The sequence below is a fragment of the Physella acuta genome, unplaced genomic scaffold, assembly GCF_028476545.2.
Source record: "Physella acuta isolate Inbredline_101_S28 unplaced genomic scaffold, ASM2847654v3 ptg002257l, whole genome shotgun sequence".
NCBI lineage: Eukaryota > Metazoa > Mollusca > Gastropoda > Physidae > Physella > Physella acuta.
In genome coordinates this window covers 42,326-114,414 of record NW_026733756.1, presented here as the reverse complement: position 1 = coordinate 114,414, position 72,089 = coordinate 42,326, and the positions used below count along the sequence as shown (strand labels likewise).

At 35.7% G+C, this 72,089-nt stretch overlaps 3 protein-coding genes and 2 long non-coding RNA genes across 5 annotated transcripts; 4 read left to right on the top strand and 1 right to left on the bottom strand.

Moving 5' to 3' along the window:
- Nucleotides 1–1,855: 1,855 nt before the first annotated feature.
- LOC131932681 (uncharacterized) lies at nt 1,856–4,432 on the top strand. Its single transcript, XR_009384658.1, has 3 exons — nt 1,856–1,948; nt 3,863–3,924; nt 4,365–4,432. It is a non-coding gene; the product is annotated as an uncharacterized LOC131932681 (long non-coding RNA).
- Nucleotides 4,433–12,847: 8,415 nt separating this feature from the next.
- LOC131932687 (uncharacterized) lies at nt 12,848–15,131 on the top strand. Its single transcript, XR_009384659.1, has 3 exons — nt 12,848–12,952; nt 13,319–13,608; nt 13,798–15,131. It is a non-coding gene; the product is annotated as an uncharacterized LOC131932687 (long non-coding RNA).
- Nucleotides 15,132–24,698: 9,567 nt separating this feature from the next.
- On the bottom strand, nt 24,699–34,037 carry LOC131932685 (heparanase-like). The gene is made up of 11 exons (XM_059289621.1): nt 33,944–34,037; nt 32,851–33,114; nt 31,965–32,167; nt 30,477–30,650; nt 29,760–29,937; nt 29,185–29,235; nt 28,466–28,666; nt 27,568–27,679; nt 26,714–26,823; nt 25,860–25,997; nt 24,699–25,124 (listed from the first exon to the last, which is right to left on the bottom strand). The coding sequence occupies exons 2-11, from the start codon at nt 33,084–33,086 to the stop codon at nt 24,935–24,937; spliced, it is 1,593 nt and encodes a 530-aa protein (XP_059145604.1). The 5' UTR covers nt 33,087–33,114; nt 33,944–34,037; the 3' UTR covers nt 24,699–24,934.
- Nucleotides 34,038–35,884: 1,847 nt separating this feature from the next.
- On the top strand, nt 35,885–49,391 carry LOC131932684 (forkhead box protein J3-like). Its single transcript, XM_059289620.1, has 10 exons — nt 35,885–36,245; nt 37,042–37,116; nt 38,182–38,265; nt 38,434–38,529; nt 39,092–39,226; nt 40,149–40,269; nt 42,407–42,523; nt 45,887–46,030; nt 46,621–46,676; nt 47,632–49,391. Exons 1-10 carry the CDS (start codon nt 35,904–35,906, stop codon nt 47,722–47,724), a joined length of 1,263 nt encoding a protein of 420 aa, XP_059145603.1. The 5' UTR covers nt 35,885–35,903; the 3' UTR covers nt 47,725–49,391.
- A 15,184-nt stretch (nt 49,392–64,575) lies between these two features.
- Nucleotides 64,576–64,965, top strand: LOC131932683 (keratin-associated protein 5-4-like). The gene has a single exon (XM_059289619.1). It carries the CDS (start codon nt 64,576–64,578, stop codon nt 64,963–64,965), a length of 390 nt encoding a protein of 129 aa, XP_059145602.1.
- The last annotated feature ends 7,124 nt before the right edge of the window (nt 64,966–72,089 follow it).

Sequence of the window (72,089 nt, the reverse complement as noted above, 5' to 3'; positions counted from 1 at the left end):
GTTACTTCCCTTTAATAAAAAAATTCTTAAGAAGAAAGAATTTACATTTTATTACTTTGTTTTTGGTGTTAAGAAAAAAATAATAATTACATAATTAGCGGGGATTGATTAAGTGCAATGTCGTTAGGTATTTTTAACACTGCCTTTTATTTATTCTATACACTGAACATACTGTTCAATAATTATTTTTTTTTTAAATCAATAACATTTAATAAGCCAGGTCCTACAAATCCTATATGTTTATTTCTTTCCATTTACGGATAAGCTTGGAGTATTATCATTTTTGTTCACTAAATTGAAACAGGCGCGTCCGCCGGCGCCCTTGCACGGTTCGATTTGGCACCCTGGGCTATCATGTGAGCGCTATGCTGCATAATTTTGTTTTGAACAGTGCGATAGACAATGGATAAGAAAGGTTACTATAGTCTTTAAGTGAATCAAATCCGGGCGTCCTCCGGCACCCCGACAGGGTGCTATTTGGCGCCCCGGGCCTTCCAGTGTACGCTATGGTATCTACGTTCGCGTGAGTTCCAAAGACTATGAATAAGTTATGTACTATAGTCGTTTACTAAGTTCAATCAGGCGGTGACGTCATGGTGCGTCCTCTGGCGCCCAGACAGGGTGCTATTTGGGGTCCCGGGCCTCCCGTGTTCGGTTTCGCGCCTACGTTCATTAAAGTGAGTGCAAAAGACTATGAATAAGTTGGGGTACTATAGTCGTTTATTAAGCTGAAACAGGCGATTCCGCCCCGGGCTAGACTCTGAGCACTGTGCGTTCATGTTCGCGTTAGTGTTTTCTTTGTGTTTAGGTTGGGTTTGCGTTAGTGGTTGCGTTTTGATTTGGTTCGTTTTTGTTCTTTCTTTTTTCGTTTTCGTTTGTGTTTTATCTTCTTTGCGTTTGTGTTTGTATTTGTGTTTGTGGTTAGTTTTGCGTTTGTATTTGGTTTGTTTTCGTTTGTTTTTTCGTTTGTGTTTTTTTTCTTTGGGTTTGTGGTTGGTTTTGCATTTGGATTTGGTTTGTTTTCGTTTGCTTTTTCGTTTTTTTTTCTTTGTGTTCGTATTGGTGTTTGTGGTTGTGGTTGAGTTAGTTGTTAGGTTTTTGTTTTCGTTTGTATTTGTAATTGTGTTAGCGTTATGTTTGCGTTTTGTTGTTTTGGTTTTGGTTTGGGTGTGCAATGCCGGGTTTATGATGATTACTAAACACACAGGTAATGGTCTTTAACAGAAAGGTTTTTCACAGAAGCCAGAGCAGGGCCTGGCCGTGACGGCTAGTATTCTTATATAAAACAACAGGGGATGGTAACTGGGGATATAGTTATGATTTTTAATCTATTTTTTAAATACTGAAACTTTTTAAAAAAATTCATAAAAAACGTTTTAATAACAAGCTTTTATGTAATGATGCACTAAAAAGTAGAAAATAAATTATAGACTACTATTTAAATTACTATAAAGAAAAGCGTGGGTCACTTTAGTATCTATTGGATAGTAGTAATTTACGCTACTTCCGATTTCTCAAAAAACTAATGTAAATTTATTAAGTACTAATACTATTGCGCACTATTATACACACCTTTATTAGGCGTTCGCTTGGTGCGCAATTGTTTTTTACTGAGATTCTATTCTATTTTTAAAAGTTTCAGTATTTAAAATGGATTAAAAATCATAACTATTGGGCTTGTAAGTTTATCGTTCTTTCTCGCGTTAATTCATGTCTGGTTAGCCAGGGAGAGATAAAAGTTTTCGAACTAAATCAATTGTTGTGAACGGGATTCCCATTGATAACAAAAAACATGGCGGCTATTTGTTAGTAGGTCCCGCTTCAAGATTTCAAAATCATCAAACTTTCCAGAAAAGCAACAATTGTAAAAATTTTCAACGCTGTTTTGTTCATATGGATGAGAACAAACACATGTGTATGCATTTTTGAATATAAAAGTTTTGTGGCGGTAAGTATATTGATTTTATTTCTTTTGTTGATAGTTTGTCCAAGGCTAGGGGACATTACTCTGACTCTACTCAGTCTTTGCTACGAGACTCAAGATTCCCAGACCTAGACTAGAATCTAGATTCTAGATCTAGATTCTAGAATCTACCTACTAAGATCTACATTGCTTTAATCTAGTTCTAAGAGTATAAGTTCATGAATTAGAATATATTAGATCTAGATTCTAGATCTAGTATTTTAGTGATCGAGATAAAATATTAAAAATATTAAGAAAAGGATGACTCTCAGTCTCACTCAGCCTCTACAACTTACAATCGAATCTAGATTCTAGATCTAGATTCTAGATCTAGATCTAGATAGATCTATCTAGAATCTAGATCTAGATCAGACTAGATTAGAAAGTTAGATTGACCACATTCTCTTGTTTATGTAAAATTTAAATCTAAACATTTGTATTTACTATTTAGATTTTAAATTTAGATCTAGATCTAGATCTATCATCTAGCAGCTAGATCTAGCTAGATATAGATATAGATCTAGAATCTAGAATAGATCTAGATTAGATAAAAAATCGATTTAAAATTAAAAACCGGTTAGCCTTACTAGCTCTTACTAAAGTTAACTAGGGTAGGTTTTACCTAAACTAGATCTAATCTAGATCTAGAATCTATCTAGATCTACTAGGTAACTAGAGGATCTAGATTCTCTAGATCTAGATCTAGGGCCTACCATACTACCATCTGCATCTAGATCTACTATCTCTATCTAGCCATCTATCTACAAGCTACTTCTTATAGGCCTACTTCTAAAATATTAAACAGTAATCACTGAGTAATCAGTACTAGAGTCTAGTTCAGTAATCTAGCTAGATCTAGATCTAGGTCTATTAACATTGTTGTCAAAGTCTAGAATATTTTTTTTAGATCTAGAATCTAAACTAGATCTACTGTAGCTATTTACTAGATCAGTAGCCAGTAGAGTGAGAAGAGTAGTAGAAGAGTGTAGTGTAGAGTACTATAGACTATTGTAGAGTGTAGGTACTAATAACTAGACTACATTTATGGCTTACAGACTTATCAGACTACAGTGTTGCAATTAGTAGATCTAGTAAAATAAAGATTAAATTTAGTTTGAAATTGTTACAGTAGTGCTACTACTTTTCTAAGTACTAAGTAGTGTAGACTACTAGAAGAGCAAGATGATAGATCTCCATCAAGCTACAATAGAGTTGAGTTAGTAGTTAGTTAGCCGTAGTAATTGTACCAAAAGCAGTGTAAGTAGCACAGTAAAAAAAGTATTACTAGGCCAACTACTACTGTATTAGGCCCTTTTATTTTTAGCAAGTTAAAGTGGTTAAGTACTAGTCTTCTAGCAAGTTGCCTAGTAGTAAACTTAGAAACTAAATCATGTGTATTAGTACTATTAGACTTGTAGGCTAATCTTGTTAGTCTAGACCAGGGACTATAAATTCTACAATTGATAACTTTCGGCCTTTTAGTATAAGCCTAATTATTAATGAATTACATGGTACAAAAATTAATAAATTGGTCAGAGTCAGTACGGTTACAGTTAGCTGTTAATAGAATTAAGTTTTAGATCTATTGACTACAATTTTTAGTTACAAGTAATGAAAATGAAACTAATAGTTTTGTGATAGTTAAGATATGGTTAACTGTAAACCAGATATTTTAGTATTTTAGTTTTTAAGACAAGCTAAGTAGATAGAAAACTGAACCTTTACAATAAATGAAATATATATATATATATATATATATATATATATATATATATATATATATATATATATATATATATATATATAATATATATATATTAATATCACATATTAGTTAAATAATTATTTTAATATAATATATGGATAGACTTAATAATTTATTATATTCAAATTCTCTAGGTACTTGGCAAGCAATTTTCTCAAACTTTACTGTGGCTATTGGTGCTGATCTTGAGCTAAAGGTGAGCTGAATTTTTTTTTATAATAAGCCATTTTTCAGCTTAAGCCCAAGTTTTAAACCAATTCAGTGTTCTAATTCTTAAAGAATATGTTGCTACTAAGATTATTTACTGTAAGTATTAATATGTATGGCTTGATAGTGGGACTGTCAGACAGTAGCTTTCACATTTCTATCCTAAAAGATAAGAGTTCAGATCCCTGGCTTTAGTCCTGGTATGATGTCCTAAGTCTCATGAGTACCAGCTCTCATGAGTACCTGGCTCAAGATAGGGAAACTAAAGGTGGCTGGGTATATAGGCCTACCTCTGAACACTCTAATTTTAAATGTCACAGAAACAGGTGAATTTTAATTCAACTGCTATATTGGCTGTCTGTTTTAATCAATGATTAATTTTTTCATATTACTGAAAGTTGTTAAAAATATTATTTATTTAATTTCTAGGTAAATGGAACAGCATGGATGTGGATTTTTAGACACAAGGAAGCTGAATTTAACTTTTAATGAAGAATTCAAATGATGATTGTCCATTAAAACAAATATTAATCATATACATTGTAATGCTGTATTGATGGATCTTCTGTTTTAAGTAATTAAAAAACCATCCATTTATGAAATTCTTTTAATTTTTTTTTTTCAATTTTAAAATTGTAGTTCTGTTTTGTTATTTGAAAACAATGATGAAAGTATACTGAACTGCCATTGAGATATTTATATAAATGCTATTGTTTATAGTTTAATTATTTCAGAAGCAACTATATTGACATCAAAACTGAATCTTCATTAAGTATAAAAGCTTACACGCAAACCAGTCCATGTCAATAATTTATTGACATCCAAACATTAAATTTTTTTAACAGACTACTTTCATATGGGATAAGAAACATTAATTTTGAAATTCATTGGTTTATTAAATTTTAATGGAGCTGAAACTAAAACACTGGGTACAAATTTATTATTACTTTGTTTCTCAGAAAATTGCAAATTTTGAACATAAGAACTGTGGGAAGTAGGCAGTGATGTTAAAATATCTCTTGAAACTTGAAGAAATTGTGGAAGGTTTAGAGATAGAAAACAACATTTCAGAAGAGGATGTTTGAAATAATGGTAAAATATCTTTAGCAATTGTCACTGAATAAATATTTTCATTAGACAAATCACATTTAGGTATAGAAGAATAAGGTACGTCTTCAGATTTTCTTATCAGCGAAGATCCTGGGTGATTCTCTTTGTTACCATCGGTTAAACGACAAGCCAATTCTGGAAAATTCATTGTTTTTTTTTGCCTGGGCAGCTAAATATATTTAAATTTAGTTCATGCAAGGCTTTAGAAACATCAATTGGATAAAACTCTATAATTTCATTAACTTTTTATTACTATCAGCTCCAAAGGAATAATATAAATAAGTTACACTTCATCAATAAATTAAATTTGCAGATATTTCCATTTCACCAAACTTTCTCTAAGTCATAATACATATTTTAAATTCATGGCATTTTGTTAGGCTAGATATGTTGACTTTCATTTACCACAATAATCTGATTATATAAATTAACAACATTGCATTAGGATTATCCAGCTATCATACAATCTTCTTTTTACTGCCCTCCTTTATTGAGGGGGAGATAAAAATCATCATATAATGTGTGACGCAATTTACAGATGAACCCTCTCTCTCTCTCCCCTCCATCTATATATATGTATATCTATATAATCTCTAAAATCATGTTGGTACCTCTACCTGTTTGAATGTTAGGCCCCTTTCCTTCAACTGTTTCTGTGTGGATCTTCTCCATGTGGGTCATCCATAAATGACGTCACGCTTTTTTGACGATTTTTACCTCCTCCACTCTGTCACACATCGTCACAAAAAGCCAGACCCCCCCCCCTAAAATGACGTCACACATTACTAGATTCTAGATCTAAAATACTACAGTTGCCTACACTCTAGATTTAGTTCTTAAGTTCTACAACAAGACCACACTAAACTTCACTAGATCTAGAATAATCTAGATTCTATATATAAATTGATATTGAACATATTCTAGTCTACCTGTCTTTAAGTAAATAGCCTATTTATTAGGCCTAATTTTAGTAATTTAGTAATTAATTCCACTCAACTACACTGTAAAATAAAAGAATCTAGATCTCTAGACTACTCTTGAGTCTATAAATTAAAAATAAATCCTGTATGTCGTATGTTACTGTCTAAGTTGGAATTTTCAAGAGGGCTTTTTTTTAAGTCATAGATCTAGATCTAGAATCTATATACAGAGTTTCTTCCAGGCATCTCTTCGGGGGGGAGAAGCCCCCCCCCCCGGAAAATTTTTTACCGCCCCCCGAACGAAACGAAATTTATATAATTTATATAGAAAATATATACTTTTAACAGTGTCCGCCCCCCCCCCCCCGAAGAAAGTTTACCGCCCCCCCCCCCCCGAAAATTTCAAGTGACCCCCGGAGAAAACAGTCTGGAAGAAACACTGTCTATATATAGAATTCTAGATCTAGAAATCTAGATCTAGGCTATATATATATATATATATATATATATATATATATATATATATATATATATATATATATATAATTTAGGCTTGATTTCAGATTGACGATTGAAATCTTTTAGGCCTATAAATCTCATATTTTATATAAATGTATTATTATTAATATACAGGGTGTATTCTAGATCTATCTAGATCTGTATAAAATATAATATAATAAAATATAATTATGTGTGTGTGTGTGTTATTTTAAACTTAATTTACTTAAAACAACTCATTGTCCGACAATTTGGCGGAGTTTGTTTTTATTCCAAAAGCGAAAGTAGATTTCATAACTTAAAAAAAAATTAATAAAAAATATTCACATTTGGTTTGAAAAACAACAAAAACGCTAGCTGGCAACTACCTGAGCGAGAACTTGGTAAGCTACTTTAACAACTTACAAGCCCAATATCCCCAGTTACCATCCCCTGTTGTTTTATATAAGAATATTCGAGAAAGTTTAGGGGAGATCACTACAGGTTTATTATTTATTTTTTTGTAGTCTTCTGCATGATCCACTGGATTTCAATCAACTTAACTATTAAAACATAAAAGTAATATAAACTTAATTTAATACATTTATGTATCATACAAATTCATAAAGGTCATTATAATTTATAGGCCTATATATATATAAGTAAAAACGAGTAAAAACTAAAAAATGTAAAAAAAAGCTGTGATAAAATAAAAATAAATAAAAGATATTAGGGTAAAGGAGGGCGTTAAGAGCCACACTTTTTAGCACCTGTACATTTTTAAAGATTTCTACTAATCTAAGAATTTTTTAGTATTGAAAATATGGCAAAATTATTCTAACATATCTTACACAATATAAAAATAATAACAAAGTCTATTAAATATACTTTAAATGGGTTTAATTGAACATTTATTGTCATACCCCCGAAATCAGCATTTGGGGTGAAAGGAGCCTGGCAATGGGGCAATAAGCATTATCTCCTAGTTTAGACTAACTCCTCAATAAAAATAATTAATTTCTAACCCCAAAATAGTTAATGCTGTGTACACACACTTTAACTGATACTAGCTATCACTAGGCCCCAATGGGCCCAGTCTACAATTGATACAATTACAGGTGTACATAGGGCCTAAAGTCAAGTAGTTTACAGTAGGCACATTAGTATGCCTAGTGTGTAGCTAGTATACTAGTGTGTAGCTGTCCAGAGTGAACATTCTTGTATGTAAAAAGGGTTGGTACTAAGTAATCTGCCTTAATGCTTTCCCCTGATAAGCCATGTGTGCTATACATTACATAACATGACATGGAGGTGAGAAATGTTGAGGGGAGAGCAGTGGTACTGGTTTCCCCTTTGTTCTCCTTGCTGGACCCTGAGGGCCATAAATTACATAAGGAGATGCTATCTCTGGTTGGCTGAGATCTAAGAACTTAGTCCATGCTACCTACAAAGAGATAAGTTTTATGGTGGGTTAGATACAGGTGGGGGCTGGGTATCATGGGGGTGAGAAATTGTGAGGGGAGAGCAGTGGTACTGGTTTCCCCTTTGTTCTCCTTGCTGGACCCTGAGGGCCATAAATTACATAAGGAGATGCTATCTCTGGTTGGCTGAGATCTAAGAACTAAGTCCATGCTACCTACAAAGAGATAAGTTTTATGGTGGGTTAGATACAGGTGGGGGCTGGGTATCATGGGGGTGAGAAATTGTGAGGGGAGAGCAGTGGTACTGGTTTCCCCTTTTTTTCTCCTTGCTGGACCCTGAGGGCCATAAATTACATAAGGAGATGCTATCTCTGGTTGGCTGAGATCTAAGAACTTAGTCCATGTTACCTACAAAGAGATGAAGTTTTATGGTGGGTTAGATCATGGAGGTGAGAAATTGTGAGGGGAGAGCAGTGGTACTGATTCCTCTTTGGTCTCCACCCTGCTAGACCATGAAGTTCATATGTTACATAACATGCCACCACAGATTGTCTGAGATCTGTAACTGTAATCCATGTTACCTACAAAGAGATGAAGTTTTATGGTGGGCCAGAAACTGGTGGGGGCTGGGTATCATGGGGGTAAGAAATTGTAAGGGGGGAGCAGTGGTATTAATGTGTCTGTTTACTTCCATGCTGGACCATGAGGGTCATAAATTACATAACATACCACCCCAGATTGGCTGAGACCTAAGAACATTTATTCCTGTTACCTACAAAGAGATTAGAAGTTTTATGGTTGGTTAGAAACAGGTGGGGGCTGAGTCGGCTGTATTGCCCCTTAGGGGTAATAAGTACTCATACCATTTTAAAAATTACCTTGCTAACATGAGATGACTGAATTTTTACTTTTTAGCAGGTTAGAATAGTATTTCTATCATTTAGACACAAGTCTGTTTAACAATTAATACATTTTGTGTTAACTATTCCTATACCAGTGTCATATTCAGTGGTCTAATAAATGAGAAACTTGCACATAGGGTTTCAAGAGCCACATAACAGTATCTGTTATAACCTTTCTAAACAGGCAAGCTAGTGGACAAAATTAATGTATTCATGTAGATTTAGTTATTATCTAACAAATAAAACCATTATGGTAATGATCAGTCAAGTTTTACTCTGATAATGATAAAAACTTTATAGCATGGTAAAATGGGACTAATGTCGGCCATTTTGTTTTGGCACTAATAATCACTGTGCAAAAAAAAATTCACCAAAATAAAACTATTCTAGCCATAGCTATAAAAATAGTGTTAAAATGTACAACAACCAATGCTCTAATACAAGAACAAAGAATGGGCTTGAAAAACTCATTTGGTTTATTACAAAGTGAAGTTTCCCAAGTTATGTCTATTTGGAAAAAAAGTTCACAAAATGGTTTTATGGAGATGAGAAATTTTAGGGAAAGAGTAGTAGTGGGATTAAATCTTGTCTCATCCTCTCCCTATTGGACCAAGTGGGTCATAAATTACATAAAATGAATCCTCTGCTTCTCTGTTATCAAAGAACAGCAGTGGTTGTTACCTCAGAAGTAGATTAGCAGTGTTATTGGGGGTTTTGTGGGGGTGGGGTGTTGATGATTGTAGGAAAAAAAGTCACAGGAAAAAAAAACACAGGAAAAAAAAACACAGAAAAAAAGTCACAGGAAAAAAAGTCACAGGAAAAAAAGTCACAGGAAAAAAAGTCACAAATATATATTTGCATGATATTTGTTAATTCTTTTATGTATTAAATATTTAGAGAGTGCAAATTAACTTAGGATTAATTAAATGTAATGTAATGTGTGTAGGCTGTATACGCATAGGAATTTTTATAATTCATATACAAATATTTATTATGAAGCATGTAGATAGTAATTATTTTAAACTTAAGATTAGTAGCATTTAATAGAATGCTCCAAAGTCCACGTTTTTCATCGTGTTTTTTTTTTTAAATACCAATATTAAATTAACGTGAAATTGTAAGTTCATCTGACTTGCTGCCCTCAACTCATGGCAACAATAGTTATGTTTAGTTCAACCACCTTTACTGCCCACATTTATCACGCTCATTACATAACAAAACTTAGGATCAAAACAGAAAGCCGACAAGGTTCAAAGGCTGTCATTGACGCATAACGTCAGCAACACAAAATATGTTCGGACAATGCCTACTGAGGAGAGGCCGACCAGAGAATAGCCTACGGCAAAATGTGCCAAAATTTCTTTTATAATTAACTTTTCTACCGCGTATTTAACTAAATATGTAACAAAAGTTGAGATTGTTGTGTTAATTAATTAATTATCTTAGAGTATTTTTACTTACAATTGTTATAAATCATAATGCTTTTAACGTCTATAAATAATTTATGCCATCAAAAAATACAACCCACAACAATAAACATACAAAATTTTACAATTCTTAACAAATTAATAAAAATATTTCTAAACAGATTTTTGTGACTTTTTTTCTGTGACTTAATTTCTGTGACTTTTTTTCCGATAAAATTTTTCCACTGTGACTTTTTTTCTGTGACTTTTTTTCCTAGCAAAAACTGTGACTTTTTTTCTGTGTTTTTTTTTCCTGTGACTTTTTTTCCGTTTACCGTGTTGATTGGGGCTTACACACGGCTCTTAACGCCCTCCTTTACCCTAAAGTCTAAAGTCTAGGCATTTTGGTAAATTTTGCCTAATTATCTCAGAATGATAAAACACACATAATATTGAAGGCCATAAACTGCCATTTAATAAACCACTAAATGTATCACTGTAGGCCCAGTAGTTTTTTTTTAATGAATTTTTAAAGTTGTATGTTAAACAGCTTATATTTTATTGTAAAGTTGCAAAATATTTGGTGTCCTTCTTTGAGTTCATATAGCGTTGTTATTTTTTAACATGTAATGATAAAACTTTGCATATTGATACTAGAGAGTAGAGGCAACAGGAATATGCAATTGAAATAAAGATCAGTAAAGGTAAAACCAAAAATAATTAAGACTAATTAAGGGTCATGGCGTTTTTATATAGAGAGCAACGTTAGTCTATTGTCAAACTGCACAACTCTGTTGTTAATAAAGATATATTGATAATACTTTGCATATTGGTGCTAGGGAGTACAGGCAACAGGAATATGCAAGTGAAATACAGCTTAATTAAATGGAAAACAACTAATAATTAACTTAATAAAGCCCAATTAAGGAGTGCGGTGCCGTTCTACTATGATTGCCACAAGTCACTTTTCATACTGAATATCTATGTTGCTATTGATGATACAAAGATAAAACTTAGCACATAGATGCTTAAGGATGTTGGGAATAGAAATTTACAAGTCAAAAAAATGCTAGGAGAAAAAGACAATCACATATAAAGTCTAATTAATGGGGGTGGCACTGAAATCTTGTATCAATAATACCTGTGTATTATACTCATACTGGAATATGATATGGTTAGGATTATGTTGAAATATCTAAATATTAGTAGCATTAGTTATAGGCTACTTTTAATAAGTAGCCAAGGATGGTTAATCAATAGACAGCCTACAGAAACTAGATGAGATGTGTCGCAACCGAAGGATAGACAGCTGCCTTATTTGCTGATCTGAACCTACTGTTTAAAAAAAATTACTGTTGCTTAGTTTAAGTTATAAAATTAAGTCACATTGTTCAAAGTGTTACTGTTTCTGTTTTCTTTTTGACTTTTAAAAAAATGTATCTATCACTGTTGCTTTAGATCACATTATTAAAGTGAAGTGTTAATGTTTCTATTTTATCTTTGACTTCATTTATTTTACTTTCCATGCCTCTATAGATCTAGTAGTATATTTTAGCTATTATTAAATTTTAAAGATAATATACTATAATCTGAGAAATGACCAATTTAATCTTTGTAATTATTTTCTTAATCAGTTTTTCCTGAAACGGGGTAACTAAAGTTTAGACATCATCCATAAGTAATTTTACAACATAATTATATATTTAAGCTTGATGCAATAAATATTAGTTCTATTAGATTCTTATAAGCAATTACTCATTAAAATACATAGATCTAAATCTATTCTATAGGGGCCTAATATTTATAAGGGCCTATTTATTACTATTTAAAATTTTAATTAGGCCTATTATTATTACCCAATTGAAAATGACTAATATGGAAGATTATTAATGAATGGGACTATTAATTCCATTGCTTTAAATTTTATTTAATCCATAAAAAACATTCTATAAGCTAAAATCTTGCCAATTCAATGAATAGTGTTAAACAGTAATATCAAATGTGCGATTTTTTATATTTCATGCATATGGTCTATGGACCGTCATAAAAATTTAAACTCGGCCGTCATTATTAAAATTGCGTAGATCCCCTTCACTTCACGCAAGAAGCAATATCTGGTTATAAAGAGCTAAAAAGCCCCATAAAACCAACATTTCCACCCATCAAAATAGTTTGGCATTACTTATTTACTAGATCTAGTTTCCTGAACTTATCTCTTTTTTAAGGGGACCATCATGAGAATTTTTGATAAATCTTTTGAAAATATCGATTTTTCGATTATTATTGAAATAAACAATTCAACATCTTAGGAACACGTTTTTTCCACTCATTATGGCCAACTTTATTTTAAAATATGTTTAAAAATGATTTTTAAATCATAACCATCGCTTAGTTTTTCTCAGAAAGCTAATTATTCGTCTACTTTGAGCCCCAATAATCGTACTTCATATTTTATCTACCCGCATGTGTCATACATCGATGGAAAGCTCTAAAATGGCTGCTTTTTTTAGTATCATGACCTATTTTCATCTAAAAATAGCAATGGACACAAAGACTCAACCAAACTCGAGAATTAGACTATAAATTTCAAATATACGCGATTCTATTGGTTGTTGTGGAAAATAAATATAACTCTGCGACTGAAGAGTCAAAATTTGGAGCTCTTTCGTCCCCGATGTTACATTTCCGTCACGCAGTATCCAGAATAAACAACTGGTGGCAGCCATTTTTGTTTCGCGATTCGACACCGAGCTTTTCATTTACAGTTTCATTTTTGCCTTGGTAAGTAATAATTTTGATATAAATAAATAAATAGATTACTCATAATTGATGACTTTTAAAATGTGTATGATTTATTGTTAAAATTAAGCGGAGGGTCAAATATTTTTCTATATTTCTCTCTCGTTATAAATCTAGTTTTAGAATCTTCTAGCTAGATTTCTAGATAGGATCTCAACTTCTAGTCTATCTATCTAACAAAACTTTGTTAGAATCAAAACTTAGATCTAATTACAAGGACAGCTGTGCCATAATAACCAGGTGCATTTTGTTAGTATATTACTAAATATTTTATATAGGCTACTATAAATTAGTTGGAAGTTATAATAAAATATAAAAATCAATGAAATATTTTTCTTCTTTGATCAGGCTACAAATTCACATGGCATTGTCAAACAGAAGAGAGTAATCAAGGGATAGCAACCAAAGAATCAATTTCAGTAGATCAACCAAGGAAACATGTTCATTTTCAACATGCAAAGCAGAACCATGAGGAAAATCAATGCTTCGCTGTTGACTTTCTATATACCTGGATACTGGATAGACTGACGCTGAAGAAGCCCTGGATATTATAGTAAGCTTCAACAGGACATGGTAAAATACAAGCCAGCATGGAATATCAGCTGTCATCAAGATAAGACAGGATTTTTTATATCCAGGTTAGTTCAATGATTTGTTAGTAATGTAATGTGCATACATGTGTCTTCTTTACCAGAAATCTTATAAACACTGAGCGATGTAAATTTGTACTATTATTATACAGCAGTAGTGAGTTGTGTTTATATAAATAAGAGAGTACAAGCAATTTCATGTTATATATTTGGTTAGAATCTTTTTTCTTTTTATAGACTTCTGCAAGACTGCAGTGAAAGCTACACTAGACCAGCAAGGGTCATGAAGTTGGCCGCAGTGAAAGGTCTGTGGGCGAGATTGCTGACCGATAGATGACCAACTTCTACCAATGCCTAATCATCACACCACCTCTAACTATCCATAAGAAGCCAATCATGGTGTTATTACAATGACATTATGCCTTTCATTGTAAAACTAGATAGACATTTCTAACAGTAATTATAGTCAAGGATGTGCGTGAGAAGGTGATGAATGGAATTTTTAACCTGTATGACCCAGGATGCCTGATGGGTATTATCCAGAATGCCAATACAAGATTGTAGTTGTATACAGTAAAGAAAAGGAATCCTAGATAACACTAGTACTACTAGTAGGTTTTAGCAGTTGAAGAGGGAAATCTTATTTTTACTTAGAATAAAAATACTTAGATAATACTGCTGATAAGATTTAATTTTTACATTTTGTTTCGCAGTAGTATAATTGTTTTTAAATTGCTAAATAAACCTAGAACATCAAATTTAAAATTAGTTAACTAAGGGAAGTTCACTTTTCAGGTTGCTATACTTGATAGCAATGAATTTAGAGGTGGATTACAAAAAAAATTTTTTTTGCTTTTTATGATCAAAATTTTTCTTAGGGGTGTATGTCTCTACTTTTATTCCTGGTTGTTTATTTGATAACATTTTCTTTGTATAAAGTGATATTTATGTGTACCATTGCACATTGTTCCTAAAAATATAAGCATGGTATGATAATAACAATAAAATTATCTCTAAAACTGACATCGCAATAGTTTTTTCTGTTTTTCTCGCATTTGTGTTTTTCTGTAATTTATAAAACCGTACGGAATATCTCTCATTAATGAGGAGTCATAGGAGGTTCTAACTTTGCAAAATTATTTCAAATACATATATCTATTGGATGTCAAAGCAGAATTGAGTTTGCTTTGATAGTTTTTTTTTACCAATTTTTTTTTTGAATGGTATTCAATTTTTTCTGTGCATTCCGAGAGCATGTTAAGACAAAAATTCATAAAAAATAATCTAACAAAGATTTAAAAAAATCCCTTTGTCATCCAATAGACATGTACAATTCAAAACAACATGTAAAGTTTAAATACATTCTATCAAATGGTTTAGAAACTAGATTCCGCACAAATATATAGTAATAATTGGTATATTTTCACCCCAGACGCGCCTAAAATACTTATTTTTTGTTTTTTTACTCAGAATAAAATTTCTATAAGTTAGTCAATACTTATGTTTCTATTATATAACAAAAAATAGTACAGACACTGCCTTTTAAATTTTTTTGCAAATCCTCATGACGGTCCCCTTAAATGCCGAAATTTGGTTCTATCGATAATAGGTAACCTCGCGGCCCCTATCGCCCTGTTAAAAAATTGTGTCAGCGGGACCCCCCCAAGATTTACCAATGCTTTTTAAGCATGTTCCAATGAAAAGAACTCTATGAAACTGTTATTTTTGTTCTTGAGAATGGTTAGGATGCTCATTACAACTAATGTCTAGCTTATTATACTTTACTTTCTTGCTAAAATTAATACTAATTGAAAGAAGTCGGTTACTGCGTTTAATGAGACGTGCTCGCTAAGATACCTCGATAAAATTGGGATCGATATGTTAAAATGTAACTAATAGTTTTCCATACAAACATAGAATATAAAAACAGCCCACTTTGACGTATCGAATACATTAATTTATCGATTCTCTCATGATAACTAAGCACTTGGATGGAAAATGGCCGAAATTACAAAAGTTGGCTTGAAAAATTTCGGATGTGGCCAGATTAAACAAAATGGCGGACATCGAAATGCCTACTAAAGTCTAAAGATATTCTAAAACTAAAAGTAGAGTAGTAGTGCAGTCTACATTTATTACCTTATGTATTGATCTTAATAATTAGCTTCACTGTTTTAATTTTGCTTGGGTCATTATTCAATACTCTGTTGTGTAGGCTTAGCTCGAATTACACTAGAATCCTAGAACCTCGAGTATCATTTTGTTGTTGTTTTCATTAGTGACAGAAAACCGAGCACTAATCTTGATACTGCTCTCCCTTTACCTATTTTAAGATCAATACTATTTCCGGGTAACCACCCCACCCCCATCTGTAGTCTATCTGTAGATTATTCGTTTTTAATTTTATGTAGATCTATCGCCTTTTAAATTTTAAACAATAAAAAAAAACACGTTATATGAATAAGTATACACAATAACTTTATAGCATAATATAGCCTAATGTTCATTAGTTTTTGCACTAGATTAGTGGTCATCTGTAAATGACGTACGGTTTTTTAGACGATTTTTACCTCCCCCCCTCCCCTCCGTCACACCTCGTCTCAAAAAGCCAGACCCCCCCCCCTAAAATGACGTCACACCTCAGCCTACACCCCCCCTCAAAATTGCAGTTGATTTTTTTTAAACATCGATATTTTTCCAAAATCTTGTCTGAAATATGTCAAAATAGAGAATTTTAATCAATTCCTATTACAATGTATTAAAACTGTTTTCTAAAACGCAAATTAACGCCTAAAATTCGTTTTCTAACATTTCTTTTCTATAAAGCAAAAGTGTGATCACGTCGCACCATCTGACCCCCCCTCCCCCTCATCACACATCATCACAAAATTACCGACCCCCCTCCCCCCTACGAGTGTGACGTCATTTATGGATGACCCCCTATGTGTGTGTGTGTGTGTGGGGGGGGGGGGGGGGTAGCAACATAAGATTGGTTACCTGAATGTTCTGGGAACTTATGTTCTGAAAACTTCATTAATTGTATGTGATTTGATTGAGATGTTTGCTCACGCTATGTGATTGATCATTGACCTATAGCTGTAGACATTATTTCTAGACGCCTTCTTCCCAGCACTATAAAGTCTAGTTCACAAGCAACAAGTATGAAAGCGAATAGCGACGATAATCACTCAATTATCTAACTAGATCTATTTCATTTTTGGCTGGGGCAGTGTTTCTTTTAGATTTTTTTTGGGGGGGGGGGGGGTACTAGTAGAAGTATAAAATATTTTCTAAATAATTCCTTTTCGTTCGGGGGTAATGGGGGGGGGGGGTGGACCCTGAAACGAACAAACAAAGGGTCATCCATAAATGACGTCACGCTATTTTTTGACGATTTTATCCCCCCCCCTCCCCTCCGTCACACGTCGTCACAAAAAGCCAGACCCCCCCCCCTAAAATGACGTCACACCTCAACCTACAACCCCCCTCAAAATTGCAGTTGAATTTTTTTAAAACATCAATATTTTCCATCTTTGTCTAAACTATTACAATTTATTAAAACAGTTATCTAAAACGCGAAATAACGTCTAAAATTCGTTTTCTAACATTGCTTTTTTATAATGCAAAAATGTGACGTCGCAACATCTGAACCCCCCCCCCCCCCTACCCCTCATGACACATCGTCACAAAATTACGGACCCCCCCTCCCCCCTACGAGTGTGACGTCATTTTGATGACCCCCCAAACAACGTGAACAGAAAAAAAAAAGCGTATATTACAAGAAATTTAAAAACCCTTTAAAAAACCTTTAAATGCAGTGAAATTTAGAAAAAAAAACAACTTTATTTATTAAGAGTGTTAGATCCTAAACCATTTAAAAATCCAAAGACCTTGGGCCATTTCTAAGGTACAACAAAGGGATAAGATTATAGAAAATTACTGTGGATACATTCACAAGTTACAAACTTAAATATTTGGTTTGGTGTTTGTGAGTAAAACCCGTAATAGTGGCTTGATGGCTAATGCTGTAGTGTTAGATCCAACTACCAGAGATCTTTAAACAAAATAATTTGACAACTTTATGAAAAAATTTGTATTTAATTTTCATATATAAGAGCGGTAACTCTGTAATGTGTTGCTCGATGTAAACAAAGAAAGGCAACCCAGAGCACTGTGATTTCAACTCACTTCATTTGTCTGTGTTTTCTGGATCAATGTAGACGCAAGCTACTCCATTATTTAACGCTGCCTACTAATTCAAATTGTGATAAAACATAGATTCTACATGTCTGCATTTTGGTAAGAAATGGTTAATAATTAGTTCATAATTATTTCTTAATAATATTTATAGCTTATTAACTTATAAAGGGCTCCATATATTATAAAGTATAAACTATAAACGATATGGATATACATATAAAAACATGTTACATAGGGCTACTTTATTAACCATTCATCTTCAGTGTTTCCATTGACTTTTTTCTACCGGGGGAGGGGGGGGTTCAGGGCGGGGGGGGGGCTCAGGGCGGGTGGGGGGGGGGGGCGGACACTGGTAAACGTGATGTTTTCTATATAAATTCCATTTCGTTGGGGGGGGGGGGGGGGGGGGGAGTAGACTCCCCACCACCACCCCCCCCCCGAAAAGATGTCTGGAAGAAACTCTGGTCGCCTCCATTCCCCCCCCCATTTAAAAAAATACACCACTTTGAAATTTCAAGTGCCCCCCCCCCTTCGGAAAATGTCTGAAAGAAACCAATTATAGAGAGCAATACCAACAACACAGAGCCCAACCACCTACTCTTTGCTCTAAAGATCTTAACGACCTTTTTACTTGAAGTACAGCATTTATCAACTTCTCTTTGAGCTTTGTCATACAGCACCACCATGTATCCTTGCTTTAGAGCACTATCAACCATCACATACCTTTTCTTATGAAGCACTTGCCTACCACATTAAGGCGCCATTAAGACTGTTAAATCAGTCTTTGAAGCTAAGAAGCAGTCTATTTTCTATAGTGTCTATAATTTAGTAATGCAGCTTCTAACGAGCTATTTTGCTACACTGCTTGGCGTCCTCTAAGTTCGGCGCATGGGAGAGCTATCCCTCCTGCCCTGCCCTAGCTACACCTCTGTTGCCTACCATTTGTTGTATAGCATTCCAGCTACAGATTATTTTTAAAAGCACCAACAACCACACATTTTTCGAGCACCAACAACCACAATTTATTTGGAGCACCACCAACCACAATTCTTTCAGAGCACCAACAACCACACAATATTTTTGGAGCACCAACAACCACACAATATTTTTAAAGCACCAACAACCACACAATATTTTTGCAGCACCAACAATCACACAATATTTTTGCAGCACCAACAACCACACAATATTTTTGCAGCACCAACAACCACACAATATTTTTGGAGCACCAACAACCACACAATATTTTTGGAGCACCAACAACCACACAATATTTTTGGAGCACCAACAACCACTTACAATTGTTATGACTACCAACTTGGCATTCATACAAAACACCACAGCAAGCTATGCTATTCAAATTATTTGTATTATATCTGTGTTTGTAATTGACTTTTACTAATAAAAAGTCTGTTGAAAATATAAACAAACCTAATTTACCCCTAATATTCATTCCAGTTTCCAACTTAATGGTAAACCTATTCATGACTTACAGAAGGGCAACTACATGTTGTGTTTACAATCCCTGAGCAGTACAAAGCCACAATACACAAACAAAATATATATGGTTGCATCACAAAGTCTATACCAAAAGCAGGTATGTGAAAAACTTCAAACTTTAAATTAATATTTCAGTACTTAAGCTGAACTTGTAACTTTTCTAAATCATTGGATATAAGTAATTCTCAGATAATTACCATGAATAATGTTAGTATATATAATTAATGATTTGAAACATTTAAAATTAACCAATGCTAACATTTAAATGTTTTCATTTACCCATAGTATGAGACCACCACTAACCTGCTGTATAAGGGCACAAGATATTTGGTGAGAGCATTACCAATCTACCCTGTGGGGGCACCACTAACCTACTGTGAAGGCACAAAACCTACTGTATGAGGGCATCACCAACCTACTGTGAGAGCATCACAAACCTACTGTGTGAGGGCATCATCAACCTTCTGTGTGGGGCATCACCAACATACTGTGTGAGGGCATCACCAACATACTGTGTGAGGGCATCACCAACATACTGTGTGAGGGCATCACCAACATACTGTGTGAGGGCATCACCAACCTACTGTGTGAGGGCATCACCAACCTACTGTGTGAAGGCATCACCAACCCACTGTGTGAGGGCATCACCAACCTACTGTGTGAGGGCACCACCAACCTACTGTGAGGGCATCACCAACCTACTGTGTGAGGGCAACATCAACCTACTGTGCGGGGCATCACCAACCCACTGTGAGGGCATCACCAACCTACTGTGTGAAGGCATCACCAACCTACTGTGTGAGGGCATCACCAACCCACTGTGAGGGCATCACCAACCTACTGTGAGGGCATCACCAACCTACTGTGTGAGGGCATCACCAACCTACTGTGTGAAGGCATCACCAACCTACTGTGTGAGGGCAACATCAACCTACTGTGTGAGGGCACCACCAACCTACTGTGTGAGGGCATCACCAACCCACTGTGAGGGCATCACCAAACCTACTGTGTGAATAAATGTGCAGCCTTCTGTGTAATAGTTGTAAGAAGACGACATAAGCTAAATTTATTTTTGTAATGACATAAGCTACATTTACTTTACTGACATAAGCTACATTTACTGTATGACACCCTACATTTATTTTTGTAATTCAAAGCTACATTTACTGTTCTGACATGCTACATTTATTTTGGTAATGACATAAGCTACATATAATGTACTGACATACATTTATTTTGGTAATGACATAAGCTACATTTACTGTACTGACATGCTACATTTAATTTTGTAATGACATAAGCTACATATAATGTACTGACATACATTTATTTTGGTAATGACATAAGCTACATTTACTGTACTGACATGCTACATTTATTTTTGTAATGACATTAGCTACATTTACTGTACTGACATACATTTATTTTGGTAATGACATAAGCTACATATAATGTACTGACAAACATTTTTTTTGGTAATGACATAAGCTACATTTACTGTACTGACATGCTACATTTATTTTTGTAATGACATAAGCTACATATAATGTACTGACATACATTTATTTTGGTAATGACATAAGCTACATTTACTGTACTGACATGCTACATTTATTTTTGTAATGACATTAGCTACATTTACTGTACTGACATACATTTGTTTTGGTAATGACATAAGCTACATTTACTGTACTGACATGCTACATTTAATTTTGTAATGACATAAGCTACATATAATGTACTGACATACATTTATTTTGGTAATGACATAAGCTACATTTACTGTACTGACACGCTACATTTAATTTTGTAATGACATAAGCTACATATAATGTACTGACATGGTACATTTATTTTGGTAATGACATAAGCTACATTTACTGTACTGACATGCTACATTTAATTTTGTAATGACATAAGCTACATATAATGTACTGACATGGTACATTTATTTTTGTAATGACATAAGCTACATTTACTGTTCTGACATACTACAATTATTTTGGTAATGACATAAGCTACATTAACAGCGAGACTTAATGATGCGATGCACCTAAAAATTAGGCTAAATCCAATTTGTTAAAAATAAATAAATAAGCTAGGCGAAGAAAAGAAAGTTGCTTCGCCAACCTGTGTTCCTTATGTTGTTGGTGGAGAAAGCAGTTGGGGTGCGGAGGGGCAGGGGGTGTGGGGTGTGGAGATAACAGCTAGGGTAAATGGGGTAGGAATAAGGAAACAAGGAGGTGGGGCACGGAGGTAGGGAACAAGGGGGGGGGGGGGGAGGGAGGGGACAAGGGGGTGTGGGGTATGGAGATAAGGGCTAGGGTAAAGGGGGTCGGTCGTGGAGGGAGGGGGAGGGAACAAGTAGGTGGGGCGCGGAGGTAGGGAACAAGGGGGAGAAGGGGGTGTGGGGTATGGAGATAAGGGCTAGGGTAAAGGGGGTATGAATAAGGAAACAAGGGGGGGGGATGCGGAGGGTGAGGGAGGGAACATGGGGGTGGGAACAGCGGAGGGTGGGAACAAGGGAGGGGGGTCGGGCGCGGAGGGTGGGAACAAGGGAGGGGGGTCGGGCGCGGAGGGTGGGAACAAGGGAGGGGGGTCGGGCGCGGAGGGTGGGAACAAGGGAGGGGGGTCGGGCGCGGAGGGTGGGAACAAGGGAGGGGGGTCGGGCGCGGAGGGTGGGAACAAGGGAGGGGGGTCGGGCGCGGAGGGTGGGAACAAGGGAGGGGGGTCGGGCGCGGAGGGTGGGAACAAGGGAGGGGGGTCGGGCGCGGAGGGTGGGAACAAGGGAGGGGGGTCGGGCGCGGAGGGTGGGAACAAGGGAGGGGGGTCGGGCGCGGAGGGTGGGAACAAGGGAGGGGGGTCGGGCGCGGAGGGTGGGAACAAGGGAGGGGGGTCGGGCGCGGAGGGTGGGAACAAGGGAGGGGGGTCGGGCGCGGAGGGTGGGAACAAGGGAGGGGGGTCGGGCGCGGAGGGTGGGAACAAGGGCGGAGGGTGGGAACAAGGGAGGGGGGTCGGGCGCGGAGGGTGGGAACAAGGGAGGGGGGTCGGGCGCGGAGGGTGGGAACAAGGGAGGGGGGTCGGGCGCGGAGGGTGGGAACAAGGGAGGGGGGTCGGGCGCGGAGGGTGGGAACAAGGGAGGGGGGTCGGGCGCGGAGGGTGGGAACAAGGGAGGGGGGTCGGGCGCGGAGGGTGGGAACAAGGGAGGGGGGTCGGGCGCGGAGGGTGGGAACAAGGGAGGGGGGTCGGGCGCGGAGGGTGGGAACAAGGGAGGGGGGTCGGGCGCGGAGGGTGGGAACAAGGGAGGGGGGTCGGGCGCGGAGGGTGGGAACAAGGGAGGGGGGTCGGGCGCGGAGGGTGGGAACAAGGGAGGGGGGTCGGGCGCGGAGGGTGGGAACAAGGGAGGGGGGTCGGGCGCGGAGGGTGGGAACAAGGGAGGGGGTGGGGCGCGGAGGGAGGGAACAAGGGAGGGGGGTGGGGCGCGGAGGGAGGGAACAAGGGAGGGGGGTGGGGCGCGGAGGGAGGGAACAAGGGAGGGGGGTGGGGCGCGGAGGGAGGGAACAAGGGAGGGGGGTGGGGCGCGGAGGGAGGGAACAAGGGAGGGGGGTGGGGCGCGGAGGGAGGGAACAAGGGAGGGGGTGGGGCGCGGAGGGAGGGAACAAGGGAGGGGGGTGGGGCGCGGAGGGAGGGAACAAGGGAGGGGGGTGGGGCGCGGAGGGAGGGAACAAGGGAGGGGGGTGGGAAAAAGGGAAGGGGGTGGGAACAAGGGAGATAGGGAACAAGGGAGGGGGTTGGGGCGCGAAGGGAGGGAACAAGGGAGGGGGGTGGGGCACGGAGGGTGGGAACAAGGGAGGGGGGTGGGGCGCGGAGGGTGGGAACAAGGGAGATAGGGAACAAGGGAGGGGGTTGGGGCGCAAAGGGAGGGAACAAGGGAGGGGGGTGGGGCGCAGAGGGAGGGAACAAGGGAGGAGGGTGGGGCGCGGAGGGTGGGAACAAGGGAGGGGGGTGGGGCGCGGAGGGTGGGAACAAGGGAGATAGGGAACAAGGGAGGGGGGTGGGGCGCGGAGGGAGGGAACAAGGGAGGAGGGTGGGGCGCGGAGGGTGGGAACAAGGGAGGGGGGTGGGGCACGGAGGGTGGGAACAAGGGAGGGGGGTTGGGCACGGAGGGTGGGAACAAGGGAGGGGGGTGGGGCGCGGAGGGTGGGAACAAGGGAGGGGGGTGGGGCGCGAAGGGTGGGCGAGGGAGGGATCAAGGGAGGGGGGTGAGGCGTGGAGGGTGGGCGAGGGAGGGAACAAGGGAGGGGGGTGGGGCGTGGAGGGAGAGGGAGGGAACAAGGGTGGTGGGGCATTGCTTGGTAATCAGCAGTAGAGTTATTTTCAATTGTCTTTTAGCTACATACAACCTCCTAGATGTTGTATGCAGTTTTCTTTGTGTAACTTACAAATTTAAAACATGATAGCAAATAGTTTTTGAATAGCCCACTTTTATTTCTTGAGAACAATCATTGGTGAACAAGAAAAATCGCAGCTTAACCAATAAGCTTAAAAATTTGTTCTTTAGAAGATATATGTATACAAACAGCAGATCAAAAATAGATAACCTGGTATATGCAACTGATGAGTTGATTAAATACAAAAATATTTAGATCATTATAAAAAAAAATTATGTACAGATGCAATTAAAACAAAAATGCAAATAGTATACTCTGGCCTTGGAAGGCAATATAAAAAAATTAACATTTCTATGAGCCATAGAAGGGTTTGGTAATTGATATAAAAATGTCACATAAACAAAGATCTCACTTGTAAATTATGGCTAGCATAAAGACCAGCGGAATAGCTTGTGGTGCTGAATGAATCAGAGTCAGTAGTGAGGGGGGGGGGGGCGGGGACGACGACATATGTCCCAAAATGGGTTGGAAAAATAAATTGAAAGGTTGAGGGGGGTGGAAATCAAAAGTTTGAGGGGGGGTGCAAATCGAAATCTTGAGGGGGGGGGGTGCAAATCGAACGTTTTGTCCCAGGGCGCCGGGAAGGGTCACTACGCCTCTGATCAGAGTAGGTTTTAAAAAAAAAACCTGTGGATCTAAGATCAAAGGATGATTAGACTTTAATTTCAGCCTAGATTCATTGTGTTATTTACTGTAACACTACATTTTTTAAAAAATGTTACAGCATGAAAATAATTGTGTATGCCATATTCATTAATTTTATTTAAATAACTTACAATGTAAAAAATCTGTTTAAAAAATACATTCTTATTTTAGAGTAAACTTGTGTTGCTAAACTACAAACATTTGTAAATAATTAAGTGTGGAAATGCTAATAATATATAACATTTGATTATTTTTAATAGATGAAGTATCTTTTTTAAGGAACATATTGTGACCAGGACTAGATTCTAGATCTATACAGTGTAGATTAGTAAAAAAAAAATAAATTTCTTTTGGTATTGTAGCAAATTTTTTACTTTTAAAATATGGTTTTAAGTAATTGTGTATGTCTATTAAAAAATGCATAATTTGAAAAAATAAAATATTTGGCAAAAAGTCGAGACAAAATTATATTTTCTCTCATTAAAATTAAGTATTTATGATTAGAGCTTCATGACAAAAGTAAGAAATACTGAACACCTTAAAAAACACCTGTGGCATCCATCTTAATAACTTGTTTCTTAGAGTGACCTCCCATTTTCACCATGTGAAAGAAAGTAGTCCACACACTTTTGAACATCAGCCTTAGGGACAACAATGAATCCAAAAGAATGTTTCTCCACTGTTACATCTCCTGTAACTGTCCTGGGCTCTAGTGGGGGAAGATCTGGACCAGACATCTGCAGCACTTGACCATTCAGTTGGACTGAACTGAAGACGTAGACACAAAAGTAAATGTTACAAAACGTTCAGACTGCTGGAATATCTGATAAAGAGATTTGTTACTTGTTAATATAAGAAAAAAATTGGATAGAAAAAGAAAATGTTTTACAAAACTTCCCATCCATTCAGTTCAATTGTATTTAGGTACACTTTAAATATAATTTGTTAATAGATTATTAAAACAGTATTCTTGCAGGATCAAGGGACATAAATCTCTGGTCATTGAGATGGTGGTGGATATAGCTCTCTAAAAATTATACAGGGCTGTTGTGACTTTACATTACAATATTCATTTCATTACTGTTTTATATATTAAGAACCCTTAATCTCAATGACCACTTGTCTCTAGAAAGACCAACTACCTAGTATATTGCAATAAGAAAATAAATTGAATTGTAAACTTATAAAAAGTTCAAAGCTTTATTAATAATTAGTATCTGTAGATAAAGCACTAATTGTTTTTTATTTAATTAGTTATTATGTTCATTGACATCTAACATAATTATAAATATTCAACAAATTACATTTTATTTCAGACAGGAAAAGAAATAATATTTTGATACAACTATACTCAGTAAATTGTTTTTATACTGCAAATAATACATACATCTTTTTTTTAAGAAGTTAAATTTGGCAACAAATGTTAAAAAAGCTTTATATAAACAATGGGATTTTAAAAACTTCAAAAAGAAAAATATTAGTTTTACATGAACATGAACCTACCTTGATTTCAATCCTTCCTCATCTCCAGGTGTCAATAAATACAAATCCAAATCCAGATCTTTGAACTGGGTTAGCTTTAGGGTTACAGGACTTGGCAGCAGGTTTAGAAAGTAGATGACCAGGGCACCAGCTGGGTAACTAGGATGGTTAGTTCAACTCTGATCAGTACATTAACTTTAACAAGGTAGTAATTTTATTAAAATTAATAACAATATATACATTTTACTAAGGTGGTTTTAGGTTTCATATAGAACGGTGTGGTCATGTGGTAGAGCGCATAAGACCCAAAAGTCTAAAGTTCACCACCTCACAATGGCAGATCAAACTCAAGGAAATTAAAAGGAGTCTAGGGTTAAAATGGCCACAGTATTAATTCATGCAACAGACTCTGCCCAAGTGTCTGTATCGTATCCCAAAGTAGACTAACTCTACTATTAGATTTATGACCTTTGCTGGTGTATAATAAAGTTAAGTATTTTTTGGACTAGATGAATGACAAGTAAGTCAGACATAGGATTCAACCTGTTTTTTTTTTAAAAAGACAAAGTATTTTTTTTGTAAATTAGAGTATGGAAGTCAAGATTAGCCTTCATTGCACAATTGGTAAATAAAGGAAATAGCAGACTAGACAATATGTATTTTTTTTTTATTTTTAGGAGTTGAAAATGTTTTTCTTCAGGTAAATATGTTAATGAAACTACAACTTTAAAAATAAATAATTTCTTGCATTGTTCAAATTTCATGGTCCATATTTTTTTAAAGTCCAATGATAGATGTAAATATTTGCCTCGTCTTTAATTAAAAAAAAAAACAGAATAGATTTTAATGCAATAACAACAATAAAGATAGCTTACTGTTTGTTACTTGCACAATGTGCATAGGCACGAAGTTTTTCAGGTGTGTTGCTAATCGCAAAGACAGGTCCCTGTACCAGTCTCTTGTACAACACTGACAGGTAAAAGTCCTTGTTAAATAAATTACACAAATTTAAACAACATGGACAGGTAGTAGTCCTTGTTAAATAAATAACACAAATTTAAACCAAACACATTTTTGACAGGTTGATGTGAAAAATAATCTACAAATGTTACACAGGTAATACAACTATATATGGGATGATGTGGCCTGGCGGTAGAGGCTAGACTACTAACCCAAGAGTCTCAAGTTTGAATCTGGTTTCAAATCAGTGGAATGTCCCTGAGTCCACCCAGCTCTGATTACCTGGCTTACATTAGGGAAACAAAGGCGGCTAGGCGTAGTGCTGACCACACTATCCATTCATACGCCAAGGTCTCTGAAGCAGATGAACTCTACTTCATCTGCCCCATGTGTCTTGCGCATGAACGGGAAATGATGATGATGAATACAATTAAATATATAGCTAACTGAATATTTATCAGAAATGATAGTCAACAATAGCATGCCTGTTTCTGTGACTGAATTCATTTTGTATCAGTGACAAAATAAATATGATTGGTAGTCATAGTGTGAAGTTTTAAGAAGTGTATCACTGATACAAAAGTGAGATTTGACTGGATAAGAAGAAAATTATTTGATAGCCACAGGATTAGGATCCATGATAATTAATACTTAGTAAGGATTCTAGATAATATTATAATTGAATAAATATTTAGGATTATTGATACTTGGTTATGATTCAGAACAATGAACACTCACTAAATTTGGCTTCAGGATAATAGGCACTTACTGGATTAGGATCCAGTTTGCTAGAGATCAAGGAATAAGATCCACCATAAAAAGTCTGCCTTGCCACTTGTGTTATTCCATGCAGGGCTGACAGACCCAGCTTGTCTAACCACCTACATAAGGACCATGGACAAAAAGGTTGAGGTTATTATTAATTAGGACATGAAACAATCAACTGTAGTATCAAACTTACAGTGGGGAAATAGAAAAAAAAAGGTGGGTGAATGAATCAATCAACTGTAGTATCAAACTTAGAGTGGGGAAATAGAAAAAAAAAGGTGTGTGAATGAATCAATCAACTGTAGTATCAAACTTTCAGTGGGGAAATAGAAAAAAAAGGTGTGTGAATAAATCAATCAACTGTAGTATCATTAACTGTAGTATAATTAATATGAAAACAGGTAAAATAGCAAAAAATGTAAGAGTGCTGGCTATGCAGCAGCAACAGGAATTTGACATTCTTTTATTTATTCAATACTTTATGAATATTAAATATTAGATTTTTAAAATTATTAAAAATTCAATAAATAACACACACTTTCTATTATTATTTAATATAATTAAATGAAAATAATTGCGCAACTTATTTCAGCATAATTTAATTTATTTCAGCAGTACAACTAACTGAATCTGAAAAACCTAATTTTTTAACACTCATATTACAACCCTTTTTTTCTTCTCTTTTGAATAATTTATGAAGGCCCAAACTAATTATTTTAAAATTTGTGATTAGCTTAAATTTTACTAATTTATGAAGGCACATATAAAACCCAAACTAATTATTTTAAAACTGTGATTAACTTAAATTTTAATAATTTATGAAGGCACATATAAAACCCAAACTAATTATTTTAAAATTATGATTAACTTAAACTTTAACAAAGCACAGCAATTCTTACAAAAATCCCGCCACATAACGATCAGACAGACCAGGTGCTCCCCCACCATAGCAGGACGAGGTCTCTGTTAGACGAATGGGCAGTGGTCTTGGGCTAAGTACCATGATACTCTGGGCTATCTCAAACCCAGTGACCAACGAATCCATGATGTCTTCATCAAGGAAGTCAAAAACTTGAGCCTTGCTGCCATCCATGTAGTAGCTGGACAAAGTGTAATAAGATTGATTATTAAATGTTAAAGACAAAATTGTTTTCTAAATGTTCACCAAAGAGATATTTAAACCTGTAATGCTAAAACAAAATTGTAGCAGCTTTTAAAATGGTTTTATCTGTTTATGCTAAATTTTTACAAACTGAAAATTTGAAAATTCAAACAAAAGGACTACACATTACTACACACCTTTCATTCTGTTCAAATCATATATATTGTACAAGTACAAGAAATTATGTGGTCAGCAAAGACAAACAGTGTCAAACAGCCTCTCTAGCAGTCACTATATTAACATTAGAATTATAGCTTTTTCTCTTAATAATTGGCAACATACCAGAGAACCAAAGTACCAAATAAGATTACCAGAGTAAGTAGCACATGAGGTAGATCCCTATTCTACATATTGGGACAAGGCTCCTGTTGCTACTCCTGGACCCAGAATGTGCAAATGGTTAAAAAGTTGGCTCAAGTTGTAAAAGAAATACAAAACAAAACATTCTTCACTTACTGATGAAAACTGGCTTCATTAATCACTGTGTATGCCCCAGCTTCAATAAATCTATTTAAAAAAAAAAAGTAATTTAAGATCAGTTTCCAATGGATAAACAGCAGTGGAGTATTTACATAATGCAGTATATAGGGCAAATGTTAGATTTACATCGGCAACTCAATTATAATGTTAAATTAAATTATATAGACAATAAAACGATTGTCTGGACAAATTTTGGCTTAACAATGAAACATGTAGCTTTTTATTCAAATCAATTTTTATTACTCTAATTAGTAATCTTCTTGTAGATGTATGCATGTGTCCATGCGTTCACTGTCATCTAAGCTAGTTTGTCTCACTTAAGCAACTGTCAAATATCAATGGCACATCCAAAAAGGGCAACATTTGTGTGTGTAGCTGTAAACGCATGCCCCTAGTTTTGTAGATGTGCTGTTATCTTAATGTTGAGGCTGGAAACTTTACAGACAACCAGCGTACATATCACCAATGGTGGAAAATCTACAGAACTTACAAGCAGTACATTTTTATTTGAAACAATTTTAATTAATTTAAAACAGGAAAATAAAACCCACTCTTGAAAATACTGCATTGATGACGCATGGTGTGCCAAATTGGTCACATCTGGTCCATAGATGGCGCTGTATCTGTAGAGAGGATATCTGGCCAGTAGCATTTTTAAGATCCTGAAGTCACTCAGAAGTACCAATGGGGATATGGAAAAATTAAAATTGTGCTCAAATGCATTTGGTTCTGTAAAAAAAATATGTTAACATTAAACACATGCATAAGGTTATGTAAAAAGAAATATAATGTTATAAACACATCTATTAGGTTATCTACAAAGAATTCTTACACACAAATGCTTTCAAAGTCAACAACCAATTAGAATATTATATCTGATAAAAATACCACTCTAAACATTGAGAGTATAATGCAAAGTTAATGTTCATCACTACATTAGGAACAAACTCAGTTGCAAGAGCTGCCAAAAGGAAACCACAGTTTTATAAACAAAAAGGTCTTATCAAAACAATCTAAATCTTATAAAACTAGGCAGTTGGATGGGAGAGTATATGAGTGCAGTCGTAAGTCTTGAGTTCAAATCCCAGGTTTGTATCAGTAAAACTTCTCTTATTCCATGCAGCTCTGATGAGTACCTAACTCATGTTACGGTAAGTAAAGGTGACTGAGCATAGGTCCCTTCCAAGGTCACTGAAACAGGTGAACTGTACATCACCTCCCACAGGAACAAGTACTTTACATTTAAGTTAATTTATAAAGCTACTTGCCATTTCCCAGCTGAAAACATGGCAGACGTATGCCCCGGGCAGCAGAGTACTGCAACAGAGTCTCAGCATTGCTGGGGTCCCAGAGGCCATCCTTCCACTTAAACAAGTTAAAATCAAAGATGATGTCCCAGCCAACTAGGTCAAAAAACTGGGTCATGTTTTCCCACTCCCTACCTAAAAAATGTGGAAGGGAATTTTGGTAAGAAACAAAATAGTTTTATTATTACAAGTGAATTGTGTCTAACATCATAAAAATCACTAAAGTTTAATAATAAATTATGCAGCAAATGGCGAGTATTCGACTCGGGAGTACATTTTTTTTTAAATTTAAATTTTCATATATCACATAATGATTTTAACAATGTTAAATTGTTTTTTATGAAATAGTAAATGTAAAGTGACATAAGATCATCTTTGCCAAACTCATAGCTTTAGACAATGTTCATTTTGGGGGTCCATTGAGGAAGGGGGGGGGGGGGGTTGGGTTTCTAACCCCTTCTAACAATCCTTCCTGACACCATGGATGGAATATTAAAAATGTTTCATTTTCATATATTATACCCTTCAAAAAGGTTTACTTGAGCATAACATTTTTTTACTCTGGTGTGTCCAATATAGATTGGGGGAATTTCATTTCAAGTAAGAAACTGACAACAATAAAAACAATTAGAGCAAACAACAGAATGTTTAAACCATGATCAAAAACACATTACACCATAGGGGTGTGAATGTAGTCAAAAACTCAATTTCATACAGTATATTTTGCACTTTGGCCTGAGCTTGAAAAAACAGTCATGGGCTAATGGATGGGGAGGGAAGGGGGGGGGGGGGAATGAGAGATTCAGGGCCTCAAAAACAAATGATTATCATGAATTCCGTGTCAAATAATCACTTGGTTATCACTTTCAATAAGAAATAAATTTTGAACCTATTAAGTTTTATTACTGTGCACAGTGTAAGTTAAAGATTGTCTATCTAGCTTATTATCAACCAAATCAATGTAAAAATGCTTTTTTATCCAGCTGAACCATTTTCAAGATTTTTTTATGGCTTTCAATTAGGTGAATTGAGCAGATGTTTTTTAATTAAAATGGTAATGACACCATTAGCTGTTTTAGATGGAGTTATGTCCCTTATCTGAGGAATGCTGGATTTATCTTAGAGATGATGAGAGAAAGGGGGAGGGGGTTTTCAGAAAGAGAGGCTTCAGACTCATTTTAAAAGTAGTTTTTGAAACTGGAATTTGGCAGTCATTTTGCATTTTTTAAGACTTTTGTTAACTGCAGTAAAAAAAATCATCAAACACAGCAGAGAAAATATTCTATAAAAATGTGTTTCAAAACTGAAAATTTATATTACTGGGGGAGGGAGGCTGAAGTGGAACATTTATGGATGACCTTTAAGGTTAGATATGTTTGAAAAAATAAAAGAGCAAGTACACCCTACACAACAAGGTTTAGATCCAAGGGTTGAAGATTGAGTTCTTACCTGACATTGTAAAATTTTTCCGATCTTTTGACCAGGATTTATCAAACAGGCCAGAGTCATATTTGTTCTGGACATAATTTTTCCCCCATTTTGATTGGCTGTCTGGACCATCTGGGTCAAAGGTTAAAAAGTCTGCACTTGTTCCCCCCAGGCGAACATTAGCCGGTGAAAGTGCCATAGCCATGTTTTGAAGTTTTTTTGACCTGGTGAAAAAGCATGTCTGGTACAGAGGCGTAGCGAGGGGGGGGGGGAGGGGGGTGCAGACTGCACCGGGTGACACCATTTAGGGGGGTGACACCAAGGCAAAAAATAGCAAAATATATAGAGAAAAACTTGATGGGGGGGTGCAAATCAAAAGTTTGAGGGGGGTGGGGTGCAAATCGAAAACTTGACGAGGGGTGCAAATCGAAAACTTGAGGGAGGGGGGTGCAAATCGAAAACTTGAGGGGGGGGTGCAAATCGAAAATTTGTCCCCGGGAAGGGTCGCTACGCCTCTGGGGGGTGACACCATTAAGTGCCGCACCGGGTGACACCCAACCTCGCTACGCCACTGGTATGGTATACTTAATTAATGATTACAACTATATGGAAATATTAAAGATTTACATGGCTTGGTACTTCTGTTCTCAATTACATTTTAAAGAGAAAATTTCCTAGAATGATTTCTCCAATGAAGATAACCAAAACTAGAATAATAGAAATTTTGCAATCTACTTAAATTTTTTTTTTTTTTAATGACTGGCATATGTAGTTTGGAGTCAAATAAAAATCATAACCTAAAGTTAAGTAAATAGGACTTGAAATTTAGGAACTTTAGCGCCTTAATTATTTTAATTGTAAATCTTGAAGGGCTACCAACTAAGTATTGCATGTTTTAAAAGCTCACGTGAAGTCAAAACCTTTCCAGTCAGCCATGATTTCACCTGAGTCTATCGTAACACTGAGAAACTTCTCATCACAGCTGTATTCACTGAAGGTCAAATTGACAATTAACTCTACCACATCTTGATGTAGCTGCTTGATTGAAACGTCTACATCTTCGCTGCACTTGACTTGCAGGACACAAAATAGCCTTGCGATAAGAAAAAACATACACCAAGAAGGCAGTTTCCTTTGGCTCATTATTAGGCTGACTTGATCAGATCAGTTGCTGGTTAGAATAAAAAAAAAATAAAAAAAGCAAAATTAATAATAGACCTAAATGACTACTTTAACAAATGGTTGTACTTAGTTGTTTCTTTTAAAGATAAGGACGGTACTATACCCTGCTGAGCCAGCAGAGAGGTTAACTCAGAGTTTATTCTACAATAATTTCTACAACAATTATAAGAAATAGTAAATTAAAGTTTAAAGTTTCAATTTAAAATTATTTAACCTAAGCAAGTGTAGTATAGATAGGCCTACTAGTAACTAATACATGCATTGATATTAAAAAAAAAATGTTTTAGGTGCGTAAAATTGCCCGCAGCTAGACGTAATGTACGAAAAAGTTACCTCATTGTCAAGGCTTTAATAGAAGTATATTGCGATATATTTGTGTCAAATATTATAAATGAATAATAAACCTAAATCAATGGACACTGCTGTTTAAAGTTAATTTCTGGCCTATATTGATAATATATTAGGCCTAATATTTATTATTTTAATATTTAGCCATTGACTTAGGTTTATTATTCATTTATCTATAATATTTGACACAAACATATCACAATATTGTGAATATACTTCTTCTATTAAAGCCTTGGCAATGTGGTAACGTTTTCGTACATTATTTATTAATAGCCGCGGGCGATTTTACGTACCCAAAACGATAGATTACCAGGCATATTATTACCATTCAATATCTATTTCTATTTTCTATATATATACATTCACACGGTCGTATAATATTACCGTAAATTACCCACACTACGTGAATCGTTATTAATTAATAAACATGCACATGTGGGTGATTCAGAGTTTCAAACAATAAATGTCACATTTTTTATAGAACTAGACACAGCAATTAAAGCAAGATATGCGTCGCATGTATTAATCCCAGGGATTGAATGAAGACTATGGTAGTTTCCATTTTGGATGTCATGTGACTTGAAATTGAGGGCACAGAGATATAAACACGGCAAAGTTTTTTTTTTCTTTTCATTTTTTAAATTTTAGCAGCCTAATTAGTTTTACCTAGATCTAGACTTAGAACTTTAAAAGCTAACTCCAATGGTCTATTTTTCTAAAAGAACTAAAGTTCTAAGTTATTAAAAAATGGACAGGCATATTATAATTTAGGCCTAGGCCTATATAGATCTACTCATAGGCATAATGGTAGTTTTTATGTCGATGCTTTATTCACATTATTGTAATATTTGAGCGATTTATTTTTTATAGGTACACCTTCTTCTTTTACACGCAATTTCGAATTTCATAAAACATAAATGCTGAAGATATCATAAATTTAAAAATAAGATGTGATTTGACACATTTACAGTGAGCTGTCTGTAAGTTAACATTCTTGTAGTAATAAAGCCATTCTTACTACAGGTAAAAACTTAAGACTATGCTTCATCAACATTCGAATTAGTCCAACCATAGGTTTCAATAAATGTTCTCGCAAGTTTACACCCGGAGTCGTGGGTGGCATGGGGTCATAGGCGTAGTGAGGGGGGGGGGGGGCGGGGGGGGTGCGAACCGCACCGGGTGACACCATTTAGGGGGTGACACCAAGGCAAAAAATGGCAAAATATATAGAGAAAAACTTGAGGGGGGGGGGGGGTGCAAGTCGAAAGTTTTTTTTTGGGTGGGGGGGGGGGGGGGTGTGCAAATCGAAAGTTTGAGGGGGGGGGGGTGCAAATTAAAAGTTCGTCCCCGGGAAGGGTCACAACGCCTCTGGGGGGTGACACACCATTAAGTACCGCACCGGGTGCACATGACACCCGACCTCGGTACGCCACTGCATGGGGTGGAAGCCTTTTATAATTATACAAATTGAAGTTAAGTGACATCAAATAAGTGACAAACATACTATCTATTTCCAAATTTTCCCCCAATGTGAGTAGCTATAAATGGAGGGGATGGGGGGGGGGGGCAAATTGACAGTTCTCCCCTGGCGTCAGAGTGGATTGCTACGGCTCTGTGTACAACTCGTCTGCTGGGACACTCGCCACAAAGATTTAAACAGGAAACCTTTAAAAAACAAATATACTTATCTTCCTTTCTGCTAGATCTAGCAGAAAATAAAGATGAAAATAGAAATAGACGTTGCATATTTTACCATAAATGTGTTTCCTTAGCTTGATTACTGCTACGTTTTTAAACTCTATATTTTAGATCTACCTAATAATTTAACTACATTGGCCTTCCACTAGATCTAGTACCTCACACTACAATTACATAGATCTATAATATAGCTAGATACCTACAAGATTTTAATTTATTATAATTTAAAAAAAATATATTAATTTATAATATCAATTATATCTAATTGAGCAACTGAAAATGGTGTGTTTTTAATGGATGTTAACTAGGTTATAAACTATAAAGATTGTATTGATCTGCTGCTGTGCCGCAATAAATCTACTTTACTTGCGGACACGCCCACCATAAACACATGACACGTGGATGAACGCGCGGAAAAACAGCACATTTGCTATTTTTAGCTAGGTTAAAGGTCAGCGTACTTGCTGCTATGCAACGAGCTGAGAAACATTGTGTGATTCGGTCTAATCGATTCGAATCGACAAATAATGCCCCGCATTAGCAGACATAATATAATGAACGTAATGTGACACAGAAATGTAACATTGAAAATTTTTATGATAATAAATTCTAGGTTTAGTTTTTAAAACAAGAACATGTTTGCAGTAAATAATTTTTTTACGGAAATGCCAACTGAATAATAATAATAGTTAAAATTACTACGCTAGACTATCTGAAGCAGGCTTAAACAAGATGGCTGATCTGGGATCCAGTCTTACAAAAATGGATTGGCTTCACCGACTTAAAGTTGGTGGGCCTATGCCTGGACCAGGAATAAATGGATCTCAATGTACAACCGATGCATTGGGAAGAATTTCTGGACAGGTAGGAGCAAGAGGATCTCCAGATCCACCTGGGCTGTATGACCACACTGGGCAGACACCTCAAAAAGATGGGAAACCACCGTACAGTTATGCAAACTTAATCATGCATGCCATCAACAGCACAAGCAAAAAACGAATGACATTAAGTGAAATTTATGCTTGGATATGCGATAACTTTCCTTATTACAAGGAGGTGGGAAATGGATGGAAGGTAAGCATTCAGATAGCATATAGATCTATTTTATTCTAGAATCTAATACTAATATTTTATTATGGGTTTTTTTTTTATCAATTTGATCACCATGTCCATTTCAAATGCCATTTGAAATTGTATTATTAGTATTAGTATTATTAGCCTAGGCTAGATCTTTATTCTTTATACTAGATCTATAGGCCTATTGAATATTGTGTTATAATGTTTTACTATCATTTTATGTAGATTGTAGACCTACTCAAACTAGGCTACTTTAGAAAATAAAAAGCACAAAATCCACCCAGCTCAGTTAATAAATGAGAATAGTATAATGGGCCTACCTGATGTATAACCTATAAGGCCTATAGAGATTTATATATAAGTAGAGTCAGTAGAGAAAATGTATTGATTAACTAACATGTGAATGATCTTTAGCTTAGGGCTAGATGAAGTATTATTTAGAAGGATATCTAAAACTCAAAAATGTGTTTTGTAATTATTTGTGTTTATTGATTACAATTTATTTAGTAAATCGTTGCAAAATTGGCATTGGATTAAGGGCAGTTTAAATACGCACACATGTTTATGGAGGTCTATGATTATTAAATTGTTCTGTGTATTACATATGATTGTCTCTAATATCTGTTGCATTTTACACAAGATTGCATTGTCAGCTAGTGATGAATTTGGCTTCACACTTCACATCTCTGTGTCCTGGTGAACATAAAATATGTAAACTATTGTAAACTAATGCCATAAACTATAAACCTTTCCTATTGTGTCACTAATTGTTTTAAAATATTCTTTTCTCCAGAACTCCATCAGGCACAATCTATCATTAAATAAATGTTTCCAGAAAGTTCCCAGATCAAAAGATGATCCCGGCAAGGTATGATTTTATTACAATGTTCCATTCCGTATTGTGTGTGTTACTATCAAGATGTTGTTTAGCCTTCCGAGGCCTAAATTACATTTATTTCTTCTTGATCTAGATATCATTATGATCAAGGTATCATTATGATCAAGGTATCATTAAAATCAGCTGTGACCTAGGTATCATAATATAGATTGTCTCTCTATATCATATTATCCCTCTATGATATATGTATCATTAGCCACCTGTGATTTGTATACCATGTAGCCCTTTGTGACCATGATATAATTCCTTCAGCCCTCTGTGACCTAGATTTCAGATAAACTTATATGAACTGGATATATTTTAGTACATATGACCTATATATTAAATATAAATTTTAATGTAGCCCTCTATGACCTAGATATTAAGTAGCCCTCTGCAACCTTGATATCATGTGGCTCTATGTGACCCAGATATAATGAACATATGACCCAGATATCATGTAGCCCCCTATGAGTGGGTAGTCATCAACTTCCTGATCCTCTCATGCAACATTATTTATTTTTTGGAGCCAATAATTTCTTAATGTTTCATTTGTTTAACACACCAGTCTGTCTGTAATATTACACAACACACATTGGAGTAGGTCTCCTGACCTAAATCCTTCTTTTCCCTTCAGTGCCTGAGACACATGATGATGCCACAGAAAAAAACAACTCTTTCCACTTTTGCAGGCTCTGGCTATTTTCTTTGCAGTCCCCCAAGATAGTCCTTCTCGTCAGTTGTTTTTCTGCTGTGCACCTCAGTGTCTTTGTTGGCCTTGTTTTTTTTTACCTTGAGGTGTCCAGCTCAGCGCCATTCCTGTGACATCATCTAGTCTCATCTTTAATATTTGATCCAATCAGCGCCATTTTCTTTTTTCATTAATTCTGAAACAGATTCCATTTCGGTTTCTACTAGTTGCTTATTATTGTTTGTAGGTTTTTAGAACTTTTATTCTCTCCTTGGCTATAGTTTACAATGAATGACGTCTTATTGTTTGTTTAAAATAAAAGACATGAACTTGTGTCATGTTGTAATTTTGAAAACTTTATGCAGGGATCCTATTGGGCCATACAGACCCTCCCACCAGATGACCCGCTGCCTCCCACACGCCATCGCAAAAAACGACCAAATGACAGAGTAAGAACTACACATTATTGAAATATTCTTAATTATATTAATTTAAAGTGTAGTCATTTTAATATATTGGTTTTACTAACCTAGAATATGTTTTTTGAAAAAATACGTAAAACTTTAAAACATTGATGTATAAGATAGCATGTTGAATAGATGTATTACTGTCCCTAGCACTCCCCATACAGCCCAGATAGTGGCCTGAGTCCTGTTTCGCAGTCACATTCCATTTTAGCCATGCAGATCAAGTCAGAGTCAGGGAGTAGTCAGGTATACAATAGTTTTATTTGCTTGTAGTTTTACTGGCTAGATTGGTAACAGCATTGGTAAATAAATATAGGCTTATAATAGTTTCTTAAAGTTCATGTTTTATAGCTTGCATCAGTCATTTCTTATTGGTATATTAATAACTTTTTTGTGGTTAGTAAACATTTGTTGAGATGTTTTGTGTAACAGTAGATATTTGTTAACATCTGTTTTGTGTGTCTGTGCACATTTTATGGTTATGTCAGTTAGGTGTTTGTAGAAGTTGTAAACACTTAATGTGTGTTGCTTGCAAAAATTTCGTGTTTGTTAATGCTAATGTGTGTAGGTTTTAACATGTGTTGGCATTATGGTGTGTGTGTGTGTTTTTAAGCTATTGCAAGCATTGTAGTGTGTACATGTTTTAACATTTGTTTTACACATGTGCTGACTTTGTTAAATTTTCTAACAGTAGCAGTAAAAAAATCATCTTAGAGTGTTAGTTTTATTTCCTTGGGTGGCTGTGTTAAAATAAAAAAAACTTTCAAGGACACGTAACTCTAACCAATCTGTTTGTCCTCTCTTGCAGTCATCTCCCTTCAGCTCCAGCTGTCTGGGCATGAGTCCTGTGTCAGCTCACCAACAATCTCCACCCTCCCCCAGCAGCAGTAACAACCCTCTCTTCTCAGCAACTAGAGTTACCCATGATTCCCTCACAGAAAATGTTAGTCCACTTTTTTAATAGCTGCATCCATCTTTCTTTAAAATCTTCTTTAAAACAAATCCCTTTTCACTATCTTTTCTCTTCCAACATTTTTGATAAACTTATTTAAATTACCATTTCACTGTTTTAGACTATTTTATATTGATTTAATTTATATTAACAGAAATTAAAATAGATAAAATATCAGAAAAAGGGTTTAGAGGAAAAAACTTTTTATAATTAAATATTTTAACATGTAGACTACTGTCGGTAAAGTACAATATAATTTATAGCGTTTTAAATTTACTTTCTTCTTAAAAGTATAGCTCAAATGAATTTTTTTAAAAAGAACTATAAGCTGGCAAAGAAAATTGAGTTTTGAAAAATATTTAAAAAAAATTATACTTTGTTTTTACGCAAGAATGATGTAACACCTAAAAAGTACTTTTAATTAAAATTAAAAGGCTGACTAATTTGCTTAATGTCATTAATTAACTAATGAAACATTCAAGGGATTCCAGTGTTACTGATGGGGCTGTACTTTATTTAACAGGAAACTTTAAACTTAGCTCTTTACATTCAAAATTATTAATTTTTTTTAATTAGTATAATTAAAACTGGTACACATTATTACTAAGTGTAATGTAAATTGAAATTATTTTATTTTCAACCTTTTGAATGTACAGGATGATAATTTAAACCTTCATACATTATTCATAGTAATTACAGATGTAACGATTACATAATATTTTGTAACACCATACAAATATGTACTCATTCATCAATGTTCTTATTTTTATAGCTAAAAATTGTACTTAGGGGAAATAGCGAGTTATGTATGAAAGTGACTGTTGTTAAAATAGCATTAAAAAATAGGCTAGACTATCCTAACCAAAATATTCTCGATAAATCAATTAATTTTGTTTTTCATGTTGTCTTTCAGTCTTCCAGACTGCCAGCATCCTCTGGGTTGATCTCTGGAAGTTCAGACTCTCAAACTCACGCAGACGAACTCAACAGTTCTGTCTTTAACTTGTACAAAACTATCTTTGAAAGCTCTTCGGGTAAGTGTTAGATGTTCTCATTCAAACCTGCTCTTCAGTTTTCAATGATAACAGTTATCAGTGTTTTTGCCTTTTAAAGTTTATTCACAGCCTATATTATATAGATGTAATCTGATCATCAGTTTTAATGAGAAGAGTTTTTTTAAGTACGAAAAGCTGAGTCAGATATTTAAGAAAATGATGAGGCTGTTTCAGTGTGACAACAATACCTCATTAAAAATGTATGTGTGGTGAAAAAGTCCTCTGTAAACATAACATAAAAGTGAATTAATTTGTTTTTTATCAGACCATATCACATGTTATAAATAGTTTTTGCTTGTAGATTCTCTGCTGTATTATTACCCTCAAGCTTAAGTTTTGATTGGTCAGTTTGAAACAACCTGCTCAGTCCTGACCATGAGAATCTAATCAGTCTAATACTAGCCAATGGCTAGTGTATTGGCCATTCTTCTTATTTTTTTTTTAAAGTGAAAAAAGCTATTACACAAACATATTATATTCTGCTCAAAATAGAAATATGCATTAAAAGAAAACTCTGTGTTATTTATATACCTCTCTTATCTGTTATGTACACAATAGGTATCTTTTCTGTTGTTTATTCCTTCGTTTTAAAATCATAATAACTTGACAATTAAATATTATATTAATACCCTTGACTGTACTAAACTAGATATAATGTTACTGTTAGACTTTATTGCTGTCCTTTGGTAGTGTACTTTACATTGTACCAGTTTAGTATGTTTATACATATTCTAAAAGCAACATTTTCTTTTAAACTCTTGTGTAGCAATTTATAAAAGTTTCTTGAACAAAAATGTATCAAGTAGAATGAACAATTTTTATCAATAGATAGAAGCAGACACGTATTCCACAGTTTTTAATTTGAAATTTTTCCAAGCTTGCTTCAACATGTTTTGTATAGTGCTTAATTAATTGATTGCTTGAATAATAGTCAGATGAAGAGCTAAATTAAATCTTTTATATCACATTACATCGCAAGAAAAGCTTCACAATTGGCTCTTTGCCGCACTAGAACTAATCAAGTCATGCATGATTAGTTCTAATCGCAGGTGCATTACCTTTCTGCTAGTGGTGACCTACTTAGCCCTACACAAAGGGGAAAAACCTAGAATTGAGGTCACATTTCTATAGAAGCCCCTGGAATGTGTGAAGTGTGTTTGAACAGTGCTATTGAGTTTGTTGATGTGTCATTGTGTATTGGGTAATCTGTTGAACACAGCACCTAATCAAAGAGTTCAGAAATTACACAAATTTTTTTTTTTAGCATTTGGCAGATAGTTTTGCATTAAATTTAGTCTGTCTGCTTTACTTTAGTAAATAAGCAAAATTAAAAAAAAAATGAATTTACAGATATGGCATGCTGATAACTATTTATCTTAAAATTTCAATAATCAATACTTTAAAAAAATATTTTTGCTTGTCTTTATTTTATATTTCATATTTGGCCTACATTTTATTGACTTAAGAATTAGAAGCTAAAAATAGTAACACTGTAATAGATTTAAGTCAAGCTTTAACCAGTCAGTTATCAAAGTTTAGTATGGGCTCATTCAAGTCCCAGTAAACAACCTTAAGGGTAAATCTTTTTGCTGCTTTATTCTTTGACACAACACATAAAGCACTTAGCCTTGCTATAGGCTAGCAATGTCCCACACCCTCTCTTGTTATCCAATATTTGTCTGAACTTGTTCAGGCACATGCCATACTTGGCTTTATTACTAAAGTAAACATGAGTTCTTTCCCTCTAACAGAGTAGCCTCTTTTGTTAAATGGAGTTAAAATGGGAAGTGATAGTACAGTCAGCACTATGCCCACCTGCCTTTACTTTCCCCGACCCAAGTTTAGTCACATGGGAATATGTGGTTCAATAGTAGAGCATATGACTGCCAACCCAATAGATCCAATCTGGGTTCAAATCCATATAATGTCTTGAGTCCACCCATCACTGGGTTATGTTATGGAAAGTAAAGGCAGATAGGCAAATTGCTGACCACGCTATCCCTTCATGCACTGAGGTCACAGAAATAGGTGAACTCTACTTCATCTGCTCCATGGACCGCCATGAACTTTGCATTTTTTTTTTAACATTAAAAACTGATTTTTGTTTCCATTTTAGGTGTTCCAAATTTGAATTTGTCAGCGTCAGATTGGCTCCAGAATTTAGACACATTAAAAGAAAGTATGCGATCCAGTGGGAATGACTGGCAAAATATTGACATGTCCCAGTTTCAAGGTGGGTCCATGAACTGTTAACTTAATCTTAAAATATTGACATGTCCCAGTTTCAAGGTGGGTCCATGTAGTGTTAACTTTATCTTAAAATATTGACATGTCCCAGTTTCAAGGTGGGTCCATGCAGTGTTAGCTTTGGCTTAAAATCTTGACATGTCCCAGTTTCAAGGTGGGTCCATGTAGTGTTAACTTTGGCTTAAAATATTGACATGTCCCAGTTTCAAGGTGGGTCCATGCACTGTTAACTTTGTCTTAAAATATTGACATGTCCCAGTTTCAAGGTGGGTCCATGCAGTGTTAACTTTGTCTTAAAATATTGACATGTCCCAGTTTCAAGGTGGGTCCATGCAGTGTTAACTTTGTCTTAAAATATTGACATGTCCCAATTTCAAGGTGGGTCCATGCAGTGTTAACTTTGTCTTAAAATATTGACATGTCCCAGTTTCAAGGTGGGTCCATGCAGTGTTAACTTTGTCTTAAAATATTGACATGTCCCAGTTTCAAGGTGGGTCCATGCAGTGTTAACTTTGTCTTAAAATATTGACATGTCCCAATTTCAAGGTGGGTCCATGAAGTGTTAACTTTGTCTTAAAATATTGACATGTCCCAGTTTCAAGGTGGGTCCATGAAGTGTTAACTTTGTCTTAAAATATTGACATGTCCCAGTTTCAAGGTGGGTCCATGAAGTGTTAACTTTGTCTTAAAATATTGACATGTCCCAGTTTCAAGGTGGGTCCATGAAGTGTTAACTTTGTCTTAAAATATTGATATGTCCCAGTTTCACATGGGTCAGGGTAGTGTTTTAAGAAGCCCATGGTCAACAAGAATTCCAGTAAATTAGCCACACACCCCCATCCCATTCCTGTAATAGTGTTTCAATAAGCATAGGGTCAGCTAGAATTCCAGACAAGATCAAGGGCTTATGAATAGAACAGCAGGGACTAGTGGCAGTAAGAACAGAGTCATAATTTTGTTCCAGACCATATTTTCCTGATGGCTCTATGTTCCCTGGATGATAATGTTCCCAGAGTGTTCCCATAATGTTACTTTTATCACTTCTGAGATTGTCATCACTTTATATGCTGGTCAGTGTGTCAGTCATAGGTCAGTTTGTCAAACACTGACAAACCAATATTTGATCAGTATCTCATCACTTAACCAAAGGGTGTTTCACCACTTTGATCTGCACTTTACTGATCAGTTGTTTTATGTGGCTTGTGTCCTATAAATAGACCTCACTGTCATCATCTTCTTGTACCGTACTTTAGGAAACATAAGTCCATCATAAATTAGATTTCGTAATATTTTTTATAGTAGTATTTGGGCTAGCTTTCTTACATTTAAAAAGAAAAAATTTGATTTGTTTAATTAATGTAATCTATATTTTTGAAAAACATTTTATTTTATCAAAGTTTTTTTTAAAAATTCATCCCTCCCGAACTACATGTTTTGTAAATTAAGGAAATTATGTTCTCTTTATTTAGCTACCTACAATATAAAATACAATATATAAACTATTCAATCCTAGAACTCAGTTTGTAAAAAGATATTTCCATTCTGAAGATCTTCATTGTTTTATTAGTGAGCTAATCCTTTTATTTTAATCAGCTTGACTCCGTGTATATGAGCTTCATTGATGCTTTCACAATGAACAAAGTGAAAATTATTGATTAAAAAGTTAATTATGATGAAACTGGCTTTCCATACATAAATCTTGTGAGGCTAACTGCCTGCCTTGTAATCCTGTAGGTATAATTGATCTTAATAAACCCAGTGAGGGCTTACGCCAAGGTTAGTCACTCTGTTCAACTATTTTTTTCTCTCTGTGTTTTTATCCCACACTTGATTCAACAGTGATGTCCCTTGACCATTTTTATATTCACCTTACCAGCCTGCATGACTGCTTTCATCTATTTTGCCTGCTTTTATTTTTTGGTTAACATGTTAGGCTGATGATACTTGACTATCAAGTAGCATGAAAATTGTTTTGCTGGAAAAAAACTGTTTTCTGTTATAACCCCTACGAATAAGTAAATAATCAGTGATTAGAATCTAGCTTAAAATATGTACCACCTTCAAGTATACAAAGACTTTTATAGAATTATAGCATGTAGCAACACATTTTTACATTTCTTTTTTTATTATTATTGTAAACTTTTATATCTATGTTTACACATTTTATAACACAGCAACATCATTAAAGCTTTGTATTTTTTTTTTTAAATGTTGGAATAAACTGATGGTAAATCTCAGTCCAGTTTGATATTGTATAATCAAATTCCATTTAAAAAAACAGATTTGTAAACTCCAATCATTATATTGTTTCATCAAATTCCACTGAAAAACAGAATTTTGTATACACTTTTGTAAGATATTTTTTTTAAGCTTTAACCCATGGGGCTTAAAATAATGAATAAACCAACTAACATTATAAATCTTTACATTACTCCAACAGTGTAATTAAGGATTTTAATCAGTCTAGTGTTGCCTGTCTAGCTTCTTAATCCACCCTTTTTATTGATGTTGTCTTTATTTAATCTTAAAGTAATGTTAAAATAGCCAGCGTAATAATTCATCTTTACAATGAGATGAGCAGCCTGCTTGCCTCAAATTGTTGGCATGTTTGTAAAATATTTTCTTCTGAAGGAGATGGCCTTAAAAAGGAAACACAATATTTTAAACTAAACTTCAATTTTTTTTTAAAGTTTAATTTTCGCTAATTTTTTAATCAGTGTTTAAATTGTTATGATTTATTTATACAAGTCAAGATAATAAATTAGAATTTTTATTAGTTTGGCACTAATGTTATTGTATCAGTCAGTGTCAGTATTTTAATTTTTATGTTTTAATGCATTATATATATTTTTTTTTACATTTAAATATACTTACAAATATTTCTAATGTGCTTGTCTTAATTTAAAAAGTTTAAATTCTGAGAAACCAAAAAATAATATAAAAAATGTTGTGTCCAAAATAGGTTTTAAGTTTTAAAGATTGACATGTGTATGGCCAAAATATCAACATCCTGTAATTCTAATTTTAACTTTCCACTCTCTACCCTATCACAACAAGAGATAAGGCAGGACCTCAGTTCAGGCTAATCTAAATCTGGCAAGGGCAGTAACATGTCCGTGTCCTAAGAAAAGGATCAAATTATCTTCCCACTATTTATTTCAAGCCCCAAGACTTAAATATTTTTTAAACTAAAACTAAACAAAACTTGACAGCAAAAAAAAAAAAAAAATCATGCTTGAAAAGAAATAGAAAAAGATATGTATGTTTTAAAAAAAATTCAGTTTGAATTTTGTTTTTAGTTGTATTTTATTGCAACTCTCCCTAACTTATGACCTCTTGTTCTATGAAGGTCTTTTAGAAACTGTGAAACAGTCGGACACATCAAGCTGGTCGTCTTTTAGCGCAGACAATTTTGGGGACTTGGCGTCATCCTTAAACAATTATTTCAACCAGGCAGCATTGTCTCAAAGTCAGAGCAGAGGAGGAGACAGTGGTAAGACATTACAGTTATGGCCCTATTTAATTCTTTGTTGAAGCATTAGAGTTACATCCCTTGTGGCTCTTAAAACTGTTCACATAATTGGTTTATTACCTTACACATTAGAACTTTAGCCCTTGGAAGAGGATTGTCTATTAACATTGATTAATGTAAAGCTTTTAAAAAAGAGGCTAGCAATATTGTTTTAAAGTTTATTATAAAGCCTGGTTGTAATTTATAAATGAAGAGTGGACATATTTGAAGCTGTTAAAAAAAGTAATAATTTATTAAAAGGGTTTTTCTTTTAAAATGTTTTTATACTGTAATGCAACAAAGCTGAATTATTATTTTTTTTTTTTGGCTTAAATTTAAGGACTAATTGTCATTTGATATTCTGAAAATATATCACTTATGAATAAAAATGCATATGTATTTTAGTTAATGGGATTGAGTACATAGTAATATGTGACATTGATGGCTATTTTTTTATGTGCAAACAGTTGGCTTTAACCAATTGATCGGAACTGGTGTAACTATAAATAGCATTTTGAAAAATTAAAGTAAATTGTAGATCGTGAGACAAATTTTGTTCGTTCACATTTCAGGTGGTTTTATTTCCTGCACCAACAGTAGTGTGGCCTCACCCAATGTGGCTGTATCAGTAAGTTAAACTTTTTTTTTATTCAAACATTAATCAATCATCCTGGTCGAGTCGGTAAAGCTCATGGTTGCTAAACCGAAAAGTATCGATTTCGAACCCTCGGGTAGATGAGGCTCGTAGCTGGGGACAGCCCCTCTTCAAAGAGAGATGAGACAACTCTAAAATCAAACAGCTGCTGCTTTGTAGTTTGTTCTTGGTTGGACAAAGGCTATAGAAGCAAATCCAGAAAGAAAAGCAGGCTGAAATCAGAGTCAATGGCCTCAATGGCGCTTAACCAGTTGACGCGTATACTTAATTGTGTTGGAGGTGATCCCTTCCAACACTAAAATTCAGAATGAAGAAGAAGAAGAAAAATCAATCTACTTTTCAATTAAGTTAGATAGTAAATAAGTCATTAAAAAAATAAATGAATGCAAGGACAAAAGTGAATGGGGTAAAGTGTCAGCAGTCACATGATCAGTCAGGTGACATCTTAGCTGTGTTCACTGAATGTAAACAAGGGGCAGATAATTGTCATTTAGACTTCAAGCTAATGATTAAGTTTGAAAGCAAATTCTTTAGTCTTGTGGGGTGTCGACCTAATTAACAATGTAATGAATAAATATGGTAGTTGAAAATCTAATTCTTTTAAAAAGTTTAAATGTCAACTTACTATATTAGCTCATTTGGATTTCTAAATAAAACCTATAAAAGCAAATATTAAAGAGTATTGTAGAATTTCTAAGTCAATGCTTTTACTAAAGCAAGAAAATCAGTTTAACTTTCTTAGTTTTACTGCATTTAAAAACTTGTTATCTTAAAGGAATTTATATTTGTTTTTGTTAATAATACAACCCATCCACTTCTCAATGAATGGTCAAAGTACTAAATATATCTTCATCTAATGTAAATTATCCTTCTCAAAGTATAAAAGACATATTCATCTAAATCAAATGTAAATTTTTCTTCTCTCCAGGTTGAAAGAGTTCCCTCCCATTTACATGAACATCCAAACTTCCTTCAGGGAGATGAAATTGATGATGACTTTGAGTGGGACAAAATTCTATAATCCTTGTGATGAATTGATGACTTTGAGTGGAACAGAATTCTTCAATCCTTGTGAAGAAACTGATGACTGAGTGGAACAGAATTCTTCAATCCTTGTGATGATATTGATTCAATCCTCTCAAGACATTGAGTCTGACATTAAAACAATCCCATAAGTCCATGACCATGAAATTGCAGAGCAGGGGAAATAACTGTAGTTAATTTTTCTATGCAGTTAATAATATTGGATTCTCTCCCATGCAACCCTACTGATAAAAAAAAAAAATTCCACACACTGGTCAGTGATAATTTAAAACTTATTGAATCAACTACAAAGTTCAGAGTTGTATTGGATGTGATGACGTTAATTATTCTTAGAGAAATGATGGTAGCGTAGGGGAAAAGTCAACTTGCATTATTTAAAATCTAAGTACTGTCTTACAATATTGTTGAGCTAGAATTAAGTACTCTGAATTGGGACCTTCATTACTCTTAGAATGATAACGGAAATATATATTAAATGAAAAGGAACTATAAGGTAAATGGTAAGTGAAAATGACCAAGTTTTGAAAAATGATCTGGCAACTTTGGTCATAAACTGTTGATGGTAATGTGATTAGTATTTGTGATTTACAACTTTACAACAAAAATCTACAAAGATATATATTATCACATAGGGTGTGATATCATACATGTGATATACTGATAAATTTAAATTATTTATATATTTATTAAGTATTTTTATCGAATTCCTAAGATGTATGGTTGTTTTAAAGTATTTTACAAGAAATAATGACTATATTTCCTTTGTTCAGAGAAATTATTGTGAGTAAAGCATTTAGATATTTTTCTTTGAGAGATTGATCCTATCCTTAATGAACTTGTAGAGTAGTCACAAGTGGTACGTTAACATTTTCTAACATGTACATAAGAGATTTTTGTTTCATTTATGATGATCACAACTTTTAGATTACTGTAAATAATCATGGCTTTTGTGTTTCTTTTCACATCAGAATGTGCAATTTTCATATCTATTTCTCATATGTAATAAGCATTTCCAATCATTGTTCTTCGCCAATAAATGAAAAACAAAATTTGATAATTTTTAATTTATTTCCCTAATTTGAATTAAAAATTATTTTTTCAAAAAATTTATAAACAAAAAAGCTATTTCAATTTTGTTTCGGTTTTAATTAATGGAAATTTTTATTTTTTATTTTGTATTTAAGTTATTTAAAAAGTTGTATTTATTATGATATATGAACAACATATTGCATGATAAAGTGGAAGTACTAAAATGAGGCTGGTATCTGATGAGACACAGAGCCTATTCACAAAATGTTGTGACTGCATAGATTTTATCTCAGGGGGGGTTCTGAGCCCTCACAACCCCACCCTACTGACACCACTGGTTGTGCCAGCACTTTTATTCCGCCAGTACCCGAACTGAAATCCAATTTTTTATTCTTCAAAAATTATTTTAAAAATTCTTGCTTCCTAGTTGTATGGCACATTGATTCAACAAAAATTAATCTTAAATGTTACTGTTATATAGAAACTGTGTTCATTATTTGAAGGGTCTCTGTAACAGTAGGTTTTAAAACTTCCCATTTTTTCTCTGGCTTGGCTTGAAATATTATAATTGCCAGGAGATATAATTTCTTTTGGAAATATTTGCTTGCTAAGTTTTTATTTATCTTGTTCTAGCTTTGACTCTATTGAACTGCTTGTTCTTCACATTTCCTTTCACATTGGTAAAAAAAAACACAGAAGAGCAAAAATTTTAAAGGTTGGGAAAACTTTGACTAATGTGGTAATAAAGTTTGAAGCTCCTGACCAGTGGTCACTAAAGTTTGAAGTTCTGACCAGTGGTCACTAAAGTTCAAAGCTCTGACCAGTGGTCACTAAAGTTTGAAGTTCTGACCAGTGGTCACTTAAGTTTGAAGCTCTGACAAGTGGTCAGGTAAGTTTGAAGTTCTGACCACTGGTCACTTAAGTTTGAAGCTCTGACCAGTGGTCAGTAAAGTTTGTAGCTCTGACCAGTGGTCACTTAAGTTTGAAGTTCTGACCAGTGGTTACTTAAGTTTGAAGTTCTGACCAGTGGTCACTTTGAAGCTCTGACCAGTGGTCACTAAATCATGAAGCTTTGACCCCCGGCCACTAAACTTTGACCAGGGACCACAGTGACAACAAAGCAGCGAGAGTCACATACATAGCCTATTAATAATTTCTGTTCAAAGCATTTTTCTCTAAACTGCTGTTAATATCCATGCTGTTCATCTAGAAAGTAGAATAGATCCATATAAAATCAGCTGTGTATGTTGTGGAGATTAACATAGATCATATATGTTGAAATAGTACTTTAGTCACATGAAGTCAAGATGAGTCATGACTTGCTCATCGTTTGAATTCTTCGAATGTATCTTTTTTATACATTTCATTCATGAAAAATATTGCAAGTGACTGATTTTAACAGTTTAATAAAATAAATATATTTTTAGAAAAATGAAAATATATGTAGACATCTATCTTATGAGCCTTTCAGATATACTTTTAGAGAAATGAAGACATACCTAAGTACTTTTCTATTGAGCCTATCAGATATATTATTAGAAATATTAAAACCTACCTAAATACTTTTCTATTGAGCCTTTCAGATATATTATTAGAAAAATGAAAACCTACCTAAATACTTTTTTTTACCCTATCAGATATATTATTAGAAAAATGAAAAGCTACCTAAGTACTTTTTTCAATTGAGCCTTTCAGATATATATTTTTTTTAGACAAATTAAAATGTACCCATGTACTTTTTCTACTGAGCCTATCAAATGTTTCACCATGTCTCTCTCTGTCCATATTTGTTTTTATGCAGAATCATGGCACTTACTTTCCCAAGGGGCCTTTAGATCATGTTAGTAACTTTTTTCATACTTTGATTGTTGAAGAGTTCCTGTTTACTAAATAATGTTGCATGCTGTGCATTCCTCTTGTTGCTGGGCCTAGTGATCTCTGGTGAGATTCATCTTCACTTTACATATTTACTCTGCTATCAGGTTTTTCTCTGTTTCTCTATTATAATTAATATCCGTCCTTTAACGATGGGTTAACTCGCCTTATGAAATTTATTTTTACAATTTTTTTCGTCTTTATTTTTCTTTTCTCTATTTTCATCTAATTTTATTTTGTGACTTTAATTGAAAGAGAAAAGAATCGGTTTGTCATTGTGATTTAGGGCCAGTTGTGAGATTTTTAAAGTGTTATTTACAGCCAATTTATATCAATACAGTACAAATTTCATGATCATTAGTTGTAAAAAAAAATAATTAGAACAAAAAGATTTTTAATTTCATTTTAAAGAAAACTAAAGAACCATTACTCTGGTGGCTTTCGTACCCAGAAACTCCATGTCACCAATGATGAAATATTGTTTTGTAAATACATGTTTTAAAACAAGTCCAGTTTTTAAATAATCATGTCCTTAAAATGTTGTAAAACTGATGAGTAAGCATTTCAGTGTGATCTCTACCAAGTGGCTTTTTTTAAAGATGCACATGATAAAACTATTTTTCTGAGTCAAACTATATTTTTTTCTTAAATTTTTATTCTATTTTAATTGTGTTAAATGTATATTTGATTTCTTGATCATTGTTAAAAAAAATATTGAATCAGTTTTTATTGTGTTTTTCATGACAATGAATTTTTTTTTTTGTTGTGGATTATATGTTTGACTACTTGATATATTTAAAATCTATTTTTCTACTTTATTACTTTTTATTTTGTCCTTAACTGTAATATTGTACATAAATACTTAAGTCTCTGTGACTGAACATTCCAACTTTTTAATTAGTTTGTAACATTAAAAACTGCAACTCACTCCAGGAAGAGACAAGACAATATAAAATGTGTTCATGTGCCATTGTGTGGGTGTCTATTCCATATTCTCCTATTCAGTCACTTCAATAAAGAGATACTTTATATGTCAAGCTAGAAATGGCAGTTTTTGGATTGTCTTTTTTCAATTTGTTTTAATGTTTCTGTAACAAAAGTATTTAGATCTGCAGAGGTTAACTTTTTATTGGTTGACTTAATAATAAGTCTTAACTTAATAGATAGAAACCAAAATCCCTACCATTGTTTTGTTGTTACTGTTTATTAAAATATATACATATTTCTTCACATGAAAGAAATATTTCCGAGAACAAAATAAAAGATCTATATTAAAAAGAAAAATGAAGACAAGAATTATGTTAACAAATCATAAATAAATTTCTGAAATATTTGGTAAATTCAACTAGGTTTAAAATTGGAAAAGTTATTTCCCTTTATGTTTACAAGAAAAATAATAATTTAGTCCTCATTTAAAAAAAATTGCAAGTCGTTATGCTGGTTAAAAAATATATATTTTGTTTGCATTGTTAAGCTTCCCTCTGTAAATAGCCAACTGTTCTACACTAAAAAACGTGTGAACTTTTGTTGTCTAGTGCTGACTTTTGACCCTTGAACTATAGACCTTGTTGTAAAAGGGAACCTGATTGGTTGAATGTGATAATAAATTTTTATAAACCAGCTACCCTGCCATTTTTTTCAGTCATTTAACAATGCTGTTAAATCTAAGGTGGAGGTGGGGGGATGGCTTGAGTTTGGAGCAGTATTGCCACTGTAGTTTCTCTCGTCTTTCGTCTCTCTCTCCTCTCTCTCTCTCTTTCTCTCTCTCTCTCTCTTTCTCTCTCTCTCTCTCTCTCTCTCTATCTATATATATATATATATATATATACAAATATATATATATATATATATATATATATATATATATATATATATATATATATATATATATATATATATACTTTTAAAAGTAAATTAGTGGAATTGGTCCATTGATATCCACAGTTAGTATTTCCCCGTCAGATTCCTCTTCTGCTCCAGGAGAGATATTTAGATTTATATTTCCATCCGGAAACGGCTAAGTCCTCCTATTAAGACCCAGAACTGGAGTTAGTTACTGGCACCGTCCCACTCCGTCATGCCAGACTCTTAAGAGCTCTCAGACGATCGGACCTATCGTGAGCTGACCAGCGAGATCCGCGATGGCCGTCAGTGACTTCCGCTTGGCGAATGACAACAACAGGAACTCGCTCTCAGCTGAGACGGACTGACTGACGAGGGCTGACACGGACTGATTTTTCTTAATGCTGGGCCGAGATGTGTGTGTGTGGGGGGGGGGCATTTTATTTGCGGAAAGTTGAAAGAAGTGATTAAGTTCCAGAAATAAAGTTTGCCACCATATGGTGAAGGTGTACTTTTTAGGTTTATCACGTGGTGGAAAATTGAGTCAAGCGGTCACCAGCTGTAGCGCATTTAAGAACATCTTTTGTTGCCGTAGCGTCAACTACAATCAAAGGCGTAGAAGGAAGTTGGGGGGGGGTGTAAAGAGGTTAATACTACCGACCTCATTGACCTCCAATATTTGATAATAATATGAAAACTGTTGCATTAAGTTACATCTTATTTTACGCATATTGGTCTGTTTGTGTGTATGAATAACGGCACGCCCCCCCCCCTCCCGAAGAAAGTCTAACGCCCCCCCCCCCCCCACGAACGAAATGAAATGTATATCTAATTATTTACCTACACATGAAAAAAAAAGTTTCAAATATCTGAAGAAGAACACATTTAAAATATAGAATTACATCGCTGAGGAACGGCGTGGCCTAGTGGTAGAGCGTTAGCCTGAGCCCACCCAGCTCTGATGTGTACAGTAGCGTAGCGAGGGGGGGGGGGCGGGGGGGGGGGGACATATGTCCCCGGGCGCCGAGCTTAGGGGGCGCCAAAATGGGTTGGAAAAATAAGTTGAAAGGTTGAGGGGGGGCGGAAATTGAAAGTTTGAGGGGGGGGGGGGGTGCAAATCGAAATCTCGAGGGGGGGGGTGCAAATCGAAAAGTTTGTCCCCGGGCCGCCTCTGGATGTGTATCTAGCTCAGGTTAGTGCTGACCATATTATCCCTTTATATGCCGAGGTTATTCTACTTCATCTGCACCATGTGTCTTGGGCATGGAACGGGAAAAGATAATGAAACTACGCCGATGAGTAACCAAATAGCACACATATTTGGACCACAACGATGAAAATTGTTCTGGACAACTTGAATATGGGAATTTGTGAAAAAATAAAGGAATGTGTAAAGAGTATGAAGGAATGTGTGCAGTGGCGGAACTAGAAAAAAAGGGCCACCCCGCAAAAAAAATTTTTGGGCCCCCCCCCCTTACCATATATATATATATATATATATATATATATATATATATATATATATATATATATATATATATAAATATGAACATAGGATACTCATTTCTGGCCTGATAGGGTTTTGAAAAAAAAAATTCTTTTTTTTTCATTTAATATAAATTACAACGTCTCAAGGGTGTGAGTGTATATAAGTGTGTTTTGAAAATCTGTTTTATTTTTAAAGTTGGACATAATATTATTTAACAAAAGAATATGAAATATCAAAGCTTTTTTAAAGTAATGGTTTCTCGTGTTATGTTTATTTTTATGTGTTTTTTGTATTTATATTATTCATTTAAAAAAAAAATTCCTTTTTTTGCTATGTCATTCTTTAGTATGTATAATTTTAAAATATTTAAGAGACGTAATTGCTCTTTTTAATCGTTTAGTACAAATCTAGGAAAAGGTGCTTATGAGCACCCCTATTTGACTATTTAATAAAGGGAAATAAGTCATGAAGGTGGTTTAAACGTTTGCCTATCTTTCCCAATGGTTTAAAAACAAATGAAAAAAAAATATATTAGAGCGTGGGATGGTGTCTATAGAATAAAGATAGTTCAACCGCAGCTACAGTTTTCTTTTAACAAAACAACCATCAAGTCAAAAATGAAAGAAAATTTTTAAGTAAAATAAAATAGATTATGGTCGGCCTAGGGCCCCTAAACGGCGTGGGCCCCCCCGCATTGCGGGGTCTGGCGGCACTGTAGTTCCGCCCCTGAATGTGTGGCATGTTTGAAAGAATTTGTGGAAAGCCTAAAGGAATATGTGAATAGCATGAAAAAAATTGTAAAAAAAAAATGAATCAATTTATCACAGCTATGTAGGAATAAGTAAAATCTAAAAAGGAATTTGTGAAAAAAATATGGAAATGCGTAATACATATAAAGGAATTTGTAAAAAGAATAAAGGAATTTATTATAAATCTAAAAGAATTTGTCAAAAGTATAAGAGGCCCTGTGACAAGTATCAATGTATTTCTGAAAAGTATAACAATTTCGATTGAAAGTCTGACAAGAATGGGAAAAATATGTGACAAGTGTGAAATATAGCTTGGAAATAATGGGTTGTTTAAAACTGGAAATTATTCTTTCTCAGAAACCCATAACTCGGTGACCGAAAGGGGAGACAACAACTAATTAACAATCTGTAATAAGGACTCAGTAAGGAGGTGTGGGAGGAAGGGGGGGGGGTGTAGTCATGATGTATTTAATTTATTTAAAACGTTCTTATTGTTTCTAAATAAAACATTTTCTAAAAGTTCAGATGAAACGCCGCTTTAAGAGAACCCGTAGACTCAATACACGTTCGTGTGCTTTTACTTCGATTGAATTGAACATCCAAAAGCTGTTTCTATCTGAAGATTCTCTTTGTGCGTGTTGACGATGAAATTATTTCCTTAGTGCAACCGATATTTTTGGCTTTTTTCGTTGCGGTGAAATTAATTAGAGATTCATGTTTTTAATATGGCGCAGAAACTACCACCACACACACACAAAGTTAACTCCAGAGAAGTCGAGTTATCACCCCTTTCCGTGGAAGAATATAATCATTTCTAATTTATAATGCGGCTTTCCCAATGCAGTAAAAAATTTTTTTACATTCAAACGTGTATATTAATTGCCTCACATTATAGGGGAAAATCCTTTAACTGTTGTAGTTCTAAAACAGCGCCCTATTAAAATGCTTTTTTTCTGGCTTATTAACTCATCACAACATCAAGGCTTTCCTTTGATGCATTGATAAAATATGCACGTAGTTCCTCTTGTAAAATAGGTATAACATAGGAAACAAAGAGGAATTTTTAAAGTATCTGCCGTGGTTTAAAAACATAATAAACAGTAAAAATATTTCAAATCTGAAGTCACATAGTTACATATTAATTCTAAGTGTGTCTTGTTGTAGTTTTACAAAGATGGCAACATGCCTACCAAACATTTCAAAATGTCCACCAAATATCTTCAAAATGTCCACCAAATATCTTCGAAATGTCTACCAAATATCTTCAAAATGTCTACCAAATATCTTCAAAATGTCCACCAAATATCTTCAAAATGCCCACCAAATATCTTCAAAATGTCTACCAAATATCTTCAAAATGTCTACCAAATATCTTCAAAATGTCCACCAAATATCTTCAAAATGTCTACCAAATATCTTCAAAATGTCCACCAAATATCTTCAAAATGTCTACCAAATAACTTCAAAATGTCTACTAGACATCTTGAAAATGTATATTTAATATTTCCAAAAATGACTAACAAATATCTTCGTAAAAATGACCAAACATATTCAAAAGTCCACCATCGATCTCAAAGAATTCTACCAAATATCTCCGGCCTCCCAAATATCTACAGGCTTTTAAATATCTCCAGTTTAAAAACGATCTCTTTATCCAAGCCTACAGCCCTATGCAAATGTTGAGCTAAATATAATCGCAAAACAACACAGTCAAGTCTTAATGTCCGTTTTTTTCTTTCCTGCAACACTAGCAAATATTCTCGAATCCCTCCGTAAATATGCGAAGATAAAATTTTCCGCTGAATTATTCAGGGGCAGCCACTCTAACTGCCTGTTTGCAAGTACGTAGAGAGAGATGCTAAGGCTGGCTAATAAAATAGAAACTGACGTCATTCTACTTAAAAAAAAAAAAAAAAAAAAAAAAAAAAAAAAAACAAAGCACATTACTAAGAAATATATTGCAACTCCCTCGCATTTTCTCTATATTTCCAGAAAATAAAGAGATTTTTAAATACAATATTCACAAGAAAACTATTTTTATAGTATTTTGTTCGAAATCCGCCAATGTATAATAGTAAAAAAAAATATTGTTATATTATCCTTACAAATATTACATAGCAGTAGGCTACCATTTCAGCAAGTGTTCAATATAAAAATATTCAGGAAAACAAAACTTTGAAGCCCTGTTCTGGAAATTTTTATAAAATTTTGTTCTGGGCAAGCGATACCTTAGCAAAAACATATTATAAATATACTTAAAATTACATACATATTAATATTTATACATAAATTAAAAATATATGAATAGCCTATTTAAGGTTGTGATGGGGTGTTGGGTTAGCGAAATTGTTGTGGGGTGGGTGTTAGGGAAATTGTTGTGGGGTGTTAGGGAAATTGTTGTGGGGTGGGTGTTAGGGAAAGTGTTGTTGGGTGGGTGTTAGGGAAATTGTTGTGGGGTGTTAGGGAAATTGTTGTGGGGTGGGTGTTAAGGAAAGTGTTGTTGGGTGGGTGTTAGGGAAATTGTTGTGGGGTGTTAGGGAAATTGTTGTGGGGTGGGTGTTAGGGAAAGTGTTGTTGGGTGGGTGTTAGGGAAATTGTTGTGGGGTGGGTGTTGATGTGGAAGTGGTGTGTAGGCTACGGTTCGTTGGGTGAAAATCGGGTGTGAAGGGTATTTTTGGGGTGTGGGTCCGTGTGTGTGGGTTGTGGTGTGTGGAGTATGGGCTTCGGTGTGAAGAGTGGATATTGGTGTGTTTTTAATAGGCCGATATATATGGGCTGTAGTGTAATGGACAATCGGATGTGGGTTGTGGATTAAATTGTGTGGGATATGATTTGGGATTTGTTGTTGTGGGGTGTGGTGTGGTTCTGTCTGCCGGGGGTGGTGTTAAGCCTGGTTCGGGTTGGGTTGCGATGCACGCAGGGGCGTAGCGACCCTTCCCGGCGCCCGGGGACAAACTTTCAATTTGGCGCCACCCTCGGGAGCAAATTTTCAATTTGCACCCCCCTCAAACTTTCAATGTGCAACCTCCCCCTCCCCCTCCTCAAACTATTTATAATGCAAAAATGCATTTTAATTAGTTTTTACAACCCATTTTGGCGCCCCCTAAGGTCGGCGCCCGGGGACATATGTACCCCCCTGCCCCCCCCCCCCCCCCCCCCCCCCCATCGCTACGCCTCTGGATGCACGCAGCTCATAGTGTCATACTTCTCTACACCAAACGTTGACAAACTTTGACATCTGTCTAACACCGTTCATTCATTTTTCCCCCTGTAACTCTTCCATTTTTCAAGCCGCCTACGCGGGAAACTTAAAGCAGACATAAATCCCCGTCTGGCAGAGCTCACCCAGCAGACGTCAGCAGCTTAGGCAGACCCGTAACCCGACTCCTCGGACATCAATCTCCACAAACTAATTACAGCCTCTAACAAATTTCAAACGAAATTACTGGCAAGTTTAAATTTCTCCAGAATAACAGGGATAATTAGAGCAAAATCTGTCACCACCCCCCTCCCCACCCCCACCCGGCTCAAACTCCCTTATGTAGATCTTCACCAACATTGGATTTTAATTCTCATCTGCCAAAGAGAATCTGAAGTAATCTTTCTCAAGTTTCTCAGAGAAAATTTAGACGAACATCTACTATAAATAATTTAATATAAATTTAATATCTTCGCAACAGCGTCAAGCAAAAATAAAATCTCAAACATGCAAATTTAATTTCAAAATAAACACAAAAAAACGAAAAATCCTAACAAAAAAAATAATATTAATAAAATCAAAGTCCGTTTTTTTAATGTAACTCATACCGAACAATCAAATGAAAAATCAAACGCAAAATAATAATACGCGGCACAATATAGTACACAATTTTATGCGCAAAAAGACAATAAAGGAACAGAAATGACATTTTAAAAATTGCAACCCAAATGTCACAACGCTAGAGTTATTTAAGCATATAACATACATATATACATACATACATACACACACATAAACACACTCACACAAATACAGACACACACAAAAATAAATAAATAAATATATATATATATATATATATATATATATATATATATATATATATATACTAGGCATACTGCCTAGCTTCGCTTAGGTTTACAAAAAAATTGTGGAATTGAGTGATTTATTAATAGGTGATTGGCTTCTATGTTAAATGCTTAGGGGCCTAAATGTATACATTGTAGTAATGTAAAAAGATGCAGATATTGAAGGAATATTCGCAAACTTATTACTCGCACGGTTATTAGAACTGCAAGGGGTTTCTCAATAGTATCAATCAAATACTACAATAAATTACTTTCACAATTAATGTTTACAATTTCAGTACAATGCAAAACTTAATTTATAACAAAAAAATGTATTTAAAACAATGCTATACTCTATGATTTTTGTTTTTTTCTTGAAAAGAGAGTACAAAATTTTTAAAAATTATTGCATTAAAAAGTTACTTCCCCTGTTCGTAGAACAAATGACCAAATCTCGTAGAATGAGAATTTCACTCGCGGTCACTTTTTAGCCCTCGTCGAGGGCTTTGAGTGAAACCGACAGTTTCCCCTAAAGGTCAAGCCATTTACCTAAGAGCATGCAAAAAATTAGCCAGATGTAAAGACGGTAAGTGCCCTCAAATCCGTTTTGAAATGACCCTCTGTTTTTCCCATAAAATACAAAGATTATATAGGGAAATACGACTGGTCAGTTTTGACCCATTTAACGAATTTTCCCGGACATGGCGAGTTTTTTGGGACACCCCAAGGCGTTCTCCTACCACCTCACAAAATTTCAAGGGGGGTCGTCGGAGGAAATTTTTTTTCGTAATAGAGCTCATATAAAGAGAATTTCACTCGCGGTCACTTTTTAGCCCTCGTCGAGGGCTTTGAGTGAAACCGACAGTTTCCCCTAAAGGTCAAGCCATTTACCTAAGAGCATGCAAAAAATTAGCCAGATGTAAAGACGGTAAGTGCCCTCAAATCCGTTTTGAAATGACCCTCTGTTTTTCCCATAAAATACAAAGATTATATAGGGAAATACGACTGGTCAGTTTTGACCCATTTAACGAATTTTCCCGGACATGGCGAGTTTTTTGGGACACCCCAAGGCGTTCTCCTACCACCTTACAAAATTTCAAGGGGGGTCGTCGGAGGAAATTTTTTTTCGTAATAGAGCTCATATAAAGAGAATTTCACTCGCGGTCACTTTTTAGCCCTCGTCGAGGGCTTTGAGTGAAACCGACAGTTTCCCCTAAAGGTCAAGCCATTTACCTAAGAGCATGCAAAAAATTAGCCAGATGTAAAGACGGTAAGTGCCCTCAAATCCGTTTTGAAATGACCCTCTGTTTTTCCCATAAAATACAAAGATTATATAGGGAAATACGACTGGTCAGTTTTGACCCATTTAAAGAATTTTCCCGGACATGGCGAGTTTTTTGGGACACCCCAAGGCGTTCTCCTACCACCTCACAAAATTTCAAGGGGGGTCGTCGGAGGAAATTTTTTTTCGTAATAGAGCTCATATAAAGAGAATTTCACTCGCGGTCACTTTTTAGCCCTCGTCGAGGGCTTTGAGTGAAACCGACAGTTTTCCCTAAAGGTCAAGCCATTTACCTAAGAGCATGCAAAAAATTAGCCAGATGTAAAGACGGTAAGTGCCCTCAAATCCGTTTTGAAATGACCCTCTGTTTTTCCCATAAAATACAAAGATTATATAGGGAAATACGACTGGTCAGTTTTGACCCATTTAACGAATTTTCCCGGACATGGCGAGTTTTTTGGGACACCCCAAGGCGTTCTCCTACCACCTCACAAAATTTCAAGGGGGGTCGTCGGAGGAAATTTTTTTTCGTAATAGAGCTCATATAAAGAGAATTTCACTCGCGGTCACTTGTTAGCCCTCGTCGAGGGCTTTGAGTGAAACCGACAGTTTCCCCTAAAGGTCAAGCCATTTACCTAAGAGCATGCAAAAAATTAGCCAGATGTAAAGACGGTAAGTGCCCTCAAATCCGTTTTGAAATGACCCTCTGTTTTTCCCATAAAATACAAAGATTATATAGGGAAATACGACTGGTCAGTTTTGACCCATTTAACGAATTTTCCCGGACATGGCGAGTTTTTTGGGACACCCCAAGGCGTTCTCCTACCACCTCACAAAATTTCAAGGGGGGTCGTCGGAGGAAATTTTTTTTCGTAATAGAGCTCATATAAAGAGAATTTCACTCGCGGTCACTTTTTAGCCCTCGTCGAGGGCTTTGAGTGAAACCGACAGTTTCTCCTAAAGGTCAAGCCATTTACCTAAGAGCATGCAAAAAATTAGCCAGATGTAAAGACGGTAAGTGCCCTCAAATCCGTTTTGAAATGACCCTCTGTTTTTCCCATAAAATACAAAGATTATATAGGGAAATACGACTGGTCAGTTTTGACCCATTTAACGAATTTTCCCGGACATGGCGAGTTTTTTGTGACACCCCAAGGCGTTCTCCTACCACCTCACAAAATTTCAAGGGGGGTCGTCGGAGGAAATTTTTTTTCGTAATAGAGCTCATATAAAGAGAATTTCACTCGCGGTCACTTTTTAGCCCTCATCGAGGGCTTTGAGTGAAACCGACAGTTTCCCCTAAAGGTCAAGCCATTTACCTAAGAGCATGCAAAAAATTAGCCAGATGTAAAGACGGTAAGTGCCCTCAAATCCGTTTTGAAATGACCCTCTGTTTTTCCCATAAAATACAAAGATTATATAGGGAAATACGACTGGTCAGTTTTGACCCATTTAACGAATTTTCCCGGACATGGCGAGTTTTTTGTGACACCCCAAGGCGTTCTCCTACCACCTCACAAAATTTCAAGGGGGGTCGTCGGAGGAAATTTTTTTTCGTAATAGAGCTCATATAAAGAGAATTTCACTCGCGGTCACTTTTTAGCCCTCATCGAGGGCTTTGAGTGAAACCGACAGTTTTCCCTAAAGGTCAAGCCATTTACCTAAGAGCATGCAAAAAATTAGCCAGATGTAAAGACGGTAAGTGCCCTCAAATCCGTTTTGAAATGACCCTCTGTTTTTCCCATAAAATACAAAGATTATATAGGGAAATACGACTGGTCAGTTTTGACCCATTTAACGAATTTTCCCGGACATGGCGAGTTTTTTGTGACACCCCAAGGCGTTCTCCTACCACCTCACAAAATTTCAAGGGGGGTCGTCGGAGGAAATTTTTTTTCGTAATAGAGCTCATATAAAGAGAATTTCACTCGCGGTCACTTTTTAGCCCTCGTCGAGGGCTTTGAGTGAAACCGACAGTTTTCCCTAAAGTTCAAGCCATTTACCTAAGAGCATGCAAAAAATTAGCCAGATGTAAAGACGGTAAGTGCCCTCAAATCCGTTTTGAAATCACCCTCTGTTTTTCCCATAAAATACAAAGATTATATAGGGAAATACGACTGGTCAGTTTTGACCCATTTAACGAATTTTCCCGGACATGGCGAGTTTTTTGTGACACCCCGAGGCGTTCTCCTACCACCTCACAAAATTTCAAGGGGGGTCGTCGGAGGAATTTTTTTTTCGTAATAGAGCCCATATAAGGCGCCGGTCAGTCTAGGTCAGTTTTGACCCCCTCGCCGTAGACTTTTCGGCCAACCGTCACCGGCCCTCGCGTTCTATCGCCATAAGGCACCATCGTGCCAAATTTGACGCGCCTGCGGCGCCGGGAAGTGCCCTATCGGGCACTTGACCACTTTGCTTTATATATATAGATATATATATATATATATATATATATATAGGCCTAAATATATATATATATATATATATATATATAGGCCTATATATATATATATATATATATATATATATATATATATATATATATATATATATATATATATATCGAATATGCATCACGGGTTCGAGTCCATTCAACGTCCCTGAGTCTACCCAGCTCTGATGGGTACCTGACTGACGTCATGTGAAGTAATGACAACTGGGTATAGTGTTGACCACACTATACCTTCATATGTCGAGGTCACAGAAACAGATAAACACTACTTCTCCTACCCCATAGACCGCCAGGTTCGAAACGGTACTTTACTTATTGACATATATCCATATAAGCATATACCCACATTTCCCCATATATCAATACATAATCATCATCATCACTATCCGTCACCGCTGCTATGATATGCTAAATATCTCCATAGTCCTCTATCCTGTACCATTTTCTCACCATCAATGTATATGGCAACGAAAAAAAAAAAACACCTTGTCAAACACGTGACAGTAATGTTTCCCCAACCTAAGAATACACCAGGTCACCGCGACCTCCTCTGGCACCCAATCAGGTCAGTGGGACAAGGCAGACGACTAAATATAGCCTGAAGACTTATGTCCAGAAGTTCGCCACAGACAGAGCAAACAACAATTAGAAACTAATTACTGAAACACGATTCGGTTTGTTTTAAATAAACGACTAATTAGAACACGCAATTATCCAACGGCTAATGAATGTTCCAAGTAACGCAAGTCCGTGAATTTATGAGCCACACTCGTCAAACAAACTAAATTTGTCCGTGAATTTATGAGCCACCCTCGTCACACAAACTGAATTTGTCAGTGAATTTATGAGCCACACTTGTCACACAAATTTCTTCGTGAATTTATGAGCCACGCTCGTCACACAAACTAAATTTGTTCGTGAATTTATGAGCCACACAATATGCCCATAAATTTATGAGCTGTGCCTGCTGTATTAACGAACTTTATTCATGAATTGATGAGCTGTTCTCGCTACATTAACTGAAAGTGTCCATGAATTTATGAGCCACAACCGCCAAACTGAATCGGTCCATGAATTTCTGGGTCACACAAACTGAATCAGTGCATACATTGAAGACCCGTGCTTGTTGTATCAACAAAATTTGTCCATTTATTTATGAGCCGTGCTTGCCACACATTGATGGAAATTGTTAAAAATATTAGAAAAATAAATGAATCAAAGCAACGAATCATGTCAAAGTACTTCTAACTACCGTACAGAGAAATAATTTAAGAAATAATACAAACTATCTGATTACCCCATAGAGATGCGCACGATACTTTAGCATAGGACAAACTCACTAGTACACAACATACAAGCAACATCGCTACATTAGCTGACTAAACCAGCTAATTTTATTTTGTCCACGCCACCTGAATTTCCGGTGTTTAAAAATAGATGCACTGTCCGTTTTTAATCACACCATTTAGGTCAATTGAAAGCAAAAAATGTGAACTGAAATGTACTTTAGTTCAAATTGAACTAAATATGCATATTTTTAAAAATAAAGTATTGCAACAACCCCAGTGTTGCTGATTTATAACTTTTCAAACGTGATTATTCTCATTCATGTCGAGATATTTAATAGTAAAGTAGGTAATAAACGCCCCCTTCCAAAGGTAAGTAGAGTTCACCTGTTTCTGTAACCTTGTTATGTGAAGGGATAGTGTGGTCAGCACCATGCCCAGCCGATTTTGCTTTACCTAACGATATATTAAATACAGTTCTCCAGAGTTCTCTGTCCTGCTGGCAAATGAACCGTCTGTTGCGGATATTTTAAGGACGGGGAATTGTTTACGTTTATATTGATGGGTGATTGACGTACTGGTGATGTTGGTGGGATGATGACGTATGATGGTAATGTTGGTGGGTTGATGACGTATGATGGTAATGTTGGTGGGTTGATGACGTATGATGGTGATGTTGGTGGGATGATGACGTGTGATGGTGATGTTGGTGGGATGATGACGTATGATGGTAATGTTGGTGGGTTGATGACGTGTGATGGTGATGTTGGTGGGATGATGACGTATGATGGTGAAGTTGGTGGGATGATGACGTATGCTGGTGATGTTGGTGGGATGATGACGTGTGATGGTGATGTTGGTGGGATGATGACGTATGATGGTGATACTGGTGGGATGATGACGTATGATGGTGATGTTGGAGGGATGATGACGTATGATGGTGATGTTGGTGGGCTGATGACGTATGATGGTGATGTTGGTGGGATGATGACGTATGATGGTGATTGTTGTGGGATGATGACGTATGATGATGATGTTGGTGGGATGATGACGTATGATGGTGATGTTGGTGGGATGATGACGTGTGATGGTGATGTTGGAGGGATGATGACGTGTGCTGGTGATGAAGGTGGGATGATGATGTGTTCTATTCATATTGGTGGTTAAATGACTTGTTTGCTATCCAACATTATTTCCTCCTTGTTTTTTCTACATTAGAATAGTTACACGCACCAATCGAAAATTGCAACACTCTAATGGAATATTGCAAAACTCTAATGGAATATTGCAACACACTAATGCACTACTGCAACACTCTAATGGAATATTGCAAAACTCTAATGGAATATTACAACACATGAATGGGATATTGCAACACTCTAATGGAATATTGCAACATATGGCTTGATTAATGACGTATAAAACAATCTCACGAAAAACGGAATTATTTATATGTTTGATGAAATATTTTTATAAATCCATACATTACTGACAAAGGCCTATCTTTTTCGCAAACAATAACCATAAAATTCACCGGATAACTTATAACATCATAACTTATCACATATTTGTGTGAAATGTTTCTGTGTTTGATGAATCTTTTTTTAAAAGCACAGCTGGAATGAGGAAAGATAAAAGCGCAATAGAACCTAATCAACCTAATTCACAAAGTCTCTTTTCCTTAATTAGCAACTGCTAATGAAGGTAAACAACACAGGCTATCTTTTGTTGCGGTAGGATCAATTACGTCAAGCTTAAATAAAAAACGTTTTTTTTTTAATCAAATAATTACAAACACGCACGGCATAGCTCCTAGTTGTAGTTTGATCAATAAACAAATTTAAGAATAAAAACGTCATTGTTTTATTATACTGTGTTTGCTTTTTCCAATTAAAAAAATGTAACATAATTTTTTTAACATTTTTTTTTTTTTTTTTTTTTTGAGTTCAAAGTATTAAGAGAATACATAAACATTTGAATAACTTCGGTTAACTTATTTATCAAAAACTTATTTAAAACTCTAAAAATCTACGAGAAAAACAGGCAATACAAATTGATGTTAGAATCAGCCCATACACATTTCTGAGAGAAAGAGGCATTGCAAATATCTGATAGAAACAGTCTATGCAAATCTAACAGAAACAGATCACACAAATATCTATATATATAATTCTCTTCTGGGAGCCGTTAGAAAACAAGCTGCAAGCGCCTCCTTGCAGTCCCCTCTCTTTCTCTCTATCACTATCACTACCACCCCCATCCCCACCCCCACATTGGTGAGATGTGGTCACGCTAAATGTTTACAAAGCTAAATGTTTACAAATCGTAGAGCCGTAGTGCCGGGTTTCTATTAGGGGCAGATAATTTAGTTCGATTTTAAACTTACAGGAGGTAACTAAGAAATAACTAAGAGGAGGCTGCTTTCACGGGGGTGTAGGGTCGGGGTTAGGGTAAGGGGGGGGGGGGTAGTGTTTTAAAGCAAATATTTTCAGTGGCAGCATTGGTACTGTCGAATTCACAAATTATGAATTACTGAAAAGTAGAAAATTAAAGAACTAAATAGCGGCGTATGATACGCAGCGGGTCGGCTCGTCTGATAGAAACAGCCAATGCTAATCTAACAGAAACAGCAGATACACTGCACAGAAAGAAACAGATGATACAAATATTGGACAGAAACAGCCTATACAAATCTGAAAAGAAACAGCTCCCACAAATCTCCAACAGACGATCACATCTTTGAGGAATCAGCCACGGCCCATCAACCATGTTTCACGCTTGAACACGTTTAGACGCCCCGACAATAGGTCGACTTGTGTTCAAGTTCAGTCCGGCTAGCGGTATCACACAAATAGGTCATCAGGGTAAACCATCCCATTCGACGGCCAACCAAAGAGCGATAACTCAGGCGTTAACTACTTTTGGCCATTATCTGCCTGACAGCCAAACTGTGTAGCGACGTGGTATGCAAATCTTCCGCTGGATAAAATAAAAAATGGAACGGGAAATAACGGAACAAATGTATATTTACAATGAATCAGAAGTGAATATTTTATTGCTATATTTTAGTGGTCAAATATTGGTGAAACATTGTGATAAAGGGTTTTTATGGTCGTTACACTCTTTTGGTGTAGTGACTCATATTGGGGTAGTGGAAAAGGGAGGGGGGGGGGGGTATCGGCAGTGGGGGCGGAATTTGTGAAGGTGTGTTACGAGCTATACAAAGCGCGACCTCACATTTTTTTGCGCTATATATAGTGAAAACCGAAATTTTGAAATATTCTGTAGTATGAAATTTTTTTATTTATTTTTTGTTCTGTAAATTATAATAAAAATAAATAAAACACATTTGTTTTATTTACCCAGCTCAATAGCCCAGTAAGTTAACGCCTTTTTAAAAATAGAATGAAAGGGCGATTTTGTAATGAGTGGTGGACTGAATTAAACGTGACTTAGTTTTAGTAGTAGGGCGTGTCCCCGTGTGTCAGTGATGGTGGGTCGGTGTGTATGGGGGGGTGTTACGTTGTGTGGCTATGTGTGAAGATGGGGTAGCAGCTCCATCAAATAGAAAAGAGGTGCCATTCTTACCCATGACCTAGTTCCCTAGTTCCATCCAATAGAAAAGAGGCGCCGTTCTTACCCATGACCTAGTTCCCAAGTTCCATCAAGAGGCGCCATTCTTACCCATGCCCTAGTTCCCTAGTTCCATCCAATAGAAAAGAGGCGCCATTCTTACCCATGCCCTAGTTCCCTAGTTCCATCCAATAGAAAAGAGGCGCCGTTCTTACCCATGCCCTAGTTCCCTAGTTCCATCCAATAGAAAAGAGGCGCCATTCTTACCCATGCCCTAGTTCCCTAGTTCCATCCAATAGAAAAGAGGCGCCGTTCTTACCCATGACCTAGTTCCCAAGTTCCATCAAGAGGCGCCATTCTTACCCATGACCTAGTTCCCTAGTTCCATCCAATAGAAAAGAGGCGCCATTCTTACCCATGCCCTAGTTCCCTAGTTCCATCCAATAGAAAAGAGGCGCCGTTCTTACCCATGCCCTAGTTCCCTAGTTCCACCCAATAGAAAAGAGGCGCCATTCTTACCCATGCCCTAGTTCCCTAGTTCCACCCAATAGAAAAGAGGCGCCCTTCTTACCCATGACCTAGTTCCCAAGTTCCATCCAATAGAAAAGAGGCGCCATTATTACCCATGACCTAGTTCCCAAATTCCATCCAATAGAAAAGAGGCGCCATTCTTACCCATGCCCTAGTTCCCTAGTTCCATCCAATAGAAAAGAGGCGCCGTTCTTACCCATGACCTAGTTCTCTAGTTCCATCGAATAGAGAAGAGGCGCCGCTTTACACCCTGGAGAATCTCACACAACAGCCCCCGACATAGTTAGACGAGATCTAGATCACATACATGTCACCAGGGATATATTAAAATACATTTCTTCTCATCTTTCTCACACTTTTTTCTCGAAAACTTCATATCACTATATTAGACTTTTTTTTATATTGGTAGATGGTAAAAAAAAAAGGGGGGGGGGGGGGAAGAGGAGAGAAGAAAGGGGCCGTTGCCTAGGGAACCAATAGCCCGACTTTCATATTTCGTCTGAAAGTTGTTGCGTCGTTTTTAGTCGACTGATATTTGAGGAATATGCGTGTTCATATGAGTATGTAACTGTACCTGCACCTGCACCTGTACCTGCACCTGCACATGCACATGCAACCATCAACATACAACCTCCCCTACCCTTAACCTAAAACCTTACCATCATCATACAACCTCCCCTACCCCTAACCTAAGACCTGACCATAAACAATCCAAACAATAAACACACAGACAGGACTACGAGAAAAACAGAACAACAAATTCTCCTGATCAAGCCGTATGTAAAGCTATTATTTGCAGGCATGTCCTTGGCACCCATTGAGGCGTACTTAAGGATAATGCAGTGCCACACACAGCCCAGCACTCAACTTCGTCCTTGACACTGGTTAGGAAAGTAAAATGTTTCCTTATCTGAAGAGTGTGGGCGTGTGCTTCAAATAGGAAGTTAAAGACACCGGAAAATTCTAACCTAGGAGACGTGAAATTTTTAAGTTTTTTTTTTTTTTTTACGCTGCTATAAGGCTAGAATACAGAGCAGTTTTACATTACAATATTTCGATATCATTTCGGCCATAATAGTTTTTAAAATTTTATAAACTACTATAGTTCATGAATAGACTAGGGATGTTTTATTATAAAAAAAATTACGTTACTTAAGGCAATTCTTTAAATAACAATAGTTAAATATAATTTCGGCCAAAGTAGTTTTTAAATTTATTAGATAAAAATAATTCATTAATAGATACTGCAATACTTGTTGATAACAAATACAGTTTTTGATTACTGTACTTTAAGAATTGCACTAAAATACGGTCGTTTTAAAGCATTTTAATATTAAATAGACAAGTCAAGTTGGATGACTCAGCAATATTTTAATCAAACAAGTTCATTAACATATTTTCCAGGATAGATCCATTACATACAATCTAGAATAGATCCAATACATACAATCTAGAATAGTTCCATTACATACAATCTAGAATAGTTCCATTACATACAATCTAGAATAGTTCCATTACATACAATCTAGAATAGTTCCATTACATACAATCTAGAATAGTTCCATTACATACAATCTAGAATAGTCCATTACATACAATCTAGAATAGTTCCATTACATACAATCTAGAATAGTTCCATTACATACAATCTAGAATAGTTCCATTACATACAATCTAGAATAGTTCCATTACATACAATCTAGAATAGTTCCATTACATACAATCTAGAATAGTTCCATTACATACAATCTAGAATAGTTCCATTACATACAATCTAGAATAGTTCCATTACATACAATCTAGAATAGTTCCATTACATACAATTCAGGATAGATCCGTTACATACAATTACAATTCCGTAACATACAACCCAATATATTTAATAAATATTTTCAAGCTTAGCAGCATTAATCAGAACAGTTCATCAACAATATGTATCCAAAATGTTTCAGTTACATATCCAGGATAGTTCCTTAACGTATAATCCATGATAAACTCATAAATATTTGAAACACGGCAATATTGCGTCACGAAAACTTCGCCACTCCCCCCCCCCCCTGACAACAGCACATCAACAATATAATATTTACCACCTTAAAAATGTTTTTTTTTCGTGAAATAATTGAACGCCATTATCCATACAGAATTGCAAATTAGTTTACAAAAAAAAAAACCGTAGTAGCTCTAAGCCAGAGCATCGATTATCTCCCTTTGAGAGCCGTCAAATTTTCCGTTAAAAGTTCTCTCAAGGGGAATAACTTCTTGTAGACCGTCACAAATCAAGGGACATTACTTCTGCCAGTCCAGAAAGGATTCATCAGGTCGACCGGAAGTGAACAGCATGCAGCAGAACACTTAAAAGCAGACGTGTTAACTACGTTCTATTTTTAAGACTACGTTTTATTTTAGCAGAATTAGGACGCAGCATATTCTAATTATATTTCTAGACGTGGTTATCTTATCCTAGCGACATGAATTCTACCAGATGCAGTAGAGTATTTCCACTAAAGGCATTAAGCTTCAACCCCCCCCCACCCCCCACCAATGACAGGTATCAAGACCTGAAAGCTGAGTTCCAACCAAGTCAGTAACGCCATTCAGGTACCCATAAAGTCATGTACCCCTAAAGTCAGTTACCCCTAAAGTCAGGTACCAATGTAGTCAGGTACCCAAAAACCCAATACCCACAAGTTCAGGTACCAATAAAGCATATTACCAAAAAATAAAAGCCCTATTAATCCCTCTTTAGTAAGCGCCCTGCTAATCCACTATAAATAAGTATCCTGCTAATTCTCCATAGATAAGATATTTGCTAATCCCGATAAATAAAAGTCCTGATAATACCCCTTTAATCAGACTTGTGCTTATCCACACGAAATATCCCTAACTAATGTATGCATATACTATAAGCTTGATTCTTAACATTTGATTTAAATAAATACACTAACATATCAAAAACATAAACTCAAATAAAATCAAACCTAAATCCCAAAAGCAGAAAAAAAAACATTAACCCTAATTCCTTAGACAGATTTAAGAAAATTAACCCTAATTCCAAAGTCAGATTAAGAAAATCAACGCCAATTCCAAAGTCACATTAAGAAAATCAACCCTTATTCCAAAATCAGAAAAAAAGCATTAACTCTAATTTTTAAGTCAGGTTAAGAACTTCACCCTTAACCCAAAAGTCAAAGTCAATTAAACCACGGCCTTCACCTTACTAATCAACCCCCACCACACGCTAAACTTAGACCTAAAAAAATCGATACTTTGAACGCCTATGTAAAGTTCACAAGGAGATTATTGCACGTTTGCAACCCCGATCACCGGCCTTTTCTTTCAAACCACACAAGTACACAAAAAAAAGAAAACCTCCCCCCACCCCCCCCCCGACCCTAATCTCACCAACCAACAGCGACGCCAACACCGAGTCCGAAGCCTCACATCAACATCTATTTTTAATGAGTCTTTTCTTTCCAAGAAACCTCCACCCTGCGCCACCACTGATCCACGTCTCCACCCAAACTCACGTGGTTATCAACCCATCTGGCTCTCTACCGAACGGTGTTAGTATTGTCAAAGGAAGATGGATGTAATGATAGCAGTCAGAAGGTCCGGCCAAACGACAGCATTCGGCCAGACTTGTCAGCTTGCGCGTGAGTTGGGAGCGGGTTCCATATCAGAGAAAAGCCCTAGACAATTCACCCCCCTCTTCACCCCACCCCCAGACATCCGCCCAAAGGACACAAAGAAACAGTGAGTGTTTAGTAAATAAGAAGGAAGAAAAGTAAGTTATCACATGCTATGTGTTGATCTTATACAAACGTGTTTACCGCGGATTGATTGAATACTTAATAGGGGGATCCATTGCACGGTACTGATTAGCACACATAGCACGCACTAAAAAACATATATAATAACCTATTTCTCTCCATACACATTTATAAATATACATATACATATATATATATATATATATATATATATATATATATATATATATATATATATATATATATATATGACTTTTCAAGGTCCTCTAAAAACATGTTTATCTCTACATACGTTAATCGACAGCTTAAAATCTCTGACGTACACGTATATAAAAATAAAATATATTCCCTTGACATTGTTCGCGTGGCTGGCTTGCCATACAAAAACAATTTTATTGTCAACATTCCAAATTT

Coding starts and splice junctions, on each gene's coding strand:
- LOC131932685 (XM_059289621.1), bottom strand. CDS start 33,086: ATGAGCCAAAGGAAACTGCCTTCTTGGTGTATGTTTTTTCTTATCGCA. Junction 30,651..31,964: donor GAAAAATTTTACAATGTCAG/GTAAGAACTCAA, acceptor CACATTTTTTAG/GTAGGGAGTGGGAAAACATG. Junction 25,125..25,859: donor GAGGAAGGATTGAAATCAAG/GTAGGTTCATGT, acceptor CTACGTCTTCAG/TTCAGTCCAACTGAATGGTC.
- LOC131932684 (XM_059289620.1), top strand. CDS start 35,904: ATGGCTGATCTGGGATCCAGTCTTACAAAAATGGATTGGCTTCACCGA. Junction 38,266..38,433: donor AAAAACGACCAAATGACAGA/GTAAGAACTACA, acceptor TACTGTCCCTAG/CACTCCCCATACAGCCCAGA. Junction 42,524..45,886: donor TGACATGTCCCAGTTTCAAG/GTGGGTCCATGA, acceptor TGTTCTATGAAG/GTCTTTTAGAAACTGTGAAA.
- LOC131932683 (XM_059289619.1), top strand. CDS start 64,576: ATGACGTATGATGGTGAAGTTGGTGGGATGATGACGTATGCTGGTGAT.